Below are 72,089 nucleotides of genomic sequence, written 5' to 3' on the forward strand. Positions count from 1 at the left end.
ACAAGCGAGTGAGAAAAACAGATGTGAGAAAATGTGAGGTCACCACTTTGGCAAGTAGAAATATTTAAATGGAGAAAGACTACAGAATTCTGCAGTACAGAGGGATCTGGGTCCACGTCGCCATTTTGGGTGGGCGGGCCAATTAAGGCCTGCCCAGCGCATTTCTGACTCCTGTGAATAGCGGGAGTGTGCGGGCTGCGGCGGGCATGCACAGAGCGGCGGGTCCAATGGCGACCCAGCAGTCTGTTTAAAGGAAGGCCCGGCAGCCTCCTGTAGGCTGCTCACAATGGCTACTTCCAGGTCACACTGCAGGGGGTTGGCTAAGCAGGGCACATTGGAGGGAAGGGCAGAAGGGCAGGGCAGGCTGCAGGGTCTGCCACAGGAGCAGGGCAGGCTGCAGGGTAGGCCAGCAGGGGCCAATACATCCCTCGCTTTTCTGATGACTGCCTTACTGCCCTCCTCGAGGAGGTGGCAGCATAGTGGGAGGTGTTGGTCCCCCAGGATAGGAGGAGGTGGTGGCCCCACATGACGAAGTGTGCCTGGGAGGAGGTGGTGAGTTCCTGCGATGTGGTGTGGCACACCTGGGTCTAGTGCCGTAAGCACGTCAATGATTTGTTGCGCTCTGGAAGGGTGAGTACCATGTTAGTGTTGGGCATTTAACCCAGCAGGTAGCCTTAGACTTTGAGGGCCCCGCCACCAAGTCTTACTGTCGTGACTGCATTGAATCATGTCGGGTATTTCTTGTACGCTGGGTGGGCGACCAGATAGTTCCCATGCTTAGATCATCCTTAGTGATGAGGAGATGAGTTCTCTCCTGCACCATGTGTTGCTCTTAGCCGTACATGACTAGTCTGGGGGCAACCTGCAGGAGATGCAGCTAGGCGCATACTCAGAACTCCAACACATGTCCTATTCATGGCGATGAGATTGTGGAAGGGGAGCCTCAAGGTCTCATGGCCAAGAAACATCTGCTGCCCTCGATGGTGCACATAGTTACGCATCCTTGCTATGGGAGCTAAGACCCTGTGTTTTCTAAAGTGATGAATGCAGAATGTGTCCAAGGTGGCCATTGGGGGTGTTGGGAGCAGGCGTACTATCTTTGTGTGACTGATCAGCAGTAGCGGGGAGAGGAGGCTCTGGAGGCCTGATATGGGCCACTGTGATTGGGGTGTGGCATGTGTGTGCAGAGTCCATGTGCAAATTGCTGCAATGAATGGCCTTCTCTGTTTTTCAGGAGAAGAATGCTCACAATGCGTCTGAGCGTTTGAGGACTGGAGGCGGCCAGGCCCAGCTGCTGATGTTAAGCGACTTCAAACAGGAGGCCTTAGAGCTTGAGAGGTGCCATGCGCCCAGGTCAACTGGTGTCGGTGAGGCTGGGGTGGAACGGCCAAGTATTTGAGGTCAACAGTGACACTGTTCCGCTCTGTCTTCCCACCATCGATAGCACTGATGATTGTTTGATTTGTTATTGTTGCAACATTGCTCATTCACAGACAGATATAGTCAGAGATGTGTATCATAGACAAAGGTCCCTCGGCCCTTCGAAGATGCACACATCAAACACCTTACAAAGTCACCTTATCCCATTTCCCAATATTATCCCCATGGCCTTGTATGCCATGGCATCGCAACTGCACATCCAAATATTTATTACATGTTAGGAGAGTTCCTGCGCCCACCACCCTTTCAGGCAGTGCGTTCCACATTACTGTTTGCAAAAGTTGCTCATCGCATCACCTGTCAACCTCATTCCTCTTACCTTAAATCAATGCCACCTGGTTACTCATCGGTCCACCAAGGGGAAAAGTTCCTCTCTGTTGACCCTAACTATGCCCCTCATAATGTTATAAACCTCAATAATGTCTCCCCTCAATCTCCTCTGCTCCAGGGGAAATAACCCCAGTCTATGCTATGTCTCCTCATAAGTCAAACTCTCCAACCCAGCCAGCATCCTGGTCAATGACCTCTGCACTCTCTCCACTCCAATCACATCCCTCCCGTGAAGTGCATTTCATAACTGTAGCTGTGGCCTAGGCAGCGTTTTCTGCACATGGAACATTACTGCCCTATTCCTATATTCTATTCCTTGGCTGATAAAAGCAAGTATGGCATTTATCTTCTTAAACACCTTATGTGCCTGTCCCGCTACCTTAACGGGCCTATCAACATGCACAGCAAGGTCCCTCTGATCCTCCTTACTTTGCATGGTCCTACCATTCATTGTGTATTCCTGTGCCTGGTTTGTCCTGTCCAAGTGCAGCATCTCACACTTATCCATGTAACATTCCATTTGGCATCCATTAGGCCATCTGACCATCCCATCTATATCCGCCTGTAATGTAAGGATATTATCCTCATTATTTGCTACCCCACCAATATTCGTCTCCATAGGTTCTGGAAGGCTGAGAACATAATGAGCTGGGGGAAAGGGATGAAGTGTGTCACTGTGTGCACACTAACTGATCCATTGTCCTTGTTGTTAATTTCAGCATCATCAGAGCCTGTCCACCAGGAGCAATTCCAGATGGCCCCTCTCACACCTGAGGGCCCTCAACTGTCACCTGTGTCACACCATTTCTGCGAGGCAGGCACCAGCGCAGATACTAGCACATCGGGCAGGCATTGCAACATTGGCTAGTGTCCCAGGGCACAGTGGAGAGGGCACTTCACAATCGTTGGAGGAGCTGGCAGAGACAGAGAGTGCCGATGGCACCAGCAGTCAGAGGACTGCAGGGGACTAGGCACACGCTCACTTGATGTCTGATGATGTGCCTCTGGCGTCGCCCGTGACGCAGTAGTTGCAGGAAATGCGGCCGGGTTTGTGGGAGCATCTGGGAGTTATACATGAGACTGTGCTTCGCTTGGTGTCTGTGATGGAGGAGTCCACATGGAGCATCACTGATGCAATGAGCCTCATGTCAGAGCGGCATGCTTCCTCCATGGAGAGAGTGGCGACTCTTGTGGAGAGGGGCTTCCAGGAGAACAATCAGGTTCTCCTGGGGTTATGCTTGGACCTGCAAGCCCTCACAGCACCTGTGGTCAGTGCCAATGTGGGAGATGGTGTGGGCTTCAATCTTCCCAGCTCATTGCCCATCCATGGACAGTGAGCAGGGAGGACCAGGGTGACCTCACGTCACGCAGCAGCTGCCTGTCCTATCTGCAGGTTCCTCTCACGGCGCTCCGGATGAGGACACCAGCTGCTCTGCCCCTCTCCCAGTGACCGCTTCATCGGGTGAGGCTGCGACCGGGGAGATGCCAGCTGTGGAACTGCAGATCCCTCCTAGGTGGGTCCAGCACAGGCTCCACGGGCCAGAGGATGTCCGCCAAGGTCATCGAGGCCAACAGGACAGCAGAGTCAGCAGGCTGTCTCAGATGCCACTCCTAGCGATGGGGCGGCACCAAGACATAGCACCCGCAAGCATAAGGCCCCTTAGGCACACCATGGGTATCACTGGTGCTTTTGTGTTGGCCCCAGATTAGGTCCTTATTATTTCTGTCTCTGCTTGATTAACGTTTTGTTTTGAATCTGTGAGAACTTCTGATGGTGAAAATTAAAACCAGATGTGCTACCATGGCTGAGGGTGGCTCCTTTGTTCTGCATTTATATGCTTTACATACATGATGTGAGTGTTTGAGGTCAACATTGAAATTTATGTCTAAAGTCCTTAGTTGCAGCTGATGACCTGGCAGATTTAGCACTTAAGTGCCGAGTATGGAAGCAAGTGGAAAGGCTGGTTCTGCTGATCCATTTGTGTGGAGCTAGCTGAAGGTTTGCTGGATTAAAGTCTCCCGGGTGTCCCTGCCTCCTTGGTGTAGTCCCGGGTCAGTGTTTAACCTCTCAGCATTCCCCTGTGCTTCCTCATCCTCAGGATCAGTGCTGGACTCATCGTGTGCAGCTGCAGCCACCGTGTTGACATCTTCATCATCCACTGCGTTCCCCCTGTCCAGCACAAGATTGTGGAGAGCGCAGCATGCAACCACTATCGTTGACACACGATCTGGGGGGTACTGGAGTGCGCCCCCTGAGCGGTCCAGGCATCGGAAGCGCATCTTGAGAAGACCGATGGCTCTCACCACCACAGCCCTTGTGGAGGTGCGGCTCCTATTGTAGCGCTGCTCTGCTTCTGTTCTTGGATGGCGGAGAGGTGTCATGAGCCACCTTCTGAGGGGATAGCCCTTATCACCCAGCAGCCAACCATCCAGCCCAGCCGGAGCACTGAAGTGCCCCGGCACCTGGGAGTGTCTGAGGATGTAGGCATTGTAGGAGCTGCCTGGGTACCTTGCACAGACTTGTAGGATCAGCATCCTGTGATCACACACTATCTGCACGTTCATGGAGTGGAAGCCCCTCCTGTTGACGAAGGCACCGGGCTTACCTGCTGGTGCCTTGATGGCCACATGTGTGCAGTCTATAGCACCCTGGACGTGGGGGAAGCCAGCAATGGCCGCGAAGCCTCTGGCTCGCTGTGTCTGACTTGCCTGGTTGCAGTGGAAGTGGATGAATGTGGATACCCGTCTGAACAGAGTGTCTGTAACCTGCTTGACACAAGTGTGGACAGCTGATTGGGAGACACCACAAAGATCACCCACCGAGCTCTGGAAGGAGCCAGAGGCATAGAAGTTGAGGGCAACTGTGACCTTCAGAGCCACTGGCATGGGATGTTCACCCACACAGTTAGCTGAGATCTCAGGCCCAATTGTCTGACAGATTGTCTCCCTTGAAAGTCGGAGCCTCCTTCGACACTGCACCTCAGACATATTGAGGTAGCTGCTTCACCGCTTGTATACCCTGGCAGCAGGATAGTGGCATCTTCTGCGGCCCCTTCCACCTTGGAAAACCTCTTGGCCCTGTGCCCCTTGTGCCTGTGCCTGTACTCCCAAAGGTGGCTCCTCTGGAGGCTGATTGTGCACTCCTGGCCTTCTCCTTATTCTAGCCCTCCTTTCCTCCTCAGAGGAGCTGCCTCCAGTGGAGATGTCAGAACCTATACCCAGGCTAAAAGGAGGCCTCCGGAAAGCTGCAGGCCTGATAAAGATTACTGACTGGCTCAAAGTACTGCTGGAATTCGTTCTGAACTGCTACAGATCACACAGGCAAGTTTAAAAAACTTTCTACAATAAATACTCACAGACCAGATTGACAACTCCACTGAGCCCTCTTATCCCGCCCGTAGATGAATTTCATTAAAAAGTCTCTTACCCGCCTGCCTGTTGCGCCTGTGCTTCGACCCGAAGATCGCACAGGCGCCTGAAAATCGGCATCAATTAACACTTTAAGGGCCTTAACTAGCCCGTTAATTAAAGGCGGGTGCGCATCAAACTTCATCGTGGGCACGCCCAGCGAAATATCGCAATGGCGCGTGGTGACATCAAGATGCTTGCCCGACATCACCGCGCATCAGTTTACACGCTGACATCAAGCAGAAAATTCTGCCCATTGAACTTTTAAGTAAGACGTATTTTTTTTAAAAAGGACATACAAGCAAAAGTTGGCTGAGACTATAAAGTCAACAATTGCTTGAAAATTTCTATGTGGATCATACTTGACCAACTAGTCCAAAGAATGGAATGTCGCCCCTAAAAAGGTGTCAAGGCCTTCTTCAGACAGACGCTTCAAAGGAAATGATGGAATGCAAAATCTGTAATCTCCTGTGGTTGAGGAGATAATGAAAGCTGATTACCATCACAATAGAAACTACCTCCTGTGAGCTATATTCCAGACTGTGGACATGATGTGAGTTGAAAGAAAGCAGTTTCTGGATGAAAGACATGTTTGCTTTATCCCCTCCAGGAATACACAAGAAAAGGGGTTAAAAACCAACTGCAAACCTGGTCTCTATGTGCTAGTTTTGGTGTTCCAGGCCTGGTGTGTGAGGGTGTACTTTGAAGGTCACAGCTGAAGAACATCAATTAAGCATCCCTGTGCTTACAGGTAAAAAAGCCCTCTCTCTCTGATTGCTGAAGGCAAGTCAGAAGTCAGCAAAGCCACAGTCGAAAAGGAAACAGGACAACTCCTTTCAGCTAACCTGCAGAACCAAGAATCTCCAAAACCACTGCTAAACTGCCAAAGTTGGCGCTACGGTAATCACCCCAATTTAACAGCCACAACGTTTCACCATCTACTCCTCACAGACAAACCAGAGATTGGTTTGTATATTTTTTTTAACCTTTATTTCTGGACTCACTTCTCATTTCTAATCTGTGTGTATGTGTGTTACGTTTTTATTTTTGTTTCTCGTGTTTTAGTAACCAATAAACTCACGCTTTCCTTGACTCAAGAAAGCCTGGTTAAATTGGCTCCTTTTAAACATAAATACATTTGGTCTGGGAAAAGGTATTCACGAGAGAAGGGATCCTTTTTAAATTAACCTTGTTGTGACCAACCGAGGGGGTCAAATAAAGAAGGGGAGCCCGTTCCCCCCTCCTCACCTGGGAGCATAACAATTTGGGGTACCTCATCCGGGATCATAACATATTGGGGAACCTCACCTGGGGACTGGTTGTCTTGAGCCTGAATAACCGAGCAGGCTCAAGAGACCGAATTGCTCACTCCTGCTTCCATTTCTTACGTTCATATGCCGGAATCATTACAATTCATACAGGCATACAAAACAGAACAGTAAAAATGCCATCTGTTCCAGCAATAATCTAGCCACAACCTCACACCATCCCTAGTCAAATAATCTCTCAGGAGAGGGGGAAAAATAAAAGTTTAATGCCAATTTAATTGAACAGAGAAATTTCTCTCTGGCTCCTCAAATGATATGCTAGAAAACAGGCAAACATCATGTTCCTAAGACATGAAAGAGATCATAAACTGTTTAAATCAAACCTTACCCATTTTGCTTATTTAAAAAATGGACTTTGCTGAACCAAAAGATGTCTGCTACGGGCCACATAATTCACACATTGGCCACAGTTTCTGGGAAGTTCCAATAGCAGTTACAGGCCAAAAGCTCAACACTCATCCTTGTAGAATCTCACGCCTCTCATTGTGAGGACACATTACAATCAATGAAACCAGGGACCAGCGGATGGTCTGTCTCCCCCAGCCTAGTTCTACAACAAAGAGAGAGCCATCAAAACTCAGTACACCTGCAGAGGCACTAATAGCCATCATCTATCTCCTAGTGTGAACAATGGATTTTGATCAGAGTCATAGAAACTGCTTGTTAGCCTACAACTGATGCATTAATGGGAAACATCGCATGACCTAAGCTTCTGGCGATTGGAAAGTTTTAATATTACATTTCTAGACTCCAAACTCAGTCAATTGTTTAACCTCCAGCCTGCAAACACCACTGCAGGTTGACCCACGGCCTGCATCAAGTCTAAGCCTCCTCGAAGCCTTTTTCTCTGGAAGATTCCTGCCATTGTCTGGTGAACAGGCCAAGGGCGGAATCATTCCAGATTTGCACTAAGCGCGATAGTGGGCAGGTAAGGTGTCATTTTACCTGCTGGTTGCAATGGCAGCTTCTCATGCTGTATCATCCCAAACCCACAGCGTTAATTATGCATTCCATAAGACCATAAGACCATAAGACATAGGAGCAGAAATTAGGCCATTCTGCCCATCGAGTCTGCTCCGCCATTCAATCATGGCTGATAAGTTTCTCAACCCCAGTCTCCCGCCTTCTCCCCATAACCTTTGATCCCCTTACCAATCAAGATAAGACCATAAGACATGGGAGCAGAAATCAGGCCATTCGGCCCAGTTCGTGGGAAACGCACCGTTTCCATGGGAGGCAGGCTGTCATTGGCCTGCCATGCCATCACCTTGCTGCTTCATCACGCCGGGTGACATATTTAAAGTGTAGTTGTGAGCACGCCTCTCAGTGCTTCCAGCCCAGGACTGCTGCATGGAAGACATCGCCCTGAAAGGCAAGGAGATTGCGGCCTCCAGGTTCAAAGACGCATACCTCGAGCGTCTTTTGGATGAAGCGGGGGGACTGCCGTGATTTCTGCTACCCTTGCTCTGGCCACAGGATGGGCAGCAATGTTGCTAATCTGGCTTGGGAGGTGGTGGCAGCGGTGGTCAGTGCCCTATAAAAGAGGGCAGCCACCCAGTGCCGCAAGAGGATGAATGATCTCCTCCATTCTGCCAGGGTAAGTCACTCTTCTCATCACTCTCAACTCACACACTCACAAACCCATCACATATTCACAGGGATTTCACTCACTGCCGATTCAAGGGACATCACCATTCACTCTCACACACACACCGTCATTGTCCTCAGCCTGTCCATGGGACCACTCACCACCCATACATGCCAGGCACACTTATCATCTGGCCTGGCAGGCAACCTGCTTACACTCTCTCCATCTCTACTCATGCAGAACAAGCTGGCACACAACAAGAGGGAGAGGCCACAGATTGGTGGAGGAATGCCTGAAATCAAGGTCCTCATGGACTTTCAAAACGGAGCCATCCAGCTAGCCGTCGAGGATCTGGGTCATTCCTGTGCTGATGGTGAGTTAGTGGTGATCTATCAAGTGAGCATCCAGCAGTGCAACATCCATCAGACAACCATGCCGTGAGTGATGTGTTCACATGTCTCTAGCATGCACTAATTATCTCTCCTTGCTTTCGCAGGCACATCTGGGAAACAGCCAAGAGAATCCACAATCCAGGACCTCTAATCAAGCCCGAGGGAAGCTCAAGAAAGAAATCCATTGAAACCCTCCCTGAATTCGCATCACAGATCTCGCCCACACCCTCAACAGCGCAGAGACACATGCTTCAGTGGGACCTAGCTTTACAGTATCCTCGGATCACAATCTGGTGAGCACATCGCACTGTCTGATCCATAGCAGGTGGCAGCAGGGACTTTCCAGGTGTCCGGCACTCAAAGGACTGCTGGGAGTCAGAAATTTGTTGAGTCCAGATAAGATGACAAGCCTCTGGACTCGGTCATGTCTCAGTTGCTGGAGCTGCAAAGGCAATCTCGGGAACATTAGGAAGGGATGTCTGCTGCACTCCTCAGATTGCAAGGCACAATGGAGGAGTCCGTCCACCCTCAGTCTAAGGTGATAGCGTCGGCATGCCAACACACCGAGGTCAACACTGGTAGAATGGCTGCTGCCATGGATCTTGGTCCAGGATATTGCTTCTGCACTGCTGTGCAGGCTGTGCTCCATCACTGATGCTATAGTTGGCCTCCAACAGTGTGTATGCAAGAGGGGTGTGGGGCAGCCCAATCTCACTCCAGCTAGCCCTTCTCCTCAAGGAGTCAGCCAGGGGTCCTCAGGCACCTATAGGGAGGAGGATCAGCAGGTGTACCCCCTGGGGCCAACCATCCAGGTGACTCCAGGGGTGTCCAGCCCAGCCAAACCCCCTCTCCCTGTGACCTCAGCAGCTCCGGCTCCATAGGCTGAGGAGGGTTCCATATGCCACACAACAGGACCTTGAAATCAGGCTGGGGTTCTCCAGATCTCGGCCTTCCAAAGGACGTCCGCCAAGGTCATCAAAGACAGGGCTTGGCAATCGGTAGGTTGCCTCCACATCCACTGTGGGTGTCTGGGTAGCAACAAGACGTAGCGGCAGGGTTAGGAAAGTTAAGAAGGTGTAGTTGCACAGCGCTGGTGTTACTTGTACATAATGTTCACTATTGTAAATAAACTCCCAAGAATGTCTCCCTGCCTATGGCTCCCTGTTCTGATGAGCAGTGTTCATGTCATTCAGATGCGAAACCTTTCTGCATAAGATAAAGGCAGGTGTCTCAGTCCTGGGCCTCTTCCCTGTGCTTTGTGCAGCCTTCCAACTGAAGTGATGGTCCGTCTTCACACTCATTGGACACATTACTGATTCCTGCACCTCGATGGTGCTTGTCATTGCTGCCAGAATGTTGTGGGCAGGTGTCATAGAGTTCCGTCATTCTCTCTGTGTGCTCACAGCACCTTTAAGGTGGGGCTGGCCCCCATCTCTTCAGCCTCTGTGACCAGTGATGCTGTGCTCCTGAAGGGGACAGATGTTGAAGGTGGACAAAGGATCAGGTGCTTTTAAAGTTTCATGGCTGCGTCTCCATGATATGACCCTGATCTTAGCAAGCTGCCCTCGGCCAGACAGGAGTCAGACATTCACAGAGGCTGTGTAAAGATCTCTGGAGAGTCTGCACTGCGTGTCATCATCATCTTCCTGCAATCGAGTTATTCTTAGGGCCTCCACTTCATCTCAATGACAGAAGAATTATCACAGAGGGTATTTGTGCTGCCATAAGCCAGACTGGAGTCAAACATTCATTTATGCAACGTAAGGATCTTGTAGCATATCCTCTCTGCATGTCATTATCATCCTCCACAAATCTGGCAACTATGAGGGCCTCCCGAGCATGGCCTCATCTGGCCAGTGTGAGGGCCTTATCACCATCATCATTGCCTTCGAGGACCTCCTCACCCTTGTGCCCGTTGACGTCCTCCTCATCAAAGGAGACCTCCAGCTCTTGCATCTACTCCTCAGCCAGCTCCTCTCCCCACTGAGGAACCAGGTTGTAAAGGGGATGATGTGGAGACACCCTCTGTGGATTATATTACAGGGCGCCACCAGACCGGTCCAAGCACTGGAACCTCATTTTTAGCATCCCCATGGTTTGCTCCACCAAGTTGTGAGTTGTAGCATGAACCTCGTTATTCCATTGCTCATCTGCAGTCTGAGGCCACTGCATTGATGTCATCAGCAATGTCCTCTGTGGGTAGCCTTTGTCCTCTAGGTGCCATCCCTGCAGCATGTGTGGATCCTGGAAGACTTTAGGGATCTGAGACCGACTGAGGATGTAGGAGCCGTGGACATTCCCTGGAAACCGTACGTGTACCTGCAGGATACGTTTGTGGTGGTCGCACATCAGCTGCACATTCAGTGAATTGAAGCCCTTGCGGTTGACATAGTTGACCCTTTGTTGCGACAGAGATCTGGACACCACATAATTGCAGTTGATCGCACCCTGCACCTGTGGGAAACCCAAGGCTCCTGGCTCTCTTGGTCCTGGGTGAAATGCACAAAGTGTGTGCCCTTGGGAAGATGGCATCTATCGCTGTGAGTGCCTCCACCAGTGACTTCCCCATGGCTAGCTTTAGCAAGGAGATTATACAACATGCCCAGTCAACCAACTGTTCTGCCAGCCACTAAAATGCTCATTAGTTTGCAGTCTGTGCCCGAGGGGTGAAAAGCTCTGGAGCACTTGATGGCACTTTCATGCATCTGCATTGCTTGAGTGGGCAGATAAGCTACAGGCCCAAGTCCATGCATGTCAATGTGGCTGTGTCTGAACTGTCTCAGCTGCAGAGGAATATTCATTTTATACAAGGTTTCTCTAATGCGTGGCTGCTTCCCTACCCCCACCCCACACATGCTTGTGCACTACCTTCAACCGCAGAGCAGCCCTTGCCCCCACAGCGCAATGTTGCTGTGTACTCACCTCAAAGTTCCCTCAAAGTGCAGCCTGCCAAGTGCGCGCCTTATAAATGGTGTTGTGAAACATGTTGGCATGATTGGGGCAGACAATCCAGCAGAGGGGATGATTCCTGTGGGCTGGCCTTACAATGATATTCAGATGTATTACAATGAGACTCCCGACATCTGATGGCAGGAAACAGGGCTTGCCATTGACGGGCTGAGCTGATGATCGCAAACTGGTTTCACAGCATCATGAAACCGATTTCTGGCCTTCTGGCCATATTGTCCGGTCATGCCGCTGAGCATGCCCAATGCCAGCGTGCATGGACGATTCCACCCCAATTCTCTGTATACTGACCTCATCTCACAGCATCACTATCAACGTTGAAGGAATTCTGCAACTCCTGCTTTAGTTAGCTGAACTCGCCTGAACTGTAGTTCCTCTGTGAAAGAACGCTCACTGGACTCTGACTTTCTGGACTCTGAAAATCACGTGAACTGATTTCCATGTTGGTGGTTCTTTTCCTTTTAAGTTATTCACAGTTGTGAAAGCTCCTCTTTCCTATCTTCTTATTGTGTGCATGTATGAAGGTGCAACCATTCCCTGGGTTGGAATGGTTGAATAAACAATACTTGTGATTTAACTCTAAAGACAGTTTGCTGCGAATCACTTTAAAAATTGACCTCACAAACAGAGGGTTTAGGGAAACACACCACAGCCTATTTCAGAAATTAAAACACCTCTGGTTATGGACAGACGCAAGCATAAACACCAAAGCATCAAACAGCACAACAGAAGCAGCTGTGGGACCATTTCATGGCCCAGTACAAAGAGGTATAAAGCTACCTCCATTCCAAAAGTTTTCCAAGGACCTAACAGCCAGCCACTTCACTTACCGCTCCCCCACTGGAATCCACCTAAAGATTCAGGATTGATTCTAAAAGGTACAGGTTGTCACCAATGTGAAACACTGGTGTATAAAGACATTATTGATACACACACTGATAACTCTTTTTATCAGTTCTTGGGATGCGGGCATTGCTGGCAAGGCCAGCATTTGTTGCATTCTGAAGTGCCCTTGAGCAGGTGGTAGTGAGTCACCTCTTTGAACTGCTCCAGTCCATCTGCTGTAGGAACACCCACAGTGCTGTTAGGAGGGAAATTCCAGGATTTTTACCCAGTGACAGTGAAGGTACATTGATATAGTTCCAAGTCAGGATGGTGTGTGATTTGGAGAGAACTTGCGGGTGGTGCTGTTCCCATACATCTGCTGCATTTGTTTTTCTTGGTGTTAGAGGTCGTGGGTTTAGAAGGTGCCATCAAAGGAGACATGACGAGTGCTGTAGTACATATTGTAGATGGTACAAACTGCTGCCACTGTGCACCAGTGCTGGAGGGAGTGATTGTTTAAAGTGGTGTGCCAATCACGTGGGTTGCTTTATCTTTGTTGGTGTTGAGTTCCTTGAGCATTGTTGGAGCCACATTCATCCAGACAAATGAAGAGTATTCCATCACACTCCTTAATTGTGCCTTATAGATGATGGACAGGCTTTGGGGAATCATGAGGTGAGTTATTCACTCCAGAATTCCCAGCCTCTGAACTGCTCTTTTTTTTATTCATTCACGGGTTGTGGGCTTAATTTCCCATCCCTAGTTGCCCTTTAGAAGGTGGTGGTGAGCTCCTTTCTTTAACCGCTGTGGTCCATGTGGTGTAGGAAGGGAGTTATAGGATTTTGACCCAGCAACAGTGAAAGAACGGCGATATATTTCCAAGTCAGGATGGTGAGTGACTTGGAGGGAAACTTCCAGGTGGTGCTGTTCCCATCTATCTGCAGCCCTTGTCCTTTTAGACGGTAGTGGTCGTGGGTTTAGAAAGTGCTGTCGAAGGATCCTTGGTGAATTCCTGCAATGCATCTTGTAGATAGTACACACTGCTGCTACTGTGCGTTGGTGGTGGAGGGAGTGAATGTCTGTGGATGTGGTGCCAATCAAGCGGACGGCTTTGTCCTGGACGGTGTCAAGCTTCTTGAGTGCTGTGGGAGATGCACTCACCCAGGCAAGTGGGGTGTATTCTATCACACTTCTGACTTGTGCCTTGTAGATGGTGGACAGGCTTTGGGGAGTCAGGAGGTGAGTTACTTGGTGCATGATTCCTAGCCTCTGACCTGTCCTTATAGCCACTGTATTTATATGGCTAGTCTAGTTCAGCTTCTGGTCAATGGTAACACCCAGGATGTTGATAGTGGGGGATTCAGTGATGTTAATGCCATTGAACATCAAGGGGCAATGATTGGATTTGCTCTTGTTGGAGATGGTCATTGCCTGGCACTTGTGTGGTATAAATGTTACTTGCCACTTTTCAGCCCAAGTCTGGATGTTGTCCAGGTCTTGCTGCATTTGGGCATGGACTGCTTCAGTATCACGAATGGTGCTGAATATTGTGCAATCATCAGCAAACATCCCCATTTCTGACCTTATGATGGAAGGAAGGCCACTGATGAAGCAGCAGAGGATGGTTGGGCCGAGGACACTACACTGAAGAACTCCTGCAGTGATGTCCTGGAGCTGAGATGATTGACTTCCAACAATCACAACCATCTTCCTTTGTGCTGGGTATGAGTCCAACCAGCAGAGAGTTTTCCCCGAATTCCCATTGACTCCAATTTTGCTAGGGCTCCTTGATGCGTGGGGCAGTCATCTCACCTCACCTCTGGAGTTCAGCTTTTTTGTCGTGTTTAGACTAAGGCTGTAATGAGGTTAGGAGCTGAGTTGCCCTGGCAGAACCCAAACTGGGCATCAATGAGCAGGTTATTGCTAAGCAAGTGCCACTTAATAGCTCTGTTGATGACCACTTCCTTTACTTTACTGATGATCGAGAATAGACTGATGAGGCGGTAATTGGTGGATTGGATTTGTCCTGCTTTTTGTGTACAGGACATATATACCTGGGCAATTTTCCACATAGCCAGGTAGGTTCCAGTGTTGTAGCTGTACTGGAACAGCTTGGCTAGGGGCGCGGCAAGTTCAGGAGCACAGGTCTTCAGTAACATTGCCGGAATGTGGTCAGGGCCCATAGCCTTTGCAGTATCCAGTGCCTTCAGCCATTTCCTGATTTCAGGTGGAGAAATTGAATTGGCTGAAGACTGGCGCCTGTGATGCTGGGGACCTCTGGAGGAGGCCGAGATGGATCATCAACTCAGCATTTCTGGCTGAAGATATCTTGTCGCCACAGTATTTACATTGCTGGTCCAGTTAACCTTCTGGTCAATGGTAACCTCCAGGTTGTTGATGGTGAGGCATACAGTGATAGTAATGCCTTTGAATGTCAAGGAGAGAGAGTTAGATTGTCTCTTGTTGGAGATGGCCATTACCTGGCGCTTCTGTGGCAGGAATGTTATTTGCCACTTAAGTCTGAATGTTGTCCAGGTCTTGCTGCCTGAGGGCATGGACTCCTAACTAATAAAGGGGTTGGAAATGTAACTGAACAAATTTCAATTATCAGTGAACACCCCCTCACACCCCCTCTTGTGACCTTATGTTGGAGGGAAGGCCATTGATGAAGCAGCTCCTGCAATGTCCTGAGGCTGAGATGATTGTCCTCCAACAACCACAACCATCTAGGTCTGACACCAACCAGTGGAGATACCACCCCCCCCTGCCACCCGCCCCCCCCCCCCCACCCCGCCCCACCACCACCGCACCCCCTCCTCACGCCACCGCGTTCCCATTGACTTCAATTTTACTCCTTGTTCCTTGATACCATACTTGGTCAAATGCTGCCTTGATACCTTACCTTTGAAATTTAGCTCTTTTGTCCATGTTTAGACCATGGCTGTAATGGCTGGAGCTGAGAGGCCCTGCAGAACCCAAACTGAGCTTTGGTGAGCTGAATAAATGCCACTTGATAGTGCTGTCGACAACTCCTTCCATCACTTCGCTGATAATTGAGAGTAGACCAATGGGGTAATTGGCCGAATTGGATTTGTCAAGCTTTTTGTGGACAGGACATGCCTGGACAATTTTCCACAAAGTTGGGTAGAAGCCAATATTATAGTTGTACTGGAACAGCTTGGCTAAATTCCTGGCTAGTTCTGGAACACAAGTCTTCAGTACCACAGCCAGGAGGTTTTCAGGGTCCAGAGCCTTTGCATTGAACAAAGTTGAAATGGAATGCAACCAAAGAGTTCACTTCTAAAGGGGTAGAAGAGGGTTACAGCAGATTAAAGAAGGAGCTTCTTTGTTGTTGGTATAGTACAGGGAACATTGTTGGTGAAGATGTATTGACTCACTGTCTCATGAAATATGGTCAGGGCTGCTTGTGTATTGAGATTGGTATTTACCTGAATCAGTTGCCTATTTCTGTATGGCTCTTTCTGGCTGCAGCCGGGGTCAAATAGGCAGGTATACCATCAAGGGCCAGGTCAATGTCCTACTCTGCCAGTGACTATGGCTAGGCTTTCTCATTCCCCTACATCTTGGTAATTGCCTGTTCAGTACAGCAAGGCTGTGCAACATGCAACACCATATTGTGATGTTTGACAGGATGCAGTGTAAGTGGGATTAACGATATGTATCAGTTACTACAGTCTCCCCTGTTTCTTTGAGTGCCTTCGAGGATGGAGAAAAAAGTTTGCAGAATTTGGTAAGTTGGCATTGTATTTTTCTTGCTTTTGCCAGTGTTTGTATTGATACAGCATGTAGCTGCAGCATAACTGAATGGGGTGGACTTGATGGAGCAGATGGTCTTTTTCCTCCTTTTGATATATGCTTGCATGAACCTTAGTACCTCTTGATATATGAACATATGAAATAGGAGCAGAAATATACCATTCAGCCCCTCAAGGCTGCTTCTGCTTTACTGTAAAATACTTCTTGTTTTTTCCAAGCATCTGAAATGATCCTTTTGGCTATTAGCGACTCATTCCATTGCTGTTCATCTCATCATCTTCATGGACTCAGCAAGGTTATGAACCAGGGCAGAAGGTGTCTTCGCTCAGTCCACCAGATTTCCTTCTCCTTCAAGTAATGGTGGCAAGATGGCTTGCCATAAAAAATGGTACTATAACTCTGAGCAGGTCAGTTACATCATTTTATGTGCATGTTGAGTCCCCAATTATACATTACTTTTATGTTCACAAAAAATGGTTGAATTCAGGATAGGGACCAAAGCACATGTATATGTAATACGTAATGGCCTGTACTTTAGGAAAACCTGAAAAATGCAGTGAAATTGTAAAGGGTGCCTTTCCATGGGAAAGTGATAGCAGAGGTGACAATGCATCTGCCATATGCAACCTGCACTGGTGAACTGTTGATTGACTGATTTGACATCTATTCCACCATTCCAAGGTGGCTTGGAAAAACCCAAATATGTAAATGCTCAAGGCTCAATCAATCGTGTCTGAAATTCAAGATGGAGAGAATGACATAACTCTGTGAATGCTTCCCCCAGTGCAAGGGTTCGATGAGGTGGATCTCTTCAGGTATCTGTGCTTTGACTTATGGACACTGCTCCTTCTGTAAGGGTGGTCAAAATCAATCTGCCTACAGTGTAAACAGACCAGCCTCTAATTCGTCCTCAAATACTTGTCCTTTGAATCAAGAGAAGGACACTGAGGCAGTTGTTCTGGCTTGAATTTCAACAAAATTGCTTTACCCAGAAACGCAAAGAGGTCAAGATGTTTGATTAAAAAACAGGAAAGCTCATTCAGGTAGTACAAATCTAGGAAGCAAACCTGCAGCTAGGAACACTACTTTTATTCTATGATTTCTATTTACAGCTGCCTTTTAAAGATTAGAAACAGTAAAAGATCAAAGGTGCCTTTTCAACATTGCCCATTTGTGTTGAGGGATTGCACAGCATTCTCCCAAATTGGCTTTACTGTAATTTAAATGCACTGCAATGCAGCTCTTGCACTTGTCATGAGGAAAAAGAAAAGTGCAAGAATATTTTTCACGCAATTTCCAGGTTCCTGTTCATCTGTTTCATGCTCCTGTCACTGGTTCCATGGACCAGAAAATCAACCTGTATAAGGTTCGGATTGTGATGGTATCTGGCCTCCAAGAAAATTAACAAAACTATATGACCTAATAACTGTGTCACTGCTTAACAAACTGATCTTTCGATTAAACCCCATTAAACTGATTAATAATCTCCTAAAAGATGATTCCAAAAGTAAGTCAAACTCAGAAAAAGCATTTGATTGCCATTGTTGACATACTGAACTTCTGCAGTGGTGAATGCAGCTCTTGCCATTTGGCAGAGGGGACAGTTCATCTTCCCTCTGTGCCGACAGGCAGCCTCAATGTAGATTTACGCCTTTGGATGTCCGTAGAGACACTTGTCTGAATCAAGTTCCATGACGGGAATGTGGCAAAGCAGCATATCAAATCCTCTTAGGATTACATTTCACAAATATGGTTGCACGCATTTATTTTACGAAAGCAAAAGCAAAATGCAACGGGTTCCAGAAATCTGAAATAAAAAGAGAAAATGCGGGAAATGCTCAGCAGGTCAGGCTGCATCAGTGGAGGGAGATTTGTCATGAACATGGAATGTTAACCCTATTTCTCTCTCCTGACCTGCTGAGTGTTTCTCGCATTTTCCCATTTTTCTGATTTCCTGTTTAAATTACGTGTTTCTATTCAAATTTACTTTTTCTGATAAAACTTGATTAGACCACAAAGCTATCCTGTTATAAATATTTCATTTTATGTTATTTTTCACCCAAGTTAGTGTATGCACACCCGATTTCATTGGATTTCTTTTTGTCCAAATACAAGAAAAATACAAAACCCAGGAACCGGAAGACCTTATTATTGCATATGGCGTATGGACTCGCTACAGAAACCCTATCAGGGTAAGATTCACAAATCTGAGGTTTAACCTGTAGATACCCAGAAATGTTCTGAATTCCTGTCATCTTTTTTAATTGGAAAGGTTAGCTTCTGTTAATTTTATAACTGTGATTCCTTCAGTGAAACTGCAACTCTCTGGACTTGTTGGTACTGGAGGAGTTCTAACCAAAATAGCTGTAACTTTCAGTTATCTCTAAATGTAAATGGAAAGCATTTTTTAAAAATTGTTTCTTCAAAAAAACTACCATAGAATCAAGCATTTACCAAAGGAACAAAATGCTAAACACTAAAATATATGTCACAAAAGATTACGAGAATTTGAAAAGAAATGTTACTTCTGACATTAATATATTAGCTGTTACAATGAAGTGTCTATGGCTTTCCTGTTGTACCTCAGTAGATTATAGGTTCAAAGCCTACTTCAGGATTGAGCAACGTAGGCTGATAATTCAGTGCATGACTGAGGGAAAGCATAATGTTGGTGGTGGCATTCTTCAGATGAACCATTAAATTGAGGCCATCTGTTCAGGTGCGTTAATGATTCTATGGTACTATTTGAAGAAGAGCTGAGAGCTCACCCAGTTGCCTGGTCAACATTCCTTCCTCAATCAATTTTGCCAAAAACAGATTAACTGGCCGTTCATCTCTTGAATGTTTGTGAGGCCTTAACATGGATGAAATAACTGCTGCATGTGTCTACATAACAGCAGTCACCACTTTACAATTAATGCTTTTTAAGTGCTTTGTGGTGTTTCTGGGAGGGAAGCATGGCATAAGTTCAAATCTTTCTTTCCTGTATTTTCTACTAATCTAAGGTCATTTTCCCCTTTGCCACATTTATTTCAGACTACAAGCAAGTATTTTTCACAATCTATAGGGTGCAGCTTCTAAAAATGCCAGATGTCAATAATTGTCTGAAGCACTTTCCTACCATATGTCCATACATTGTTGTATAGTGCAGGACATCAATGGATGAGGTTGCATTTTGTTAAGCTCCTCAGAGGGTGTGACTGTAGGTCTGGGTTGCGCGTCTTCCTTGTGGTGCGCCGCACACTGGAGCTCTGTTGTAACTTTCCACGTCATTTTGGCACTTCAGAAATAATAAACATCTGTTTTATTTATGAGCCAGAAAATCCTATGGAAAGATACTTTAACGCAGCTGCAGACCATCCCACCTAGAATGCATTGCAAGAAGACTGATGACAAAGCTGCCACAATCATAGCCATGCTAAGTGGAAGATTGCGTTATGAAATTCCGTACAAGGTAGAGATTCTGCATTCTTCAGGACAATATTTTCAGCGCAATGTAAACCCTTTAGTCCTTCACAGGGTCTGTTTTAACAAAATTCTTGCATTTTAAATTGATTCCATATCACAAAAAGCTTTTTTGATATTTTATAGGGTGATGAGGTTAGAGGAATAGGATTAGAGGCTCACGCGGCACAGACAGTTTGGTCTGAATGGCCTGTTTCTGTCCTTTATGCTCTAATTTTATATAATGCTCTGCATAAACAGTGGATGTAATGCACTGATGTCACTGGTTGACCCTGGCATGGAGAGTCCCTGTGTCGGGTTGGGTATCACTTCACAGGCTTTTAGCCGATACTTTCACATCGATTCAGTTTTCCACCCATTGCCGAGCTTTTAAATTTCACCTTGGATGATTTAATGCCTTCTGTTAACATTACAAATGCAATTCACTGTTTGGATCTTGGGAGTGGACTCTGTGTGTATATAATCAAGGGCAGAAAACTGCATTTTGCTGGGCCGGGTGGAAAATGTTTATCTGCTAGTACCCATACGCCACATCATTGTAAGCAGGTACAGGTACCAAGCCTACAGCTGCAGTCCACGTCATTAGTTCTACTCACCAATAGTGAGCTGCTGCCAGCTGAGAATACAGCTGATATCAACAGGATACAGTGCAAATCATGGACTTTAACTGGAATGTGAAATCGAGGTTATTCTGAGTGCCATTGTTTACTACAGAGATTGGCCTGGTAGGCCAGTACAGGAACAGGAGTGGAGCTAAGTGAGAGTGACAGAGAGGGAGATAATGAAATCCTGTTGTCTTATTAACAGTTTAGAATAATTATAAAAACTGGTATATGCCGGATGCATAAAACAGAAAAAGCAAGATTTGGGTATTCCCTGTGGATATGGAAATAGGCATCAGCAAGCCAGCTATTTGAAATTCCCAGGGAGCCTGTTATTAGAGAGGCATTTGTGAATTAATTGGGTATCATGGGGCAGCCATTATACTTATTTACTGTTTATTAATTCTAGGTGTGTTTTCACTTAATCCGCATAAAGCGAAAACAAAGGAAAATGAGGGAGAATACGCTTGTCCGACAAGAGAAGACTAATCATCATTTCAGAAAAATCAAGTTCACGTTGCTGCAGCTATAGAATTGAGTCTGGTTTAGGCACAATACTGGAAGCAATTATGAAATCTGATTGCATTGTCTCTTTTAACCATATATTGCATAAACTAGAAGGTGGGTGTTCAGAAATAGGACATACTGTACCTCCTTGTGTAACTAAAATACAGTAACAACATAACTCATGACCTTATTGTTCTCATACTGCAAAGAACATTTAGTCCAAGCTAACAGTGAAGTCATTATTAATGCAGGTAAAGTCCCTGCAAATCATTGCATTGCATTAATTTGATAACAATGCAGGAAGTTTGGGTTATACTAGTAAAAGAATGCCCACAATTATGTGTTGTTGTCTGTCAGCCCTATTGACTGCAATATATTTTGACTGGGTCCTACACAGCCAAAAGAAACTAACTTAGAACTGCATTCAAATGTGGGCTGAATATTTATGAAAACATACCTTGAATGTGCCAATTAAATTAATATGCTTTGTCCATTATATTTATGCTCTTCCTTAAACATTGACATGATTCCATTGTTGATCATCCAAGTAAGTTGCAGTTTTGGGGGCTTTGTTTTTGTATTTTCTGCTTTATTTTCTCAAGAATAACTTGGATAGCAGTAAACTCTGTGTTCAGGAACCTTGTGATCAGTACCATGTAATTTTAACCCATAGACACATTCTCTATGGACAGATGAAAGATTAGGGCACATATGGTTTAACTTCATGTTTGACATAACAATTTATCATGCTGCCCCCCCACCCCCCTTGGAACATATTTTTTTCCCTTTGGCTTTTCTGTTTTGTTCTTAACATCCTGAAGCTTTCAAAAGGATTTCTGTGCATTAACCAGCGCTGGATTAACATGCATCAATTTATTTAAACGTTATTGCTGGGAATGGCATGTTTATATTGCAGGTCATTAGAGCAATAATCATAAGATTAGTTCTCGATCAGTTCATGAACGCTAGACCTTTGACGTGAATTGATCAAAACGTTTCCCCAAGTATAAATAAATGCACATACCCTCAGATTTAGTAGTATACATGCGGAATAAGTTCACTTTCAAAGCTTATGCTAGCATAATACAGGCACCCTGAAACATGCAGGGGGCTAAACTGATTTACACAAGTAGCCTGAAACAAACTCATAGTGAAATGGCAGTTGATCTTTCAAGATTCTTGATCTTTTTCCACTGAACTTCACAGTGCAACAGTTCAAACACTTTTCAGAGACTCACTTACTAGATTCACTGTCACCATTGCTTGGATTTGAAATCAAAAATCTTGGCAATATTTTCCAAGCTATTGGAAAATAAAAGCTGCCAATTTGCTACAAGCACATTTTGTACCGTTGCTGTAGACAAATTTCACCCATACAGGGTCTTTTTTGGTTGTCAACTCATTTTGACCATACCTTTTGAATGTGGAGCTACTGTGAAAAAGAAACAACAAAAACATGCATCATAAATGAGACCTTCAATCCACAATAAGGGCAGGAGGCAAACACATGGTACAAACAGGACTACAATTTTTTTTGTATTTGCAGATATGCACTGAATGAGCGTGCATGAAAATGAGTATAACTCATAACTGAACAAGCGTGAATGAAAATGAGTATAACTCTATCTTCTCATCCTCGGCCCTCAATCTCACATGCCTCTGGAAACAGAATTCATATTTTGATCATCGTAGGCTGTCGATCTTGATTCAAGGATGGCATCAATGCAAAGTTGTGAGTTTCTGCCATGGGCCTTCATGTGGCTGAACAGGCTGATTCTTGAACTGCAGGTATTCGGAATCATGGGGCAGGATGTTCTACAAGTTAGTGGAATCCAGAGCACAGAGTTTGCTAACTTTTCTTTACTTCTCTGTCATATTTCTCCCTCATCATTGAGAAATTGTGACTCCAGACTTGATGTAGCTTGATGGACAAGCTGTGCCCATTTTGAACAATTGGTTGCAAGCTCCTCCCAGTCATTAATGTCAATGTTGCCGCCCTTCAAGGAGAGCTTTAGAGTGTCTTTGAAGCATTTTCTTTGCCCTTCCAAGGAGAGTTGGCCATTTAAGAGTTGAGAAAACAGGCCCTGGCAGGGGTGATGCCTTTCGGCCATTTGGACACAGTGTTCAGTCCATCAAAGTTGATTTTTCAGGAGCTCTGCCTGAATGCTTGTGGAACTGGCTTCAAGAAGGACTTTAGATTTTGTCCGATGGTCCTCCCATTGAATTAGGAGGAGACAGCAGATACATTGCTGATGGAATCTTGCCAGCATTCTTATAAGTCACTGATACATAGTCCAGGTCAGTAGGAACGAGGTGATGACAACTGCTCTGTACACGAGCACCTTTGTTGACTTGCATCGGTCTTTGTTGTCAAAAATTCACTGCTGTAGTTTGTAGAAGGCTGAGCTGGAGCAGCTGATGTGGTGTTGGACCTCCTTGTCAATGGTCGCCTTTTGAGAGAGATGATTGCCAAGGTATTGGAAGTGCTCAACATATTCCAGAATCTCTCCTTCAACAGAAATGGGGGGTAGAATATTTGGCTCACCAGGTATGGATTGAAATATGAGTTCTGTTTTGGCAACATTCAAGGTCAGGCCAAGTATCTTTGTATGCAGTATCGAAGAGATCGAGAGTCGCAAGTAAATCTGATGCAGAATGGGCAATGGCACTGCAGTCACCTGCAAACTTTAGATCATGTATGTCTATACTGGCCAGTTTAGTTTTGGCATGGAGGTGACTGAGGTTATGGGCTGGAATTTTTCCAGTGCCGCTGGTGTCAGGCGTCGTGGCAGGCAGAGGGGGGACAAAATGGTGAGAAGGCCAAAAATTGGTTTCACCCCGTTGTGAAATCAGTTTGCAATCACTCGCCACAAATCGAGATCCTAATTTCAATAATGCAGCATCTCATTATAAGCCCTGCTCTCCGGAATCATATGTATTAATATATGTAGCATCCAGTACACACAGGACCTTGTTCTTTGCAGACAGAACAAACATGTGCATACATTGTGTCTGTTTCAGCTAAGCAAGATAAGTGACAGCATTCGCTGACTCATTCCTCAGGTCAATGCCTTGACCAATCAGGGTTAGTCTGCCTGACTTAAATTTCAAACAATGTTGGCAGTTAACTGTCAGTCGCCATCACTGGTACATTATCAATGGCAACGCCACTTGCCAACCGATCAGCATTCTCTTCATATACAGTATAAGTTGTTGTTTTCCCCCTTATATTGGCATTCTTGTGAAGTGCCCTGATTGGTGCAAGGCCAGAAGCTTAGGCATGTCTCTTTTTTCAGCAACACTCAAGTTCTGTACTACCAAACAACTACTTCCTGAAATACTCTAACTGTAATTTTGGCTCAATGTTTTTAAGGAATGTAGTGTTTTCTCCTCCTCTTTTAAGATAAGCAATGACATTCTGCAGTGAGTCAGTCAGTGCAGACTGCAGACACCCACAGTGACATCATCATGCTGCATTGCTACCATGGAATACACAGCTGCTTGGGATTCAACTTCTGCTCCAACAGATGTTCCAACCACACAGTGGGTAGAGAGGACTCAGGAGAAACAATAAGGCTGAAACAATTACACTTGTTACCTGGAATATCAGTAGACGTGCTATTTGTTGCCTGGAATATCAGTAGACGTGCTATTTTCTGAAAGATTCTGCAAGCTGTTGGAGACATAGACATAAGTACACCTGAGTGACATGCTGCTGTACAGACTGCTGCAGTAGCCATGCAGGGTCCCATACAGACTTTCAAAATGTTTCAAACAATTATGTGATGTGGGCCATTAAAAATTATTTGGACTGGCTAAGAACATGTTTGTGCCCTTTCTCAAAGTCTGCACTAATGTGTATAAGTTTTCTTCCGAAAGCCCCTGAAAGGCAAAGTTTTGTACGATGAATCACTCTCAAAATATCGTTTAGATCTTCCGCACATTTTATACAGCTCTTTCTGACTGTGTGGACACGGGAAGGATATCTTCAACATGCCAATCCCGTGTTCAGGGTTCCATTAGATCTGTGTCTTGACATTCATCTATATTTGAAAGAGATTTACAATCAAACAAACTGATCACGAGGTATGTTTCGAGGTGGAGGCTCAAACATTCATCACATAGAGAAATTAAGCAGAATGAAGATGTTAAGCGAATTATTATTCTTTTCTGACATAAGTATTTTAAGGAAATGTAGGAAGGTAGCTGAATTCCATATTGACTGTATGGTGTCATGCAACCTAGATAACCTCACAATGATAATAAGATGCTGCTGAATCTTCTGGTAGTGGTCTTCAATTCAATCAAAGTATAAACAAAAAAAAAACAAAGACATAGAGTGACCTGATCATGAATTTCAAAATTGACTGACTAATTTCTTCCCATTATAGGCCTAAAGATATTGCAATTTTTAAAGCTGCATTTTAAAATGGATACAACAACTTTTAAGATGATTAGCAACATGTCATGTGATATTGGCAACATCACCTCCAGATAGACCTGAAACTGATGCAATGCCTGATTAACTATGGACCTAAGTGAAGGAATCTCTCAGCCACTTGAGAGTGTTTAAGAATAAACAATAACCTATAGTCAATGGTGTTTATAGACAACTCATTTCCATGATTCACCAGGAACAACAGAGACATTGAAACATGTAAGAATTTTATCTCTCAAGGCTGAAGTTTCCTTTTACAAAATGGAAGGACATGGCATGATCTAGATGCTGACCTGGGATTTTTTTTTAAAAAAGGTCACAAGTTTACCTTGGGACTGTCAACAAGAAGGTCTCTTCCAAGAAATCATCTGACCTATATTGTACTTGAGAAGGAGTTGTCTGATTGTGTTGAACTGCAAAGCGATTTAATTAATCAAAAGCTGAGAGACAGAAAGGAAATCACATAGCAGAGGAAAAAAAACTTAAATTGTGAACCTGCTTGTTTGGAATGCAATCTTGTCAGAGAATAAGCTGAGGAAAGAAGCCTACCCTAACTGGCTCCCTCTCTTTACCTTGTCTAAAGTTGTGTGTGGCTATTAACCTGCAGCCAGAAAATCCAGAAAATCCTCATCTGAGTGTAACTAATCTGCATTTGGACCCGCGAAGCTGAGAGTTGGTGAGAACTTGCAGGCATCCTCTACGACTAGCGGCCGGTCTTCACATGAAAGAAGTCCAGGTTGACAGCATCGAGACCCCGTGGACTTTATCCTTTACTGTATAACGCCCATCCTCCAAAGCCCATTTCTCCAGAGAGACTCTGACCAGGATTTTCCCCTCGATGATTTGGGGGTGGGGCCTGGTCGCCGAGGGGAAAATGACGTGGGATGAGGTCGGGAGGAACCCCTGACGTCATCCCGGTCCATTTAAATTTTCAGGAAGGCAGGCGGACAGCGAAGTCAGCTGTCCGCCCGCTGACCTGTCAATGGCCAATTGAGGCTATTGACAGGCTGGTTAAAGTAATTAAAGACCAGCCTGTCCAAGCTTAAGGCTGGCGGGCAGGCCAGGAGCCCCAGTGGGCTCCAGATTATTCATGCAACTTCATCCACTGGCGGGATGAAGTTTCATGTCTGTTTTGTAAAAAATTAATAAAGTTTATGTGGTCTTTATTAACATGTCCCATCTCGTGTGACATTGTCACTGAGGGGGACATGTTAATAATTTTTTAATGTTTCTATTTTTAAGGTTTTTTCCACTGCCAGTATTCCTCCTGAGACAGGACTTTGCCTCAGGGAGAAGTGCACTCTTTCACGCGCACGCACGAAAGAATGCACTTTGACAGATGGGAATTCCCTCCCCCCCTGAACAGAATGCGCATAGCGCTTCCCGTCGGGGATGCCGCTGGGTGGGCCTTAATTGGCCCGCCCACTCAAAATGGCGGTGGGCCCAGTTTCAGTGGCGGGGGTCGGCTGCCCGGCCTCCACCAAGCCGGTGGGGCCCGTATGCCATCCAAGCGCAAGATTCTGCCCTCTATCTTTTTGTCCTTTGTCTGTGTACATGTGTGTGTGTGCTGGGGGACTTCTTTAGGAAGAGGTAGATAGTAATACTTCCCAGTTACAACTGCATGTTGACCAGTACTTGCAAATTTTGTTCTAAAATAAATTAATCATTCTGAGTCTTTGAAAGAAGCCTGGTCTATGTCTCATTTCTTCTGGGTACTAGAGGTATAAGTATGCAATTGGCCATTTTGGTGAGAAAATTAAACATTTAAATTAATGTTATGGCCTGTGGAGTAGCAGAGCTTGATAATTCACACACTCCTCCTATCCTGGTCGTAACAAATTCCTTGGACATGGTTTTTCACTGAGCGGGCAGGTGCATGCTCAACCTATTCGAGCGTAAAATGACATGCAATATTTCAGACAGCAGGAGCATGTGGGAGTCAGCAGCACATCTGCTGACAATTAGCAGGCCTACTAAGACCATTACGGTTGGCAGGCAGGCGAAAAGGCCAAGCGGCCTTTGGATTTTTTAGGAAACCTCATCCACGGGCGGGATGAGGTTTCCAACAGCAATTAAATTTTTTTTTTAATTTTTAAATTTCATTCATAACATGTCCCTGTGGCAGAGTCACATGAGGGGACATGTTTTTAACAGTGGAAACGTTTTTATTTTTGAGTTTTTAAATCTTCAGAGCCTTGAGGCAGCTCTGTGCCTCAGGGAGCTTTCACTGAGCGCATCCCTGTGCAGGTGTTGATTTCCATGCTTGTCCTCCTCCCACCCCCACCCCAGCAGTGCTGCAGCGCACGAAATCAATGTCGGGTCTCGATCGTAGGTGGTGGTTGGCTTTGAGACCCCTCCTGGGACCTCCTCCTTGCCACGCCCACCCGACAAGGTAAAAATCCTGCCCCATGGGTAATAGACTAATATGAAGTGGATCCCATTGATCTTTCATTCAATTGTGATGGCTCCACATTCAAACACAAAGAACTTGGATGTCTCAAACGCTCAAGCCATAACACAGTGGAATCGTCCCAGATTTGCACTAAGTGCGGTAGCAAGCGTGAAAAGATAGATTTTACCTACCAGCTGAAATGGCGGGTTTTCACACCAACTCGTCCCATCCCCGCCTCATTAATTATGCAGCCACAGGAAACACGCAGTCTTTCTGGCAGCTGGCCTCCGATTTGCCCACCACGCCGTTACCTCACCACTTACTCACACCGGGCACCATATTTAAAATGCAGCTGCGCGCACACTTCTCAATGCTTGCAGCCTGAACTGCTCCACTGAAGACATGGCCACAAAAGCATGGAAGACTACAGCCCCCCAATTCAGTGACGCGTCCCTGGGACGCCTTGTGGATGCCGTGGAGGCTCGCCGCGATGTCCTCTACCCCGACTCTGGCCGCAAGAGGCCCATCAGTCTCACCACTCCAGCTAGGGAGGTGGTCAGTGCCGACGTTGCACACAAGAGGTTGGCCATCCAGTGCAGAAAATGGATGAATGATCTCATCCGTGCTGCCAGGGTAAGGCAACCATCTCATCAATCTCAACTCACCCACTCACAAATCTCTCACACATTCACTGCCAGCTCAATGACATCACCACTCACTCTCTCAAACAAATTCTCACATCTCCATCTGGCCTCAGTTCCTTTGGAGATTGCCTCCTCATCCCGTCCATGGCTCCACTCAGCACACATGTACGCCTGGCATCCTTCTCATGTGGCCTGGATGTGCCTTGCTCACACTCTCGCCATCTGTCTTTATGTACGTCAGGATTGCACACAATCAACAGGAGAGGACCCAGGCCATGGGTGGAGTACTGGACATCAAAGTCCTCGCTCTGTTCGAGAGTTCAGGGTTGGAGGTGGCCGGGGAGGACTTTGACTGTTCCTATGGTGACGGTGAGGTCTGCAGCCAATGCTCAAACGAGGATCCTGCACCAAATGACTCTTCTCTCAACATTACTCTGAGTCCACTGCTCTATGTTCAATGAGGCTGCCAAGCACTAATAATCACCACTTTCACTCCTAGGCACATCTGACACCTTGGCCCTGACCCCAGCACTGAGAACACCTCAGATGAGGACCCTGAGGGCAGTACTGTTGAAGTTCCGTCATACCCTCCACCAGTGCAGCGACACACACCTCGATGGGACCCAGAGGTAGAGCAGCCTTGGGATCACAATCTGGTGAGCATAGCACATAGCCTGTTCCACAGCAGCTGGAGTCAGGGACATCCTTGGTCGACAGCACTCAGAGGACTGCTGGAGGCAAAGAATCTGCTGAGTCCGAGTCAGATGATGAGCCTCTGGGCTCGGTCCTCAATCAGTTGTTGGAGCTGCAAAGATAATCACAGGAACATCAGGAAGGGATGTCTTGTGCACTCCTCAGATTGCAAGGGACAGAGGAGGAGTCTGTCTGTCCTCAGTCCAAGGTGATAGCACCATCATGCCGATGCATAGAGGTCAACACTGGTAGGATGGCAGCTGGCATGAAGAGCTTGGTGCAGGACATCGGTCCTGCACTGCTGTGTGGGCTGAACTCCATTGCTGACGTCATAGTTGGTGTCAAAGTGAGGGGCGTGTGGGGCGGCTCGATCTCACTCAAGCTTCCCCTTCTCCTCAAGGAGTCAACCAGGGGCCCCAGGGCACCCACAGGAAGGAGGACAAGTAGCTCATCAGCCTGGGGCCTTCCATCTAGGCGACTCTTGAAATGTCCGACAGATCCAAATCCCCTCTTCCTCTGACCCCTCCAGCTCCAGTTTCACAGGCCGAGGAGGACCAGGTGGCCCACAGCAGGATACCCAAAGCATGTAGGAGACCTCCAGGTCTCAGCCCTCCAGAGGACGCCCACCAAGGCCATCACAGACAGGGCGTAGCAGTCAGCAGGCTCCCTCCACCTCCATGTGAATATCAAGGGAGCACCAAGATGCAGTGGCAGGTGTAGGAAAGTTAAGAAAATGTAGTTGCACAGCCTGGACACAGATGTTAATCACTTGTGCATAATGTTCCCCATTGTAAATAAACTCCCAAGAATGACTTCTTGCCTATGAGCAGTGTTCATGTCACTTAGATGTGAAACCTTGGTTCCTGCAAAAGATAAAGGCAGGTGTCTCAGTCCAGGGCCTCTTCCCTGTGCAGTGCGTAAGTTTCAGAGGAAAGTGATGGTCTGGCTTCACTCTCACAGGACACATTCGTGATGCCTGCACCTCGATGGTGCTTGTCATTGCTGCCAGAATGTCGTAGGCAGGCATCACAGAGTTCTCTCATTCTCTCCGAGTGCTCTCAGCACCTTTGACGTGGGGCTGGCCCCCATCTCTTCAGCATCTGTGACCAGTGACGTTGTGCTCCTGAAGGGGTCAGATGCTGAAGGCTGACAAAGGATCAGGTGCATTTAAATTTTCATGTCTCCTTCTCTATGATATGACCCTGATCACAGAGTGCAAGCGAGTTGCCCTCAGCCAGACAGGAGTCAGACATTCACAGAAGGTATGTGAAGATCTATGGAGTATCCTCACTGCATGTCGTCATCATCCTCCTGGAATCTTGAGACTATTTAGGCCTCCGCTGCATCTCCATGACATGAGCCTGAGCACTGAGGGTATGTGTGCTGCCATCAGCCACACAGCAGTCAAACATTCACAGATGCAAGGAGAGGATGTCAGAACTGTCCTCACTGCATCTCGTCATCATCCTCCATGAATCTTGTGGCAATGAGGGCACCTACCTCATCTGGCCAGTGCAATGGCCTCATTACCAGCATCCTCGCATTCAAGGACCTCATCACCATCATCCCCCTTTGACGTCCTCCTCATCGGAGGATACGTGCAGCTTTTCCATCTCCTCCTCGGCCAGGTCCTCCTCCCATTACTGTGCCAGGTTGTGTGGCGTGCAACAAGCTACAATGAAGCATGACACCCTCAGTGGACTACATTGCAGTGCTCGACTGGGCCTGACCAGACACCGGAACCTCATTTACAAAGTGCCTTTCGTTTGCTCCACTGGGTTGCAGCATGAGCCTCATTATACTGTCGCTCCACCGCAGTTTGAGGCCGCCGCATGGGCATCATCAGCCACATCCACTGTGGGTAGCCCTTATCACTCAGGAGCCAACCCTGCAGCCTCTCTGGACCCTGAAAGATATCAGGGGTCTGAGACCTGCTAAGGGTGTAGGGACCTTGGACGCAAACCTGTAGGATACATTTGTGATGGTCACACACCAGCTGAATATTCAGTGAGTGCTAGCCGCTGCGAATGATGTAGTTGACTGCTTGTTGCCATGGTGATCTAAGCGCCCTGCACCTGTGGGAAACCTGAGATCTGCTCAAATCCCAGTGCTCTTGCTTCCTGGTTTTCCTGATCCTGGTCGAAATGCACAAAGTTCTGTGCCTTCGTAAAGATGGTGTCTGTGACCTCCTGGATACATTGTGGGTGGAGTCTTGCAAGATCCTGCACAGGTCACCTGTGGAGCCCTGGAAGGAACCATGGCATAAAAATTGAGCACCACGGTCACTTTCATGGCCACTGGCAGCAGATGCCCGCCAAATCCTGCATCAGTGGCCGATCAGTTCCCTAGACATGCGTAGCCTTCAGCGATACTCATTCTCAGTCACCTGCAGGAATGACAGCGTCATCTATAGACCGTGGGTCTAGCGAGGTGCCTACTAGCGACAGCTCACTATGGATCTTCAGCTGCATGCGCAGCTGGTCCCACTGCCCCTTCACCTTGAAGGAGGTGCTCTTTCTTTTGCCAAGCCAGGCACCTCTGCACTCTTCTTCTTCCCTGCTCCCTATAAGCCATGAGGCATACCATTAAATCATTAGGCTCCATGATTCTGGTATTCTCTGCCTGCAGATTCAAAGAAAGAGACATGCGGGTTAGCATATGTGTCCTAAGGACCTCTCTTGGTTAAGTCTCAAGTTCCCTTCATGCATGCGGCACTGGCCATCACTTGGATGACCAGTGTGTAGTGCACTCATTAGCTGTCCGAAGCCCCACCCACCTCAGCCCCACTTCACTTGATCGATTGGCGGCAGCTTTGCCCACTGGACTGCATGCTCTGCTCTCAGCTCAGGCACAGGCATTCTCCTAATCTGCACTGCAAGGCTGTGCTGTAGCTTGAACCATCAGGGTTACTGGTGCAAACCTTAATAAAGAGATTGCAAGGGGCTGTGTGTGCTTCTACCAGTGACTGCACCATGGTGTCCTTTCGCAAGGGGATTCTACAACTTGCCCAGTCAGCCAATTGAGTTGATGGGCTTGATTTTTAATTTGGCTTGGGAGCCCGATTCCCAGATAATGCTTACATAATGCACTCTTCAAATGTCTTAACGGAGCAGAAGGTGAGCTCGGCACCCCACTATTGGTGCCAAACATTAACATGCCTGCAGAGCATGTGGAAAAGGCAAATGCCAGCCATGATGGGGCCTGCCACTGTCTTGCAGGGAAGATGAGGCATCACCTCAGAGTGGCCTTCTGAGCAGCATCAATGCATGCAAAAAGTTCCCACTTTGCCAAATGAAAGTCAATGCACAAGATAGAGTGTGTACGCAAGAGCCAGTGCAAGATCCACTAGGTTGTGAACTTTGTCACCACAAAAAAGCCATTAACCCGACAGTTGTGCACCAATGACCACCAGACTTTCAGGCTCGCCAACTGAAAATCACTTCCTTGCCTTCCCTGGCCTGTTAACAAGCTCTTCAAGGTGATTAATGGGCTGTTAATTGGAGGTGAGCAGGTCCCACCATCCCATTGAAAATTGTGTTGTGTGCTGGAGTCACCAGGGTGAAGTGCTGCTCTCTGAGAACACAACTTATAAATTGTGGCCACTGCCATTCCCACCCCAACCACAATTGACAATCTCATCCACTGTTTCAGGTCAATGACATTGTATCAGAGCTGTCATGTTAACCTACATAAACTCCAAAATTCAGTTAGTCTGCATTGGTAGATGATAGGTTTATTGGGCAGGGTTTCTTAAGCAGTGTTTTAACAGTTCCCACCCAATTATTTAGTAGTTTATTTTGAAAAGACTGTACAGCATTAGCAATTAGTCACAGCCTTAACTCTGCACACTGTCTCAATTGATGCGGACAGAGTGGTTGGAAATATTGATGTCATTTAATAAGTATCTCTTGTTATTAGAGGAGATTGGGCATGCATTGAGATGTTTCAGAGTACTATAATGGAGCTTTTTGTTTCCAAACCCTTGAGATTCTGAAATGTTAAATGATTAATATGTAGGCAACAAAATAAATGCAAATATTAACAGCAAGATACTTTGTAATATCCAACTATTTGCAAATATGAACCAGCTCTTAGCTGATTTGGAGAAGATATAGGTTTTTTTAAGTATGTATATTTAATCTGATTATTGTTTTAAATAAAGAGGAAACAATGCAGAAAATAATCCATCTCAGGGTAATCTCCAAGGACACCTAGGTACAGGGTTATCATGAAAAAGCTATTTGGTGCAGTGAATATAACTTCAATTATTGACTAACCATCAAAACATCTCTGAACAATGCTTGATCTCTGTTTCAAATCATTCTACTCCTTACACAGCTCATCATTGAAACTCCATGGGGTAAATCTAGTTTGGACACACAGACTGAAAATGGAGTAAATCTAGTTTGGACACAGTGGATTTCATTCCTGTTAATTTGCACAGAGGTAAATTGCATTTTGAAATGCATGGCCAGCTATATTAATGTGAAGCAATACCAATAGAAGCAGCTCATGGCTTTATTGGTGTAAGATTTGGTAAGCTGGCTGTAGGAGGAATGGTTCGTGGCATTGGTAGTGTAACATGCAGTGCAATAGCAAAGAAAATGGAACATGCTGAAGAAGACCTCTAAAGTTCACATATAGTTTCAGCACCCAAGGCCACAGACTCCACAGAAGATCAGCCCAAAGTGCATGGAGGAAGTAGAAATCAATGTCAATGTGCAAAATAACTCCCAAAGTATATGGTTCCAGTGTGCAAGACATTCCGGGATGCACCAGTATCATAAGTAAGATTGCGAAGTTTGTAGTTTGTGCTTGTCCAGTCCCGTCACATTCACTTATTTAAATATTTACCATACATGGCCAAAGCAAGGGATGGGGGCGGGGTTGAGTTGCAGAAGGAAGGTTCTGGTCAGGGGTAATTTATAAAGTGGAAGAGAAAAGCCCAGACCACAGACCATAGATTGTAGTGATTTGGATAACGATAAGCAGAGTTTACCAATAGTAGTACATTAGTGAATAAGGCCAAATTAGAGAAAAATGGTAGAAGTTAAAATGAAAGGCACTTTATCAGAATGTATCAAGCCATTCATAACAAGATAGTAATAACAAGTAATGGCATAAATAGAGATAAATGAGTTTGAGCTAAGAGCCATTGGTTGCAGGTTGACCAAAGTTGGGAACCAAATATTCTAACATAATGGATGATTCGAGAAGACATAAATGGAAAAGGTGGTGGTGGAGGTGTGGGGTCGATGGTGGGAATGGCTTCAGCACCCAAGGCCACAGACTCCACAGAAGATCAGCCCAAAGTGCATGGAGGAAGTAGAAATCAATGCCCTGATAATAATTAATGACATAAGGGTAGTAGTGAGGAAGGATGTGGGTTTGATGAGCAGGAAGTAGAAACAGGTGGGATTTAGATAAGAAATAACATGGGGCTTAAAACATTGTTGGAAGCGATTTTAAGGCCTCTTAATACCTACACTGTGGACAGAGTATTAATCAAGAGAAAAGAGGAGCTTGTAAGAAAGCCAATGCAATAATCCTGGGGTAATTTAAACTGTTTATAGACTAGACAAATCAAATTGGCAAAAGTCATTTGGAAGTTGAGTTCCAAATTTGTGCATTTGAGGCAATTTCCTAGGAAAATGTGTTGTGAAACCAACCAGGGAAGCGATTATTTTAGATCTTATTTTGTGTAGTGAGACAGGGTTAATTAGTAATCTCATAGTAAGGGATCACCTAGGAAAGGATAATCATGATATGTTAAAATTTCACAAGTAGTTAGAGAATGACGTACATAAATCTGAAATCAGAGGATTGAACTTAAATGAAGCCAATTACACAGACATGAGGGACAAGTTGGTTAATGTAGATTGGGAAATTAGATTAAAAGGTTTGATGGTAGATGGTAAACATTTAAAGAAATATTCCATAAATCTCAATGAATACACATTCTTTTGAAGAAGTATTAGGTTAAAAGAAAGGCTTATAATATTGCTAAGAAGAGCTGCAAGCCTGAGAATTGGGAGAATTTTACTTATGCCAGGATCACTGGGATCCAGACATCACCAGAGCCTGGCGCCAGGATTTTACGACCCCACCACAGCGTGTCTCCCCCCTCACAAATCTAGTGGCCTACACATCCTAGGATTCTAAAAAAGGTGGCTACAGAAATAGCTGTCTGGGTTTTAGCCCCCCACACGCAGGGCATGTTTTCAGTTGGACAGTGGGGGGAGGGGGGCACGTAAAACATGAGAGATGGCTAGCCTACCACCTTTCCACCCCCTGAGCTGTCCCCCATAAGATGGGAGAGAGGTCAGGTGACGAAATTGGCAGCCCACCTGCCATATATAAATAAATAATTAAGAATCAATTGAGTTTGTTTACAAATCAATGGATGCCAAAATTACGCTGCCTGTGCTATAACATGGTTGACGTGGGCAGGCAGGCAGGAGTGGGCAGCCATTCTTTCATAAAAGTTTTTTAAAAAGCAGGAAGGATGGGGTACCATCTTTGGTGAGGGGGATATCCTTTCCGCATCAGGGGCACGCCCTTCCATGAAGATGGCACTCCTTCCTCCCGGCATGCACTGCAAAATCCATACCACCACACCCTTGACTGCCTCTCCACTCAATACTCCTGATTTACCTGAGTCCAGGATCCACTGGGGCCTTCATCCTGGGCCTGCTTGCAGTTCCAAAAATGCCCACTGCTGAGCTCTGGCACTGCAAGTGCTGCTGGTCAATCAGATTGGTCAGCTATTCCCGAGGGTGGGACTTCCTGCCAGTGAGATTCTTGTTGTTGTCACCCACACGATGTTATTGCTGTGGGACAGAATTTTTCTTTGTCAGTCAGTTTGTGACAGACTTAGCAGTTGCAGGGAGATGGGGGTTTGACAAGGAGTAAGCCCCCATCCCCCGCTATAAACTGCAGAATGCATTGGTTGTGAACATCCAAAATTCCCTCGATTCTGAAATGGTCCCAGTTGGAAAGTAAATGTGACACCTGTATTCAGAACGATAAGAAAGAGAAGACAAGGAATTTGTCAAGAAACAGGTCAGATAGCCTAATGTTAGTCATCAGGAAAATGCTAAAATCCATTATTATGGAAGTGGTACGCACACTAATTAGAAAATAATAACATGATTAGGCAGAGTCAACATGGTTTTATGATAGGGAAATCATTTTTGGTAAATCTATTCGTGTTTTTTGAAGATATAACCAGCAGGATAGATAAAGGGGAACCAGTGGCTCTAGGTTATTTGGATTTTCAGAAGGCATGCCATGAGGTGCCACATTAAAAAGCTGGTAAAGACTTTTGAGATTGGGGGTAATGTATTAATATGGATAGACGATTGGTTAAAGGATGGAAAGCAGAGATTGGGAATAAATGAGTCATTTTCAAGTTGCCAGACTGCTACTATTGGGGTGTCATAAGAATCATTGCTGGGCAGTTGGCTATTTACAATCTGTATTAATGATTTAGATGAAGGGACCAACTGTAATGTATCCAAATTTGCTGATGATAGACAATTGGGTGGGAAAGTAAGTTGTATGAAGGACACAAACCGATGAATTTTAACTGAAAATAAACAGGCAGATTTGGGTCAGGTGAGCAGGTTAAAGTCTTAAATCTATTTCCCGATGCAAATCCGCCTCCAACATGGCCATTTCTTCTGTAGGGGTGGCACTTAGGCTACTTGACACGAAGGCTGTGGATACAGCATGGGAAATTTTCTGCACAACTGTGCATAATGAATGATAGCGAATTCGTAGCCCATTTTGCACCAACACACAACGTCAAAGTTAGTTTCAGTGAGGAAGTTGTGTCCTGACAGCAAGAAAGCTATCTGTTATGCTTTCAAAAGTCGAGACCAGTTAGCCTGAGAGACCAAGCTGGAAGGGTTAACCTGCATTCAATGCATTTGTAGAGGCATCTTATTAGTTTTCTAAAGAGCATTTGAAGTTGAACAGTTTCACCATGAAAATTGTATCATATTCGTTGATGTATTTTATGATAAATAAACCAACTTCTTATCTGCAAGATAAAAGCAAAATAGTGCAGATGCTGAAAATCTGAAACAAAAACAGAAAAATGCTGAAAAAACTCAGCAGGTCTAGCAGCACCTGTGGAGAGAGAAACAGAGTTAACGTTTCGAGTCCGTATGACCTTGAAGGGTCTGGAGAAGGGGTTTCTTATGTGGAAGTTCTGCCTCTTCTTGATAATGTGTTTTTCAAACTATCGTCTGAAAAGAATGGAAAACAGCCTTGGCACCATGGGCAGTCACTGCCGGTAAATGGAGTAAAGTTCTGTGTTACGATGCCCAGGTCACATTACTATTTGGAGAGCTAGTGCAGTCAAAGCTGCATTCTAGATCAAGTACAAAGTCCACAACAGCCACCACTATTGGACAAATGGCACTAACCATTTACCAATATCATGAGTCAAATACAGGCACTGCTTATAAATCATTAAGCACGTTGTCTATTCTGGGTAGCTGTTTCCAGCTTTTGTATTCCACCAGCATATTTCAGAGGCTTGTTCATGCAAAGACTGGAAGTAAAGAGAAGTAAACAGTAATAGTCTGCTTTTTATCCCACCCTCTTTTACATTGTATGGTTCACAGGGTCGGAATTCTTACAATTCAACATCAAAAGCAACTTGCACTTAAATAACATCTTAAAAATAGGAAAACACCCCTGAAAGAAAGGAGCAAGAGAAGATTATACGGCCCTTGAGCCTGTTTCGCTGCTCAACAAGATCTTGGCCTCAATTCCATTTTCCTACCTGGTCCCCATACCCTTGACTCCCCTATAGTTCAAAAATCTGTCTATCTCAACCTCGAATATATTCAATGACTCAGCCTCCACAACTTTCTGGGGTGGAGAATTTCATAGATACACAATCCTCTGAGAAAAGGAATTCCTCATCTCCATCTTATTCTCCACCTTTATTCTGAAACTGTTCTCCCTGGCCTTGGATTCTCCCATAAGGGGAAACATCCTTTTGGTGCCTACCCTGTCAAGCTCCCTCAGAATCCCACACGTTTCAATAAGATCACCTCTCTTTCTTCTGAGCTCCAATGAGTTTAGGCCCCACTTTTCCACATATGACAACCCTTCATCCCAAGAATCAACCCAGGCATCTCTGAACTATCACCAATGCATGTATATCTCTCCTTAAATAAGGAGACCATAACTACATGCAGTATGCTAGGTGTGGCCTCACCAAAGCCCTGTAGAGTTGTAGCAAGACTTCCCTATTTTTATACACCATCCCCTGCAAAAGAGGTCAAGATTCCATTTGTCTTCCCACTTACTTGCTGTACCTGTGTGCTAACTTTTTGTGATTCATGTACAAGGACACTCAAATCCCTCTGTACCACAGCATTCTGTAGTCTCAGTCCATTTAAATAATATTGTGCTTTTTTATTTTTCCTACCAAAGTGGACAACATCACATTTTCTCACATAATACCCTACCTACCAAACTTTTAACCTAACCAGATCCCTTTGCAAACTCGTTAAGGGCTGAATTTTCAGGGACCTTTGAAGACAGGAATGAAGGCAATGGCGAGTGCAGTGGCAGTGCAGAGGGAGGTGGGGGGATGGTGGTGGGGTACCTGAAAACACTAGCGGCAGCAGCATCCCAATTTCAAATTGAAAGTGGTGCTGGAAATACTGACTAGAATGCTATAGACATTCAGGCCAATTGGATACTTTACAAGCTGGTTAAGAGCTTGTTGGGGTTAGAAAGTTGGATTTCCAAAGAGATTCATGGGTTTAATATGTACCTTCTAAAACAGATCAGCTCGGGGAAGGCAGGTAGGCAGCTAGTCAGTGCTCCCCAAGGGGTCACCCCAGCCTCATAAAAGGGTCAGGGGTCAAAGGGGGGCTCACCTTTTAGCCAGCTCATGCTTTTGGTGCAGCACAGGTGGCAGCGAGAGTGGGCACTCAGTGCCTGGGCTTTTGAGGGAATTGGAACCACCCTGACATCATAGGAGCAAAAGAGCAGGATGTATGGCTGCCAAAAACAGTTGAGCAACCACCTGTCCTGGAGAAAATCCCCAACTTGCTATGCGGGCATGACTGTCAGATTTTGGTCCCAATGGCAATGAAGGACAACACCCTCCCCAGGAACAGCATAATCTCAGGCAGCAGGAGGGCACAGGAGGGGAAAGAGATGCAGAGGCCAAACTCTCAAGACAGGAATTTACCGGCAAATAAGGAACTACCTGAAGATGACCGAGAACCAATGCCACAGGAGCCTGTGACTCTTCAGGCAGATGGTCGCAGACATCTGTGTCTTTGTCGCCAAGTATTTTACATCTCTTAGCACTGGTTGCCATGCTCTAGTTGTAGCTGTGGAAGTCACTGTGGCCTTGAACTTCTCCACTTCCTGGCTATTTCCAAGGATCAGCTGCATACCTTAGTGGCATCTCAAAAACAGATGCACATCACTGCATCTCGCAAGTCACTGCTGCCCTGTCTGTCAGAGTTAGACAATATATACACTTAAAAACAGGCGTGGCCTCACAGGGACAGAACACATTTGAGTTTCACCTCCATCGCTGGATTCCCCTAAGTTCAGGGCATCGATTGCATCCATGTAGGCATCTAGGTACCCAGTGACTGGCCAGTGAGAACCATCAACAGGAAGTGCTTCCACTCCCTCAACATCCAACTGGTTTGCATCCACAGCATGGAGCCAATGGGTTTCTGCCCACCAATGTGGCCCGGGAGCATTCATTGAGAGCTCAACAAGGATCAGTTCAGGGCATCTTGTATTTACAAATTTCAACAAGAGCTTTTCCATGTGTGTGCTCACTTTCCTGGCTGCTTCCATGACTTCTTCATCCTCTTCCAGCCCAGGCGGCTTCAGATCTACATTCCCACCAGCAAAGAGTGTGGATGGATTCTGGGGGACCAGAGAGCTCTCCAGCTTGCTGAAGTTATCCCAGAAGTAGCTTCAGGCATTTTGGCTTCAGCTGGGTGGCACAGACACTTCATCGGGTTTACCAGGGCTAACCCGTGCATGGGTTTCCCTGTTCTCCTTGTGATCTTCACAAGCTTTGCCTACTTTAGGGTAGACTCTCCTCTGTTGCATTTTTGCAATAGGAGGGGGCTCTTCCCTTAACCTTTTGGGTGGAGGTTAGTAATCTTTTTCAAGATTAAAGTAAGCCATTTCAGGAAAGAGGTGAGAAACAGCCCATATGTCCTAAAAGGAAGCATTAGAATGCTTTCTATTTAATATCCCTCAGTAACAATGGGCAGATTTTTTGCAGAATTAAATAGGGATCGGGTGAGTTCCAAGACAAGCAAAGCGACAGTGAGAGGTGCCACGCCAGGCTGCAGAGCCATTAGAAGCTGTAAGGGCCAAAAACAGGCTTGTAGGAGTACAAAGAAATAAAGTAGAACCTGAGCAAGTTAAGAGGACCAAAGCTAGACCAGCAATAATAAAAGAGGTCCATGAGGCACTCGTAAAGGTTAAAAAAGAGGATAGGAATAGGCCAATGATCTGTTTTGCAAACAGACTCATGGCAGATTTAAACAGGGATGAGGGGAGTTCCCAAACATAAAGGCAGATAGTGAGGGAAATGCCAGTTGAAAAGCCACAAGGGAATACAGCATGAGCCGAACATCCTCTTGGAGGTGGTAATGTTCCAGGAGATGTGGAACATGTTAGGGGAATGCAAATTCCCAAGACAACAGAGGGTGCTATTGAACCAATGTTCTGCTTGAGTGATAGCTTTGTGGCAAATTTAAATAGGGAATAGGGAAATTACTAAATAGGCCAGGAGAGATTGAGGGTGATGCCCCATTTAACTGAAGAGTATAGCAGCCGAAGCTAGCCCAACCCCTGTAAACAAAGATATCCCCAAAGATACAGGACAGAACAGGGATGCAAAAAGGTCCCAAACTGGGCATAATGTTTTAAAAAGAAAGAAGCCTATGGCCTGCTGGATGAGCAGGAGTTCTGGCTAGACCACACCATTTTTCCAACTTCAGAGGGAGAACAGGGAATGTCCCAAGTAGACATGCAGATGGTGAGGGGGTTGCCTCACCTAGTTGATGAGCTGCAGGGCAGTGCAGCAAGAGATGAACCTCCACCTGAGGGCAGTAGTGTCCCCGAGCGAGTGGGACAGGTTAAGGGAAGACCCCCCTCCTATTGCAAAAATGCAAGAGAGGAGAGTCTACCCTAAAGTAGGCAAAGCTTGTGAAGATCACAAGGAGAACAGGGAAACCCATGCAGGGGTTAGCCCTGGTAAACCTGATGAAATAAAACAAGCTTTAGACTTCAACCAGAACAGTGTTGATGAAAAACTCACTAAACGTGAAGAACCAGAACCAGAATCCCTACAGGAGGTGGATGTCCCACTAGCCTCCTGACAATTATATCTATAAAAGTGCCTGGGTTTGAGCCAGTAAATTCATGCGTTACAGAGATAGACAAAGAGTTGAACCTGATAAGAACAGCTCAGCACCCTAGTCTGTGTAGAAGACAGCCTGGGAAAAGCACAGTCTGAGCACCTTGGCCATTGTTAGCAATTTGGGAGCTAACAGTCAAGTAAGACACCCAGAGTCACAGCAAGGGATAGGCACAGGGTTACTAACTAGAGATGACTATAATAAGATAAAGAAAGTTTGAAATCTTTACACCAAGCTAACCTGTAAATGAAGGTAACCTTTGTGGAAAAGTTTAAGACACAGAATGCCAGGTTATTCCATTAGAGTTTGTGTCTCCAACCGTACCACCGAAAAATCACCCACACTGCCGGGAAATCGAATGTAATTGCAGATGCCCTGTCCAGAACTTAAAGAGACCCAGTTAGAACTGAAAAGATAATATTGACCAAGGCTAGAAGAGTGAATTTGTGTGTGTGAGTGTGTTTTATATTTAATATTTTTTCTCCCCTTTTGTAATGAAATGGGAATGAATCAAATTTCATTCCTCGTGTGGGGAAGAGTCATGACTCCGGATCCTAACCCCAAATTGCTCATGGACATATTAAACTTTTAAGTAAGATGTGTGTTTTTTTAAAGGACATACAAGCTGAGACTGTAAGGGAATTACTTGCTAGAAAATTCCTATGTCGATTACTTGACCAACCAGTTCAGAGAGAACAGAATGTCGCACCTAAAAGGTGTGACACGGCCTACTTCAGACAGAGGCATGGCAAAGGAAAAGACACAATGCAAACTAAACTGCAATCTCCTGTGGTTGTGGAGATAATGGAAAATGATTACAATCTCAGGCCAAACCACCTCTTGTTGTATTATATCCCAGACTGTGAACATGAACTGATTTGAAAAGAAAACAGTTCTAGGCAAAAGGCATGTTTGTTTTTCCCTACCAGGAATATTTCAAGGAAAGAGGTTCAAAAAAACCAACTGCAACCCTAGTTCTGTGTGCTAATCCGGTGCTCTCTCCTGATGTGTGTTTGCTGTGAAGGTCACAGCTGAAGAACAACAGTTGGGCATCCCTGCGCTTACAGATAAAAAAAGAGACTCTCTCTCTGATTGCTGGAAGCAAGTCACAAGGCAGCAAAGCCACAGTCAAAAAGGAAACAGGGCAACTCCTTTCAGCTAGCCTGCAGAACCAAGAATCTTCAAACCAACTGCTCAACTGCCAAAGTTAGTGCTACCGTAATCACCCCAACTGACTGGCCGCAATGCTTCACCATCTACTCCTCATGGATAAGCCAAAGGACTGATTCATATATCGTTTTTAACTTTTGTTTTTGGATTCAATTTCTCATTTCTAATCTGTGTGTCAATCAATATGTGTTGCATTTTTATTATTTTTTTCCTTGTGTTTAGTAATGAATAAACTCACTCTTTCTTTGACTCAAGACAGCCTGGTTAAATTGGCTCCTATTAAACCATAAATACATTTGAACTGGGAAAAGATGTCCACAAGGGAAGAGATCCTTTTTAAGTTAGACCTTGTCACGACCAACCGGTGGGGTTGAATAAAGAAGGGGAGCCAATTCATCCCACCTCACCTGGGAGCAAAACAAATGGGGGAACCTCAGGCAGAGACTGGTCGTAACAATGTGCTTTATCTGCAATCATGAGTTAGTTAGTCAGCTACTTGTGGATAGAGAAATCCTGTTTCTTGAGTTTCTGTAGATCATCTTCAAATTCTGCCAATGTACTCACCTCTGTTAAACAAAGAAAAACATGAGTATCTTACACTGTATCAATTGTGCCAGTGGTAGTTACTAACATGAACAAAGACATGTACGAAGAAGACAGATTGACAGTTGCTGCTATGTTTAACTGACTTGTGATTAGTAATTTGATGTTGTAACCTTTTATTTTTAAGATAATTAAAAATCACAGAAAGCACAGTTTCACTATAATCACAAGATCTTCATGATCTTTCGTAACAAACTTCCAAAACCCTGCCCGCACGGAAATCATACATACAGCTACATCTGCGCAGCAAGCTGAGACCATTTTGAACGAACATGTAAATCATATGACTCAGTTTTTCCCTTCTGAGGTAGTTTCAGCTGTTTTTCATATCAGACTTTAACAAACAGAGAGCCGTGTCAATGTTCAGCCTTGACTCTCCCTTATCATATCACTCCTGCTTGCTGACAGAGCATAGAGGAATTATGGACTGGTTTTGTGATGTAATCTGTGCTGATAAGACCTAGTGCTGTGGAGTTTTTTTAATGTCAGGTTCTTGCGCAGTCTATTTGTGACATAGGAGATAAACAAACTATGTCAGAATAATAAACATTGAAAAAAGGCCAGCCCAATTAATATTTTCTTGAGGCTCTGTTTTATGTGCTAAAAACAGAGTTGGCATGTATGAGTGAATCTTTCATATTGCAGGGTTTAAAAAGATTTTGCTTATCAAAGCTGCTTCCCAATTGGGTGATGATAATAAGATATAAATTATCTTTTGCTGTGCAATGCGATGCCACATTAATTGTCTGCAAGTTAGGAAGATTAGATTTTATGATGCTTATAGCTCTTTTTTCCTGTATTATATACTCCAAGCATGACGTTAGGCTAATTAGTGCTACTTCCATGTTCCTCACACAGACTGAATCTGATGGTGCACAATCTCATTGTCCTGCTTAATCCTAAACTCAGCTCCGAACCCCACAGCCTAGCAACGACGAAGGCTACCTACTATATTCAAAAATTACCTACATCCTTTCCCACAAACCATCTACTGTTACTGAAACTTTTTTACCTCCAGGCTTGACTGTTCCAATTTGGTACTCAGTAGCTTTTCAAGTTCTGCCCTGCACTATTACTCATGTAAACCTCTGCTACCCACGACTATTTTATGTTAAGTTCTGCTCCCCTATCACCCAAGTCTTTAGCTTGTCAGTACCTCCCGCTATCCATCCCCCACCAACCCCCCCACCCCCACCCCCCGCCAAACCTCCCCCCACCACTCCCCCAACAAACACATTGGATTCAATATGAAAAGAAGATCAATAAAAGATCATCAGGCCAATTAGTGGCCTCTTGTCCATCCGATGCTGCAACTGCATATATCAGTCTCTCCAATTCCTGGTAAAACAAGATCCTGTGGTGACATAAAAGCAAATTCTGGGGAATTCTTCCTTAATTTTCTAAGGAGAAAAAGGCTTTACATCGCACTCCATAGTTGTATGTAACTAACACCGCCCCTCCCCCACCACTCTCACCTCAACTTCTAAGTCCCAATTCACTTAAGAAGAATGAACTGTACAGGATGGGAAAAGACCATTTCCATTCAATGAACAAGTCACAAAGGGAACTTCCTACTCCATTTCCCTTTACCTTTTACGCCTTCAGCAGCTCTTTCTGTCAAAGACGTATCATCACCTGTCTGAAATTTAAAATTTCATTCTCTGGCCTGGTTTCTGGCAATATACTTCCTGTGGGCAATGCTTTTGTGAATGTGTGGAAATGAGGAATTGAACATTGTGTCACCTGCACCATCTATCTTAACATTTTCAAAGAAGACGAGGAGATTTGGCAAGCAGGACTTTTTCTTTCTAAATCCATGGCTAATGTTTCAACATCTAATGAAAAAAGTGCATGGTGCCTTTAATGACCTCAAGTGCATTGCACAGCCAATGAAGTACCTTTGAAGATTAGTTACTGTTGTAATATAGGGAATTGCAACAACAAATTTGCACACAAAGGCCCCACAAATAGAAATGAGAGAAATGGCCAGATATTCTGGCTGGGATTTTCTGGCCTCAAAGTGGAGGGACCTGCTGCGGGGGATGTGGAGGTCCAGCCAAAAGTCCATTGACGTCCAGTGGAACCGGAAGATCCCAGTGGTGGGGTGGGGCCAGAAAACCCTGGCCTCCGTTTCAGTGCTGGTGGTTGAGGGCTAAATGCCGACCAAATCATTTATAAATCTCTAACTTTTGTTTTCAAATCGTACCATGGGAAGATAATGCCGCAAAAATTTTTACATACAGCTGGGACGGTAGACAGGGTCTTAGTTTAGCATCTCAGCCAAAAGGCAGGCCCTCTAATGGTGTGCCATTCCCACATTACTGCACTGAAGTATCAGCCTAGATCATGTAGTCAAGGCTCTGGAGTGGGTCTTGAATGTGCAATCTCCAGAATCAGAGGCAAGAGTGCTACCACTTAGCTAAAACTGACACCAAATGGCTATATGTATACCCCGTTAGCCCACTCTGTATTTTGAAATCTATTATATCTCCTGCTTTTGATGTTAGGCTAATGAGCTCTGGTTGTCTGGACCAGACTTGTCTCCCTGCTGAAACACAAATTAGTACATTTAATTGCTTCCATGCTGGCAGAAGCTCCCCAGTCCTCAATGCTTCTTTCGTGATGATTGCTAATCTACCCATAGATTCCTTTAGCACCTCAAATATATACCATTTGTCACTAGGAATTTATATGTCTTCAGTTCCTTTAATGTATCGGTAAGCTGACTTAAATGCAGCAGAATTGGCTCAGAAAAATGCGCACCTTTTGAAGAATGTGATTGTGATCTGCTGATCCCACTGACTCTTTTGTAATTGAAGTTAGAGGTCAGTCTATGTCTATATTCTTATTTGCAGATGTAAATAGATGAATGAGTGGTGCTGTGCTTAAGGTCCTGACTGCATGTCCAACAGCAGGTGTACTAGCTATAATTGGTAAAAATAGCACAAGGAGATTAGGCCTACTGCATTTTTGCAATGAACCTAATTTTTAACTGATAGACATTCATCAAAGTATATACTTTAATAAGTTATTCCCTTTGCAGTTTTTCTGATAGCCGTCTGTGTGGCACTGCCTAGACTTAAACATAAAGAATGGCCTCTTGCTTGAGAATGAAATCACCATCCTTGAACCTGCCCTGCTAGTGTATTGAAGAGGTGGGGAAGAACATATGATTGGAAAAGTTCTTTATAAATAAAACTTCTTTGGTGGGGCAAATTGTGTAATGCTCTCAGCTACGTTAATATGTTTTAAAAACCCTAAAATCTTGCTTTTATCCTTTTTACTTGTTTCACTCCCCATATGAAACACAGTTTCCTCTCAAGCATACTGCCATGGACATTGCTTCCCAAAATCAAATGTTACTCTCAGCTGGTCGGCATCTGATAGAATGTAAACTTGGAGAATGTCTCAAAACTCAGGTGTTGAGGGCTACTCATGAATTTGTTAACAAAACATTAAAAATAAGCTTGCATTAATAAATCATCACCATGGAACAATAGATTCTGCACTATTCATAGCTAATCCACTACCCTGTTCTCTCTGTAGTCCTGTATTTTCAGCTTCTCTAAATATTTACCTACTCTTCCCTTAAATGGTGACATGGCCTGTGCTTCAGTTTACTCCCTGTAACAGAGTGTTTCATTCTCCAACAACCCCCTGTACGAAAACATTTCTCCTAACCTGTCTTCTCACTTTTAAATTGATGATCCCCTTGCCACTGATTCTTTAACCACAGAGACAATACTCTTTTCCCGTTCTTCCTTAGCCAAATGGCATTTTGCTGATTGTGGTGGAAGTGGAACTTGGCCATGGCAGGAGACTCCCAAAAGAACAACAGAAATGTTTTACAGATGCCCTCAAAGTATCCCTGAAGAGGTACATCCCCGCCAACTCGTGGGAGACTTGTGACCAACCAAAATGGAAAAGGCACTGAACACATCGAGAGACTTCATCATTATAGGCTGGGGCAAAATTAGAGGGGTTGCACAAACCTCCATACAACACATCTACCCAACTCTTCAAGAATCATCTACCCCACATGTGGCAGAGTTCGCAGATCACAAATTGAACTTATCAGCCATCTCAGAACACATCAACGAAAACAAATTGTCCTTGATCCTGAGGGATTACCTAAGAAGGAGGAGAAGAGACTTCCAGCATGTTTCAAACTGGAAAATTTCCGTATTGTGTATTTTTTTATGATAGCTTTACATAAATAGCATAATGTGCTTTCAAGATTTCCTTCAGACAGCTGCATTTTTAAAAGATTATTTTGGTTTGATTCAAGACAGAGAGAAAAAGGCACACAGAACTAGCCTGGACAAATATATTTGCCTAGATCATTCTGCTTTTAGCTACTCTAGCAAGATACAGGAGAGTAGTTGACACCTATGGAATTGTACTCCAATGCCTTTTTGAGAAAAGGGAAGAAAATTGGTCCAACAGGATGCTAGAGCACAAAAAAGGGTCTCAAGAAGGTGCCTGCAGCACATAGGTAAGTATTACCCATGAGCTTTAAGGATATAGTTGTGAGGCAATTTTCTCTGGTGGAGGAATGCAGAACAAGATCAATTTCAAATTATAGCTGAGGCAATTAGGTATGAAATTGGGTAGCACACAAAGGGTAATGGAAATCTGGGACTCTTTCTCCAAAAGAATGCGGGCACTGTGTCAATTTACATTTTCAAGACTTGAGATTGATAGTTTTGTTTGTTAGCGATATTGAAGGTATGGAGTGAAGATGGTTAAATGGAGTCTGAAATTAGAGCTAATACCTTATTCATTATTTCTTTCTTTTTCAAAACCAAAATGGTACGAATTCTCAGATAGTTTCAAGAAGGTTGTTGCTGAAAGTTATTAAAAACTACTACTTCAAGATAGGGTAAGTCCACCACAAAGTGACATTATGCCAAAGAGAAAGTCACATGCCTGACGTGAAAGTTGATGTTGCAGTTTCAGTGGGAAGTTTGCCAATGTTTTTAAGGGCAACGTCCAGGTTTTAGGACATAATCATTTACTTGCTGTGGTATTTTAAGGGAGCATCAGCTTGCTGTTAAAAATAAAGTATCTGGCAAACCTCTCTTTAGTTGTTTTTAGATTCCACACCAGTGCTCCTGGCTCCTCATGTCGTCAGCAGCAATCCTGAAGTAAACTGACAAAATATCTGAACAGGCCAATTTTTGCCTGGCTCTTCCCCGTCACCAAACCTGACAAGCGGTTTTACTGAGGCCTGCATGAGACCTGCAGTTTAAGGCCCAGCAGCACCGACACACGGGTCTTGTAGAACAAAGCAGCTTTTATTTGGAACAAGTAGGAAAGTTCACTTGTCAGCTTCATCAAACTGACATTGTGCACAATGATTCAAGCGAATGTGCTGTGTGCTTGTGAACAAAGCCTTGCCAGACATTTATTTTCCTAAAAACAGTACCCCTTTAAAACATTCGTAATCCTTTAGCAAACTAGTTGAACAAAGACTTTGATCTAGCCTGTTGATATTTGGCAATATCGCATAGGTTATTTGAGGCCATCACTTCTCCAATTACAATGTGGAAGGTGTTGAAGCTGTCACAAATCAACATAGACTTTGGACATGGCTGATAACTACCATGCCATTGTACAGAGAACTGCCTTTTAATCTTTTTATTATTTTTAATCAAAAAAATTGTGACGTAACTGTCATTAGAATAGACACTTTGCAAGAGCTTGGATTTTGCTCTTGCTGCTATCTGCAGCGGACTCAGCACTGGGTTTTTCAGCAACTTGGAGCTGGTAGTTGTGGCTATAGGTTTCTCAATTTTTCCTTCTTCAACAGCAACATTAAAGACTATCTGTTAAAAGATGCTGGTCTGGAGAAATGGGGAGGGCGATGGAAAATTGGCTGGACAATCCTCCCAGCAAGTGATTTTCCACTGGGGGTGAGCAAATGTCCAGCTGGAAGTTGACATATCTCTATGCCATTTTAATCGGTAAAGGCCTACATTGTAAGTTTAGGTACGGTAACAATCTTAGCAAACATTCTGACCTCTTGGGGACACCAGCAGAAAACATTTTTTAAAATGGCTAAAACAAAAATAAAAATACCTGGAAAAACTCAGCAGGTCTGACAGCATCTGCGGAGAGGAACACAGTTAACGTTTCGAGTCTGTATGACTGTTCAACAGAACTAAGGAAAAATAGAAAAGGGGTGAAATATAAGCTGGTTTAAGGTAGGGGGGGTGGGACAAGTAGAGCTGGATAGAGGGCCAGTGATAGGTGGAGATTGCCAAAAGATATCATGGACTAAAGGACAAAAAGGTGTTGAAGGTGGTGATATTATCTAAGGAATGTGCTAATAGGTGACATTAAGGGTAGAAAGCAGGACGAGCAAGGTACAGATAGCCCTGGTGGGGGTGGGGTGGGAGATCCCTTCACCCCAGCCCACCCCCACCAGGGCTATCTGTACCTTGCTCGTCCTGCTTTCTACCCTTAATGTCACCTATTAGCACATTCCTTAGATAATATCACCACATTCAACACCTTTGTCCTTTTGTCTATGACATCTTTTGGTTATCTCCACCTATCATTGGCCCTCTATCCAGCTCTACTTGTCCCACCTCCACCCCCTTAAATCAGCTTATATTTCACCTCTTTTCTGTTTTTCCTTAGTTCTGTTGAAGAGTCATATGGACTCGAAATGTTAACTGTGTTCCTCTCCGCAGATGCTGTCAGACCTGCTGAGTTTTTCCAGGTATTTTTATTTTTGTTTTGGATTTCCAGCATCCGCAGTTTTTTTGCTTTTATCTTAGTATTTGAAAAGTGGTTGCTCTGCTACTTACGGTCTGCTGCGTGCACAGTTCAATATTTATTCATGGTGGTTATTGTTACAGGAGGAAAGTAAGAAAAATCAGCAGGAGAAAGGTTAAGGCCAGAAGGAACCTTTGTAAAATAAAGTTGACTGTTACCATTAAAATGCTATACCAAGTTAAAAGAAATCTCACTTGTTTGAATAACCCTCGTCCCTTTGGTACTTCCCATCTACGTTGCTGACCAGCAGGTCAATCAAATTACAGGCACACAAAAAAAGATTCCCATAGCTACATTTAAGCAACCAAGGGTCAAAGGCCTGGACCCCACCTGCTTTAACAGCTCTTGCTTTTCTGATTAAGTGAACAATTAGCACAGGTTGGAAACGCCCCATTCAATTAAAGCAATTAGAAACCAGTCAGTACACAGAACTGAACTGTACTTTAGCTGAATGACAAGTGATTGCTAAGTAATAGTCTCTTTATAACATTATGGAGGCAGCATTTTTTAAACTCATTCAAATCTGGTTTTACTTTTTCTGCATATTTTGGTGAAATTATATTCCTTTTTGTAATTGTTGTAGACAAAACAGTCCCAATTCTTCTAGCCATCTAGTCAATCTTATTTTAAAGCCATTTGCTGTCTTATCTGATATAAATAAAGAAGGGGTTTATCTTTAGCATGTGCTAATCTTTGCCCTCTTTTTCCGAACTCAGCCTTTAGTGCAAACTGACGGCAGATTCAGTCTGGATAATGGTTGACTAACCCTGTACTGCCATTCAGTCATGTACCATTCAAAGATTAAGTTGACCCAAGTTGCAACATATAAACAGCAGATTGCATTACACTTTTATTCCGTTGCACTGGTTTATAATGCTACTAAACATTGGAAATTCAGCATTCTGATAATTGCAGTTACACCAACATTTCAGGGAAAAGGCTGTGCTGAATTTTCCAATGGTTGTTACTTCTCCTAATTTAAATACATGGAAAGATTGATCTGCAGTGCACCTGGTAGGGGACTGGAAATATTAGCAAAGCAGCAACCCTACCACAAAATGGAATTGTACTGGACACTGAGTTGTTGACTAATTACACACAATACCACAGCAACCTGTGGTAACATTGAAATAAAAACAGGAAATGCTGGCAATACACGGTAGGTCAGGTAGCATCTGTGGAGGGAGAAACCAAGTTAACGTTTCAGGTCGACGCCCTTTCATCAGAACTGGTAAAAGTCAGAAACCTAGCAGATTTTAAGCAATTGTAGAGGGAGAAAAAAGGGGCTCGTAGGAGCGATAGGAACGAACAAAAGGAAATGGCTGTGGTAAGCGTTGAAGACAGGTCTTGAACAACACTTCTGCCTTTGATTCTGAAAGGTTGGAGGTGATGCTGCAAGAGGTACATTGAAAGGAAGGTTGCAATATGTGGGATTGAAGACTCACTCATTAATAAAGGAACAAGATGGTGCCTAAACATTGATGGAATGGTCAGACACAAGGCAGATGCAGTTCCGTGCAGAAAGGTGTGAAGAAGAATGAGGAGAGATGTTAAATAGTGCACTCAGAAAGGATGTGCAGAGAGAGACCTGGGAGTTCTTGTGCACAAACTTTTCAAGGTGCCAGGAGAGGTTAATAAAGCAGTTCTTGGGCTTTATAAGTAGAGAAATAGCCAGGAAGTTATGCTAAATCTATATAAAACACTAGTACGACAACAGCTTATGTATTGTGCCCAATTCTGGGCACCATAATTTAGGAAGGATGGGAAGGCATTGAAGAAAGCACATTGAAGATATACTAGGATGGGATAAGGGATGGTTCTCTTTGGAACAGAGAAGACTAAGGAGATTTGAAAGAGGTGTTTAAAATCATGGAATGTTTAGAACAGTAAACAAAAAGAAACTGTTTCCAATGGCTGAAGGATGGATAACAAGAAGTTTAAGGTGATTGGCAAAAGAACCAGAGGTGACTTGCGGAAAAGCTTCCTATGCAATGAGCGGTTAGGATTTGGAATGCATTGCCTGGTAAGGTGGCAGAAACAGATCCAATAACAGCCTTCAAAAGGGAATAGGATAAATACTTGAAGGAAAATAAATGCAGGGATATGGGGAAAGAGGAGGTTAATGGGACTAAATGGATTGCTCTCTGGAGGAATTGGCACAGACGCATCTCCTTTTGTACTGTCCTATAATTCTATGAAACGAATAGGTGCTGGCTACATGAAGAGAGACTTCCAACTGAATCAAGGTCGTCACCCAGATTTCTTGTATCAGAAGAAAAGTGAAGATGGCTGTGCTCTTCTATCTTGTTTACACTTTTTGTGCAGCCCCCGTAAACATGGTACAATGCTAAATTTGGAATGTCTGCATCCTGTGGGAGTTACTATCTAAAAAAATACATACAAATGCCAAATCTGGTGACTGCCATAGTCAACTGTTGGCTCCACCACGGCCTTCATCGTCACCTCCAACCCCCCCACAAACACACAGCAATGCTGACTTATGGGAATGGTGCCATTGAGTGCTCTTTGCAACCATTTAATATGGCAAAAACTCCACTTTATCAGCTGTCAAATGAGGGATCAGGTTTGGGCTGATCTATTATTTAAGTGAAGACATATACCAGTACTTTAGGTTTTCCTTAGATTTTATTTTTCTCTGTTACTTCTTAATCCATAACTGCTGCAGGCTCAGCAAAATGGTTGCAATGACTTTTGAGACTTTCAAAGATTTTGCCACTCGCCTGTAATTGCTGTTATCTCATCCCATCACTAGTGTATTCCCCAGATCCACCGAAGTCTGCATTTGGATCTATCAAAAGCATACAAACTGATGTCTACGACCACATGCAGACATACTTTTGCTCTTGATTTTCTTGCATTGCTCAGAAGGGTGAGGACAGAAAATATGGGGGTTCTTGTTCCAATGCATTCCTGCCCATTTGTAAGACATAGGGCAGAATTTTATGGCCCGTTGTGGCAGGGGCGGGGGCATAAAATGTGGTGGACCATTCAAAAGCCCATTGACTTTGGTGGGACCAAAACCCACCGACCTAAAATTCCTCCCATAAAGCTCAGTCAGTAAAGGTCAGACTGTTATAGAGTTGATTTTCCAGGCAACTTTTCTTGGTGGAAACATTGAACTTTATTTACAAGACAGACAGCAGCAGCTACATGTGTGCATCTAACTTTATAACTAAAAAAGAACAGATCATGTGATCTCACAATACAGGGTTATTCTTAAAGCTACAGTCCTATGTTTATCAGAACTATAATTCCTACACAGCCAATAAAGGAAGTGCAAGTCCAAATATTGATAGGAACATTCAAATTAAGAAGTATTGATGAATTGCGATTACCTATCACATTTTCCATTTTTGCGGTCATAGGAGAACTGGATACAGGGAATACATGTATACAACAGATAATGCTGGTAGGATGACAGCAGCATTTAAAATGTACAAGGCAGTGTAAATTATTCATTTCTGCACAACAAAAGGGGCAACTCCACATTCAGATTTTGCCACTTTATCAGAAACAGGATTTTTTATTAATTGTCTAAATTGTCCATCCCTGCTGCAGTCATCCCTTCTGCACCAACCGCCTCCACCCACCCCAAGATAATTAAGTTCTCTATGTTAATGGGAATTGTGTCAAGACAAAACCTGCAGAAAATTGGGCCTGAACTTCCTTGGACTGGCAATCAGCGTTGGATTGCCATTCCATGCCCAGTTTCTTAACTGATTTTTTTCTCCCAGCCTATCTTGTCCAGCCTTCCAACACAGGCTGGGCAAGATCAAGGCAGTGCAGCGTGTCCCTGGGACCAAGCATCAAAGTCCAGTAGAGTCAAAGTGAAAGAGGTCATCCTGGCTTTTTTCCAGCGCTAGCTGCCATAAACCAGGTAAGTTTAAAGGTCCATAGATATTTAAAAGTCCTTGACAGGCCAGGGAGAAGGTAAGTGTCCAAGGTAAGTTGATAGCATTTGGGAGATGGTGGGGGTGATCAGAGGTCAGGGGTGATTGGAGGTCAGGGAGGTCAGAGGTTGGGGATCGAGGTCGGGGGGATCGGAGATTGGATTGGAGGTTGGGGGGGAGGATCGGAGGTCAGTTGGGGTGGAGAAATCAGAGGTCCCGGTGTGGGAATTGGAGTTCGGGGGAGGGGTCGGGGTTGGAGGCTGGGGGGGGTGGAGGTTGGGAGGTCGGAGATTGGGGGGTTGGAGTTTGGGGGAGGATCAGGCGTTGGGGGAGGGATCAGGCCTCAGGGTGGGTGTCAGGCCTTGAGGGGGAAAGGTCGGTAGGGGTTGGCCCTCGGGGGGAGGTTGTCAGGCCATGGGGTTGGTGGGTCAGGCCTTGGGGGTGGCCAGGCCTCGGGTCGGGACAGGTCTGGTCTGGGAGTGGGCGAGGGGAGTCCCACATGGGTGGGGGGAAATTTGGTTGGGGACGTTGTCAGGGTGTGGGGTAAACTCCAGTGGGGGTGGAGGGAGTCCCGTGGTGGGAGATAGTCAGGGTGTGGGGGGAGTCTTGTGGGGGGTCAGCCTGGGTCTGTACAATAGTTATCCAGAAGTTAGAAGTGGTTTTAATCAATCCAACTTTTTCTGGGTAACTCTGGTCTAACTCAGTCAGTACCATCTGAAGTTAGTGATTTAAATTGCTTTTTTGGATGGTTTCCAGTGCAGAGCAATTGCCCAAGAGATGTTTGTACTTCTGGGCAATTACCCTGCAAACCTTACTTGGGAACTTGCTAAGGGGATTCCCCGTTGCATCTTTGGGTCACCATCCCCCACCCCAACCAACACTGGGGAACTTAGAAGTTAAGGCCCTGTAAATTAAAGGGACCCTGGAAAGTTTTCTGGGATCAGCAGAAACCCTGTCAAGAGTCATCCCGCTAAACCTCTGGAGGTGTTGCCATCAGAAAGGAAAATATGTGACCATCCTCTGGTAAATGTATGCCAATTGTTAATCATTAAGAACTGATTTAACACCAGTATAGCTTATTAAATGCAATTGAAAGAGATAATCAAGCCTTCACAATGTGTTCCATTGTATCACCTCACCCTTTCACAGTGCTTAACGTAGTTTAGTTTCACTTTAATTAAACCCTTACAAACAGTACAGGGAGAATAGATAATAATGACAATGCCATACTGATCACTGGAGGGAATGTCTCCAAAAAACTTCACTTATGTCAAACAGTAAATACAATAATCCTTCTTTCAAATTGTGGGTGACTGAATTTTATGGCTGCAAGCTAACTTCTGCCCACAGTGCCTTTCCCATTAAAACTGGACACATCCTTTTATGAGCTCTCTTACTCTTAGATGTCTCTTAAGGGAAGAAGGAAGGTAATAGGTCTGATATTTTCACAAGATGTGATCAGGATGCTAAACATGACCCATAATTGAATTATTTATGAGGAGCAAACAAGTACAAATGCAAATGACCTCAAAGCTGCTTATGTCACACGCATGGGCCAGAATCTTACGGTCCCCCAACTGGCGGCTTTTTAGGCATGGGGAGGAGCATGAAATTGAAGGGACAGGACACCCTTTGGGTTCCCGCTCACCCCAACCACACAACAATTTTACGCTGGGGCAGGCTAAGCCTCAGACGGGAAGCCTGCCCTTGCCCCAATTGAGGCCCTTAAGTGGCAAATTATTGGCCTCAATTTTAAGACTGGTGAGAAGATTAAACTTCTGTGGAAGAAGCCAGATAAAGAACAGAGTTACATATTGGGCGGAAAGTGGTTGGGGGTGCCTCCTTCACAAGCTCCCTTCTAAAATCGAGCACCCCTCCCTTAAAGTGACCTCCAGACCTCCCTCCTGCCCCCCCCCCACCCCAGCCTCTCCCCCAGTACCTTGATCACCCTCTTCATGACCCCCAGGCTTTCCCTACCCTCCCCTGCCCTGGGACATCTTGAATTTACCTGGGCCTCCAGTGCCTGGACTTAGGCTCTGACTGCATTTCTCCTTCTGTCCACTGCAGCGCTATTGCTGCAGGGACTGCAGAGCTGCCGGTCAATCAGATTGGCTGGCAGCTCTAAGGCGGGGCTTTCTCCCAAGTGATGGGAGGGAAAGACCCACCTGCAGCCACTTTATGTTGAGCATGAAATGGCTGTGGGGCACTTGGAGTTGTCAGGGATGTGTTCCCCACTGACAATTCAGATGGCGGGAAGCGAGACCCCACCATCTGAAAACTTCAGGCCATGTTGTCCTGGGAGTTAGGCCTAGACATATAAGAGAATAGATTGTTTTCATTATCTCCACTTCACAAAATGTGTTAGCACAGGGTCGTCCATTTGCTGCACAATAATCTCTTCACATTCGCATCTTCCTATATGAGTGATAGTTACCACATCATGAGACTTTAAAGTTAACTTATTATCTCGGGAAACATGCACTGAAAGGATGCAGGCAGTAGATTCAGTGGTAACTTCAAAAAGAAATTCGATATATACTTAAAATGGGAAAAAATTGCAGGGCCATGGGGAAAGAGGCAGGGGAGTAGAGCTGTTTGCACAGCACTTTCAAGGAATGACCAAATAGCACCTTTCTGTGCTCTTCTCCCATATCAGGTAGCCTGTACTGCACACACGTGTCAGGAAAGTGACACCCATTATGTTTGCAAGAGAAAACAGTTCCACCAGCTCCCCTGTGGATGGGACATCATATACATAGAATGCATTCAGCAGTTGCCAGGATCCCACTGAGTGCAAAGATTTGGACACAGTATCCATGTGAGTATCAGGGCGGTTTTTCCAAAGTCTTCATGAAGAGAAATAGGTTGCACTCAACTCATGATCAAATATTGTCTGACAGAAACATCATTGTGCTTCAGTGGACATTGTCCATGGTGCCTTCATTGTGCAGCAACTCTGCATTAGTTAAATAGTCACACTAGGTGAATAACTCTAAGGGGAACTGCATCAATGAAGGCTGACCCCTAGCAGCAGAAAAACCTGCACATTTGCTGAATAATTATTGTGCAAAAGAGCAACAGTTATATGTAGTGCTTCAAATGGTAACACCCTGAGGGTGCAGGAGTTCCCAGCATAGGTCTGTCCCATTGTTTTTTTATATATACATTCATCAAATGTGGGTATTACTGACTAGACCAGCATTTATTGCCCATCTCAAATTGCCCTTGACTTGAACCGCTGCAGTCCATGTGGTGTAGTTACATCCACTGTGCTGTTAGGGAGGGAGTTTACAGGATTTTGACTCATGCAGTGATAGCTGATGGGACTCCACAAATACTTTGAGAAAAATATAGTCCAGTTAACTTTCCCTTTCTCCTGATAGCAGCAAAGTGTCTCTTCATTTGCACCCAGGGAAGAAGGAGTTATATGACTGCATTTACTTGGTTATTGACTTCCTTCCTTTCAGCTGGGAACTTTTAGGGATGAGTGGGGGTGGGAGTGCTTTCTTTCAAGGTAGCTTCTCTATGCAGACCATTTGTTCTTCACCAAAGGGAACGGTTTTGTCTGTATCTCTCTGTTGCACATTGTGTACAATTAGTCAACGGCCATAATTTTCCGGCCTGTTGGCGCCGAGAGCCATGGCGGGCAGGAGGAGACAATATGGTGAGGTCAAATTTCGGTTTCACACCATTGTGAAACCAGTTTGTGATCGTCCGCTCCACCCATCAATGGCAGGTCGCATTTCCCACCACTGCACGTCGGGAACACTCTCACCGGAATCATCCTCCCATACTGGATCTTCCAGGCACACCAATGTGTTTCACAACTGTAAATAAGTGAGGTGCACCTGGCGAGCTGCACTTCGCTCAGGATTTCAAGGTTTGTTTGCTTACCTTGCTTTAGCACCACTCGCAGTCATCAGCAAGGCAGGCAGCACCACATCACTTTTAGGGGGGCTCACGGGCAGGCTTCGACCTACCAGCCTTAAGATGGTGGTGGCTTTTCAATGGCTGCAGAGCTAAGGCTTGCTTGACGAAGGGGGAGGTGGCCTCAGGCAAGTGAAGAGGCTGCAGGGCGAGGGCTGTACTGGGGAAGAAGGGGTATCCCAGGGTGTGTGGGAGGGCCCATGCTGATCTGTGCAAGTGGACTCAAGATGGTAAGGACTGAGGAGGCAGTCTCCAGAAGAGATGAGGTCGGATGGAGATGTGAGGGTGCGTGTGAGAGAGTGATTGGTGTTGTCTTTTGAGCTGGCACTGAGTGAGAAGCCAGTGAATGTGTGATGGGTTTGTGAGCGTTTGGGCTGGATTTTCCGCTTCGCTTGCGGGTGTGCACTCAACACGCACGAGTGTGAAATAGCATACGATGACTTTGGGCGAGCGCGATATTTCGGTCAGCAGGCGCACCCAGGAGACAGCAGTGTGCCTGCCAACAATTAAGGGGCCTGTTAAGCTCATTAATAAATTAATTGAAGTGAATTTTTCCCTGCCTGTCCAGCCTTACAGTTGGCGGGCAGGCGAAAAGGCCAATCGGCCTTTGGATTTTTGAGGAAACCTCATCTACAGGCGGGATGAGGTTTTCGTTGTTAATTAAAAATAAAAATTTTTAAATCTCATTTTTAACATGTCCCTGCTCATGTGACCGAGTCACATGAGGGGACGTTTACCTTAGTTTTAAAATCTTTATTTTTAATGTTAGAAATCTTCAGCTCCCTGAGGCTGCTCTGTGCCTTCAGAGAGCTTTCACTGAGCAGACTTGTGCACATGTGCTGACTTCCACGCTCACCTTCCTCCCCTCACATCCAGGCAGCGTTTCAGCACACGATTCACAATGGATGGCCAATATTGGCCAGCCAGTGTGAATTCACGGTCAGGGCCTAATTGCGGTGGTGTTTGGTTTTGCAGCCGCTCCCAGGCCCATCAGTGAGGTAAAAATCCTGCTCTTCGAGTTTAGAGTGATGGGATAGTTGCCTTACCCTGGCAGCATGAATGAGATGATTCACCCATTTTCTGCACTAAATGACCAACTTCTTGTGTGCATCGTTGGGACTGACACCTCTGCCACCGCCTCCCAAGCCAGAGTGGTAAGACTGATGGGTCACCTGAAGCCAGAGCCAGGGTAAGTGACATCATGATGGGCCTCCACAGCATCCAGAAGGCATCCTGGGGATGCATCACTGAATTGGAGGGCTGCACTCTTCTTGGCTTTTGATGCCATGTCTTCACCGGAGCAGCCCTGGACTGCAAGCATTGAGAAGTGAGTGTGGGCGACTGCAGTTTAAATATGGCGCCCCGTGTGAGGAAGTTGTGAGATAATGCCATGGTGGGCAAATTGGAGGCCACCCGCCAGTGATATAGCATGTTTCCTGTGGCTGCATAATAATGAAGCGGGAATGGGATGATACTTGCTATTGCGGCTGGCAATTGTTTCTGTCACCATCACAATTTCCTCTTTTTTGACAAGCAAAAGGAACTGGTTCCTGGTCAGATTTTGCAATCACAACTGAATATGCCCCGGGCAAGCTGTTCCTTGCCTGTTGCTTAGTCAAAAGAAGAGTCAGTACTAGAGTCACCAACTTTGGATGGTGATATCTCTGGAGAATTCATCACGTGACCTCCTGCCCCCACTCAGTCAAACAACCTTATTTCCTATTTCCAACATTTTTATGAGTAACAAACAAGAGTGTTCAAAGAAAATGAAAGAAACACACAGGAAAATCCTGGAATGTTGGTAACCCTCATCAAGTCTCATGCCATCTGCTCTGTGTACAGGTACATTCACACATCAGGCCAACATGACTGTTTATTTTGGGATCATAATATGAGGGCCACCGTGGTTTTAAGATGTAATCTATTCTTGCTCATTCAATCCTAGATTGCAAGGAACTTTACAAAAAAATTCTAATAAGACCATTACTGTAAGGAAGTTGTAAGGAGTGACCATTAAATATTGTGTTGTTCTGGAGAGACATATTCCACAACAAATTCGCTATCCAATTACTCCTCTTGAAAAGTGAACGTGTCGACATTGGATGCAGACAGAATTCAGCTTGGCTGTAATGATTCCCGGAATTTATTTGCCTGCTAACTTTCAGACCATATTTCTCTTCTGCTCATTCTGGTGCTGTAGCAGTGGTCCCATTGCAACATCACCAGGATTTCATAACCAGGAAATGGTGGGATCCCATAAGGCTGGGGTGCCTGCTCGATGCACCTTGATCAAGAAAGATTTCTGTAAGTGCCAGGAAAATGGACAAAAGTTCACAACTGGGAAGACAATATCAACCTCACTGTTTAAGCTCTCAGCAAGTTCACAAGTTGAGTTGAAAAAATTTAATGAGAAATAGGATAGGAGGAAGGAAATTGTATGCTCATTTTTTAAAAATTCATTCATGGGATGTGGACATCACTGCCTAGGGCAGCATTTATTGCCCATCCCTAATATCCCTTGAGAAGGCAGTGGTGAGCTATCTTCTTGAACCGCTGCAGTCCATGTGGTACAAGTACACCCATAATGCTGTTAGGGATGGAGTTCCAGGATTTTGACCCAGCAACAGTGAAGGAACGGCGATATATTTCCAAGTCAGGAAGGTGTGTGTCTTGGAGGGGAACTTTCAGTTGGTGGTGTTCCCATGTGTCTGCTAATCTTGTCCTTCTTGATGGTAGAGGTGGTGACTTTGGAATGTTCTATCAGAGAAGCCTTGGTGAATTACTGCAGTGCATCATGTAGCTGGGACACACTGCAGCTACTGTCGGTAGAAGGCGTGACAATTAAGCGGGCTGCTTTGTTCTGGATGGTGCCAAGATTCTTGAGTGTTGGAGCTGGACTCATCCAGACAAGTGGAGAGTATTCCATTACAAAATTTTTTGCCTTATAGGTGGTGGACAGGCTTTTGGGAGTCAGAAGATTAGTTACTCTCTGCAGAATTCCTAGCCTCTGACCTGCTTTTGTAGCAATAGCATTTATATGGCTTGTCCAGTTCAGTTTCTGGTCAATGGTAACCCCCAGGATGTTGATAGTGAGGGTAATGCCATCAAATATCAAGTGGAGATGGTTAGATTCTTTTTTGCTGGAAATTGTCATTGCCTGGTACTTGTGTGGTGGGGATGTTACTTACCACTAGCCCAAGCCTGGATATTGTCCAGGTCTTGCTGCATTTGGACATGCATTGCTTCAGTGCCTGAGGCATCATGAATGATGCTGAACATTGTACAATCATCAGTGAACATCCCCACATCTGACCTTATGATGTAAGGAAGGTCATTGATGAAGCAGCTGAAGATGGTTGGGCCGAGGACACTACACTGAGGAACTTCTGCAGTGATGCCCCGGGACTGAGGTGATTGGCTCCCACAACCACAACAATGTTTCTTTGTGCTAGGTATGACTCCAACCAATGGTGAATTTTTCCCCTGACTCTCATTGACTTCAGTTTTGCTAGGGCTCCTTGATGCCACACTCGGTCAAATGCTGCCTTGATGCCAAGGGCAGTCACTCTCACCTCAACTCTGAAGTTCAACTTTTTTGTCATGTTTGGACTAAGGCTGTAATGAAATCGGGAGCTGAGTGGCCCTGGCGGAATCCAAACTGGGCATCAGTGAGCAGGTTATTGCTGAGTACATGCTGCTTGATAGCACAGTCAGCGACAGTTTCCATCACTTTGCCGACACTCAAAAGTAGACTGATGAGGCGGTAATTGGCCGGGTTGGATTTGTCCTGCTTTTTGTGTATAGGGTATACCTGGGCAATTGTCCACATTACCGGGTAGATGCCAGTGTAGTAACTGTACTGGAATAGCTTGGCTAGGGGCACTGCTAGTTCTGGAGCACAAGTCTTCAGTATTATTGCCAAAATGGTGGCAGGGCCCATAGCCTTCCCTGTGTTCAGTGCCTCAGCCATTTCTTGATACGGCATGGACTGAATCAAATTGGCTGAAGACTGGCATCTGTGATGCTGGGGACCTCAGAAGCTGGCTGAGATGGATCACCCACTCAGCACTTCTGGCTGAAGATAGCTGCAAATGCTTCAGCCTTGCCTTTTGCACTGACGTGCTGGGCTCCTCCTTCATTGAGGATGGGGGTATTTGTGGAGCCTCCTCCTCCAGAGAGTTGTTTAATTGTCCACCACCATTCACGACTGGATGTGGCAGGACTGCAGAGCTTAGATCTGATCCGTCGGTAGCTCTTTCATTTGCTGCTTCTCTTGTTTGGTTTGCAAGTAGTCCTCTGTTGCAACTTCACCAGGTTGACACCTCATGTTTAGGTTTGCCTGGTGCTGCTCGATCCTGGCATGCCCTCCTGCACTCTTCATTGAACCAGGGTTGATCCCCTGGCTGGATAGTAATGGTAGAGTGGCGGTATGCTGTGCAATGAAGTTACAGATTGTGTTATGCATGCCCACGATACAATAATGCATATTTAAATAGACCCTTTAACATAATAAAATGCCCAAAACTGCTTCACTACAATGTTGTTAAGAAAAATTTAAGCATGACATGTATATCTTACAGATAGCAGTAGCATGCACATGAGAATACCACCTCCAAGTTCTCCAAGTCGTACACTAACCTCACTTAGAAATATTGCCGTTCCTTCATCGGTGCTGGGTCAAAGCCTTGGAACTCATATACCTAGCTACCATGGATGTACCTTCACCAGAAGGACTGCAACAATTCAAGAAGGCAGCTCACTGCCACCTTTTCAAGGAAAATTAGGGATGGGCAATAAATGCTGGCTTATCCAGTGATGCCAACATTCCATGAATGCATAAAAACTTCAAAGTTATGGAGGTAGAGGAAATTGTTCCACTCAATATGGGTGCAATAGCAGAGCAAATAAGTTTTCTTCTGTGAAGATTAGTGGTAGGTCAGAATATTGGAAAGAATTTAAAAACCAGCAAGGAATGACCAAAAAATGTAATGAGGGAGAAACTAGAGTATGATCAAAACCTAGATAGAAACATAAAAATAGATCATAAAGTTTCTACAAGTATTTCAAAGTGAAAAGAGTAACAAAAGTTAGCATGGATTTTCTAGAGAGTGAGTCTGGAGAATTAGTAATGGGAAATAAAGAAATGGCGGAAGTGTTGAATAGATATTTTGTGTCTGTCTTCACTGTAAAGGTCACAAATAACATCACAGAAATAAATATAAATCAAGAGGTAAAAGGGCTAATTTATTAGAGTCCTTTGAGGAAGTAACAAGCAATGTGGATAAAGGGGAACCTGTAGATGTGGTGCATTTGGATTTCCAAAAGGATTTTGATGTGGTGCCATGTCAAAGGTTACTACACAAAATAAGAGCTCATGGTGTAGGTGGTAACATATTAGCATGGATAGAGGATTGGTTAACCAACAGGAAGCAGAGAGTAGGGTTAAGTGGATCATTTTTGAGCTGGCAAGCTGTAACCAGTGGAGCTGACACAGGAATCTGTGCTGGAGCCTCAACTATTTACAACCTATATTAATGGCCTGGATGAAGGGACTGAATTTATGGTTGTTAAATTTGCTGATGACACAAAGGAGAGTAAATTGTAAAGGGGGCATAGGAGTCTGCAAAGGGATTTAGATAGGTTAAGTGAGTGAGCAAAAAACTGGTAGATGGAGTATAATGTGGGAAAATATGAACTTGTCGACTTTGGCAGAAAGAATAGAAAAACAGTTTATTCTTTAAATGGAGAGAGATATATTGCAGAACTCTGTGGTACAAAGGGCTATGGGTGTCCTGGTACAAGAATCACAAAAAGTTAGTATACAGGTACAGCAAATGATTGGGAAGGCAAATGGAATGTTGTCGTGAAATGAACTATAAACATAGGGAAGTTTTGCTACATTTGTACACAGCGTTTGTGAGACTACATCTGGGGTACTGTGTACAGTTTTGGTCTCCTTACTTAAGAAAGTGTGTAATTGCATTAGAAGCAGTTCAGAGGAGGTTCACACGACTGATTCCTGGAATGAAGAGGTTATTTTATGAGGAAAGGTCGAACAATTTGGGCCTGTATCTATAGGCCTTTAGAAGAATGAGAGGGGATCTTATTGAAATATATAAGATCCTGAGGGGACTTGGATAGTGTGGATGCTGAGAGGATGTTTCCCCATATGAGAGAGGCAAGAACTAGGGGACACCACTTAAAAATAAGAGGTCTCCCGTTTAAACAGAGATGAGGAGAATCTTTTTCTCTCAGAGCATTGTTAGTCTGTGGAACTCTCCTCCCCAGAGAGCAGTGCAGGCAGGCTTATTGATTATTTTTAAGGCTGAGTTAGATAGATTGTTAACTAACAAAGGAGTCACCGGATGTCGGGGGCTGACTGGAAAGTGAAGTTGAGGCCACAATCAGATCAGACATGATCTTATCAAATGGTTGTGCAGGCTCGAGGGGCCGAATGGCCTACTCCTGCTCCTAATTTGTATGTCTTTATGTACGTATGTTTAGCAGAAATTATCACCTGGAATTTTGCATGATTTGTACTCAGCTTTCTTATTTAGATTGTTTACATTGGAGACATCACCATCACCAAGAGACAGTAGTACCACAATAATTTTTAAACTCCTTGTAAAATATATGATTTATAGTTTTACTACTGCAAAAGTTAAGCTGTAATCCTCTGAGTGGTAACTTTTGTTTCCTAATGCATATCAGATATTGTAAAAACACAGAATCAGCTTTTAATTATATGGAGATCATTGTTGTTTTGGAACATAAGAGAACTTAAAAGTCCAGAGCAAATTTCACCTCAGTGACATGCACTGCAAATTACTTAGCAATTTTTCTTTTTAATAGCATTACGTTGCATATTTACAAACAAATTTTACTCCATTGCTAATGTTCAACAATGATATTTACTTCACCCCTTTAAATCATTTCTTGTCCTGCAGTACAATTTTGAGATGAAAATAAATATTAAAAGTTCATTGGTGGTTTTAATTTTTCTTTGCCAGTTCCTACAGATTAATATAAAAGCAAATACTGTGGATGCTGGAAATCTGAAACAAAAACAGAAAATGCTGGAAAAACTCAGCAGGCCTAGTAGCATCTGTGGAGAGAGAATCAGAGTTAACGCTTTGAGTCAGTATGACCCTCCTACAGATTATTGTTTGGGGTTAGGTGTACTTGCTGTTCTGTTTCATACATCTAGGATTTGCCTATACAGATTGTTAGTTCTTACAGATGTTACATGAAAGAGATTTTGAAACCAAAAGATTTCCACAAGGGCAGAGAGTGTAGAAGTGTATAATGGTGACAGAGTACTTGTTTTCAGACTGCATTGACTTCTGTTGCAGAATGATCCATCTAGGTGGTATTTAATACTGACATCAGAGGGCAGCTGATCTTTGTTGAGCTTAATAGCCGCTGTCAGGTAGATTGTAAATAGCACACAGCCTTGCTTAACTTCGGGCCAGATTTTGAAGGCGCCTGTTTCAGATCTCCCACTCAAGATAGTAGCAGTCATATAATTGCAGGATTGTGATGAAGTTTCTTGGACATTCAAATGTTGACAACCAAAACTTGTCCATTAAGCTGCATCACACTTTCAGTCACAACATCTTAATGATGAGGCAGAGCGGTGACAGGGAAGGAAAAATGGGAAGCAAATCCTGTGGATCCCACTACCTCGCGGGACTTGTTGCCCATGTGCTCAACGATTTGTGGATTGAGAATTGGCCTCTTCACTCACATGAAGAGCCATGGCAGAGTCCCTGAGCTTCATCCTTGAATTGAGGGACAACCGATGACAATGATGACAGAGTGATTTTTGCATTTATCAAGTAGTGCGGGTCACTAATTAGGATGTGGTTATTTTACAGGTGGAATGTTGTCAGGCACCAAATGATTCCTGGCATAATTAAGCAGGCTTTGCATGATGGAAATGATTTGCTAAAAGGGATGATTTAATCTACACTAAGGCATATCAAATGAATAGCATTCAAGTACACAAGATTAAGACGAGGAAGCACAGCCGGTTTAAACAATAGCTCCATTCAGTGTTCATTGCCTCCAGCTATAGAGTATTTTTGTGATAGGGAAGTGAGAGGGAGGGCCGTGGAAATCTGGCCTAGGATTGTCCTGTGTCAAACATACAGGTCCTGAGGCTAAATATACATGTCTACTTAGTGCTGTATTGCTGCCAGTTTCAGCCCAGTGATCCACCTAAATGTTAGAGCTCTCCCAAAGTGCTGGAAATTAATATTACAGGATATCATTTCCTGAAGTCTGTCCATAGCCACAGGGTTCACTAGGTTTCACATTGATATTTCCAACAATCCAAAATTGTCTTTTTGGCATTGTTTCTTCCAGTCCCTGAAACACAATTTAACATATGTTTAATAAGCAGATTTAGACAATATCACAAAACTGCTGTTTGCATCTACAATTAGCTGCATACTCCAAAGAATTGCAGAGGTCAATGCTAATGATTGAATGTGTGGTCCTGTTAGACTAATTGATGGGAAACAGGACTGTTTTTATTGCCATTTTAATAGGTGGGAGGAATGGGACTGTGCCCCTCTCAATCAAATAGCAGGTGAAGGCAACAATTTTCTGTTCCCTGTGGAAATGAGTTGCGGCAGATAAGCTTTCATCCCTCATTGAAGCAGTAGATGGAGACAAAAAGCCTGCATCCCTGGTACTAATGGGAGGAATGGGCCTGTGTAGTAAGATGAGGTGGGAGATACAAGCTTGTGTCCCTGGTAATAAGAGGACGTGGAGGAAATCAGCCTTTGTACCTGGCAGCCTAATACTGATTATTGTTAACCCTTGTCCCCTGGCCAGTCCACAGAGGTTTGTTTACTGCTCTTGCTTAGAGGATTCAACACTGGTTTTACAACCAAATTTCTTGGCCTGAAATCAAACTTGAAAACTAATCTCTTCAGTCTGTCATCAGATGTCGGGTGGAAACATGTTCCATTCCCCTGCACCATCATCCCCCACATTAATTAAAGCTGAGATATGTAACAAGTATGGAATGATACCTTTTTTAAAACAAATTTCCTACAAGAATATTTGACAAACAATATATCTTTTCTTACAAACATTTAAAGGTTAATGTTGGCAATGCAGTGCTGTCTGACAAAATGCCAAAATGCTGCTTTGAAACCAAACTTAGTCCAGACATGTACAGGTTTCATTATTCAGTTAAAATAATATTTGAAGTGGCCTTAAAGATTTCTGAGGCTTCATGCTCTGCCTTTGTAACTCAACAAGTAGAAAGCACAAAGGTTACTGTGCTTTTTGTTGCATGACAGATCTTGTTCAGATTTTTCCACCAATTACACAATTGTCTGATTCTTGACTAATTTGTTTCTTTTTTTAAAAAGCACTCTGCGTTTCCTAGGTTACCATAAGTTATATCTCTGTCATTTTGTGGCAGAACTATTACGAAATATTTCACTGAAATATTTAATGTTTTTGTGCTTCTCTGAACAACATTTGGAAGATGTACAGGCAGAACTTTATGCTCCCAGGCAGGCAGGTTTGCAGATGCAGTGGCCTGTAAAATGCCATGGGTGCCTTTCCTGGTGCTTACCTCCACCAATGAAGTGCTCTGAGAGATCCTGTGGTATTAAAAAAGCTTTATGAATGCAAGGCCAGGATTTTCAATTAATCCACAGGTGGAATGAGGTTTCCAACAATGGATACAACAAAAAATATTTAAAAAATTTAAACTCATTTTAACATGTCCCTCTTCACGTGACCGAGTCATGTGGTGACATGTTTGCATTAATTGTAGATTCTTCATTTATCATTTAAAAAATCTTCAGCTCCGTGAGGCTGCTCTGTGCCTTCGGGGAGCTTTCAGTGAGCGCTCCCCCATGCATGAGCAAACTTTAGCACTTGCGATCCTCCTGCCCCCCACCCCGGCAGTGCTGAGGCTGTCAACGTGTGTTTCACACCGGCTGGCCGCCAGCATGAAATCGCGTTCGGGGCCCGATCGCGGGCGGCGGACTGTTGCATGGCCGCTCCCGGGCCCGCCCGTCGTGCCTGCTGGACGATGGGAAAATCCTGCCCCAAGTCTTTCTTTCAATTATTGCAGCATTCTTTTAATGGCTATTTTCTCCAGCTCAAAATTATGTTTTCTGTCATACTTCATTGAACACCTGTTGGCAACTAGGGCAAATAGGATTTGATCAATGGCTTGTGCTGAGTTTGTTGTTTCCAACTAAGGCAGCTAGAGGGACTTTGCAATTGGCATCAATACCCCTGTTCTTTCCCTTGGCTAGCCAGCAACCCCTGCTGGAAGTGTGTATAGTGTGTGGAGGTCAGGTGAGGACAAAACTGGCTTGGCTTAAATATCCCTGGGAGGCAAGTAACTGCCAACATTCACCATCAAGGCTTATACATGAATGATGGTCATTTGGGCGAGGTAATGGACGGCAGCCAACATCATATAAAACCATAGTTCAGCAAGGAGTCAAGGAGTTTGGGAGTGAACAGAAAAAAATGATGAGGGAAAGAAAAACAGTAAATGTATTGAAACAAAATAAGGTTTCTATTTATATTGCACCTTTTGCGATCTCAGCATGCCCCAAAGAACTCCAGCCATTGAAGTACTTTTGAAGGCCAGTCACTGTTGTAACGTAGGAACTGCGGCAAACACTTTGTACACTGCAAGGCCTCAGAAAGTATAATGAGATAATGAGCAGATAATCTGTTTTAGTAATATTGGTTGACCAGTAAATATCGGTCCAGACACCACAGAGAACTCCCTGTTCTTCATCACATTAGTGGAATTGGGATCTTAGAGGAACTTATAACTTCTTCATATTGGCATTCCCAAAGCTATTTACAAATGAATTGATAAAAACACAGAATATAAATGATACTGTTATGAGTCATGCTCATATGTATCGGGGCTAGTCAGACAACAGATAGTGAAGAATCGATATACCAAAGGGAAAAAAGATGAGTGCTTTTAGAAACTACAGTACTTCATTTCACTGGGTCATAAGCGGGATCAAAGTTGGAGTAAACAGTCAAAAAACTCTTGGGCAAGGCTGATCAGTCTTATACATTCTCAGGCCAAGGTTGCAATGGAATGGGGGCTTTGGTTTAGCATCTCCTCCTAGATAGCATCCCTGATAATGCTGCATTCTTTCAGTACTGCACCTGGCTATCATGTAGATTTTGCTCTCTAGCCCACAAGTTTCTGAATCAGGGGCAAGACTGTACCTCTGTGCCACAACTGACACTTCATTATTCTCCCAGTTTGTGATGGTTTTGCTCATGTATGTTAGAAAGGTAAACACTTATTTTCAATTTTAATGTGTAGATCTGCAAGCAGAAACATTCAGTGCCAAAGAATATATAATTTAAGGCTATATTAAACAATATGATTTATTTAGTGACCCTTCTTAATTTGTCAGAACTGACTCCATGGAGTAAGCAGAATATAGCAGTGGGGAGGGCAGTTTCAATTTAGGAGCTGTTGCACAACTTGCAACAAAGATAATATATGGTAGGGTAGTAAAGGAAAGCGATAAGCTTGATAAATAAAGGATGAAAGCAATCTATTTATTGACAACTTCTTCCATCACATTACTGATGATTGGGAGTGTCTTGGTGGGCTATTAATTGGCTAGTGTTGGATATGTGGATAAAACAACATCTTCCTGGTCAGCAGATTTAGCTGTCAGTTGAAGAATTTACCAAGATTGAGATTTCACAACAGTGATTACATTGCCAGCCCATTTAACAATAACAAGACACTTTTTGAATAGCGCAATGCACAGAAAAAACAGTCACACTCAATAAGCTTCCAAAATGTGGTTTACTGTCATTTGTTGAGTCTGTGGAGTAGCATATTTTACCAGTCTATAGAGTAACATGTATTGCCATTCTATATGGTGGCATTACATAGGATTACACAGGACATATAGTACAGAAACGGGCCAGTCAGCCCAGCCAGCCAATGTCGGTGTTTATGCTTCACTCGAGCCTCCTCCCAACTTTTCTCATCTACATCTATCGTTGCAGCCAACTACTCGCTTTATGGTTTATGGTCTTCCACACAAGAAGGAACATTCCCCCCACATCCACTCTATCGAAACCTTTCATTATTTAAAGACTACTGTTAGGTCAACCCTCAGCCCTCTTTTTTAAACAGAAAAGAAATCCAGCCCTTCAATCCTTTCTTGATATGTATAACCACACATTTCTGGTTATCGCCCTTGTAAATCTTCTCTGCACCCTCTATAGTGCCTATATCCTTTTAATAATATGGCGGCCAGAATCGCATGCAGTACTCTAAGTTGGTCTAACCAAGGATCAATAGAGGTTTAGCATAACTTCCCCACTTTTCAATTCTACCCCACTAGAAAGCCTCAAAGTTGGTTTGCTTTTTTATGGCCTTGCTAACCTATGCAAACTTTTGGTAATTGGTATTTTTGTGTTCTGGGCTCCCTTTATTCCTCTAACTCAACCTAGGCTTGCATCTTCCAAATAACAAGTGGCCTCCCTATTCTTCCTACCAAAATATAATTCCTCACATTTATGTGTTTAACTTCATTTACCACTTATTTGCCCATTCTGCAAGTTTATTAATGCCCTCCTTTAATATGTTGCAGCCCTCCTTGGTATTGACTATCTGTCCCAACTTGGTGTCAACTGCAAATTTTAAAATTGTATTTTTGATTTCAAAGCCCAAACTGTTATTGAAAACTGCGCAGCAGTGGTCCCAGCACAGATACTTGTGGATCACCACTTCCTACCTTCTGCCACCCTAAATAACTACCCTTTGCTCCCATTCTCTGCTTTGAAGTCAACGAGAAATTCATTCTGCCACTTGTCCCCTGATTCCATAGGTACTGCCAGTCCATGGAGTTTTCTGCCATGCCAGTGTATACAGTAATGTATATTGTCACTCCGAGGAGTATATTGTCACTGTATAGGGGTAACGCATATTGCCAGTCTGTTTAATAGCTTGAGTTTTCAATCCATGGAATATGTACATTGTCTGCCGATGATATAATGTGCTTCATTAGATAATGTGTCCTTTCAGACTGTTGAGTAATGTATGTATTGCCATTCGATGGAATAGTAAGTATTGCCTGAAACAGCAGTAGGCTGACAGATAGTACAAATCTCTGCAGCATTGTTTGCTGCCATTCTTAGGGTAGAATATATTACCAGTCAATGCAGCAGTATATATTGCCACTTTGTGAAGTAGTGTTCATTGCCAGACCCTGTAGTGTGAAACATCAGTTTATTAAAGATGAATCTTATACTCCTGCAAGCAGAGATTTGGGACTTAGTTGATGATGTTAGTTAGAGATATGACTGTACAGTACAACTGTGTGGGTTGACATCAATGGGATTAGAGTGAGTCATTTCTGTTTTATTGTTTATTCTAAGTATATGTCTGGCACTTGTGAATTGTATCTCATTGTGTGTTAAAGTGCGCTGGAATTTGAAAAAAATAAACAGCAATAAATGCAATAAATTAAAACTTCATTTGAAGGTTTGCACTGGGCATCCATTCTTTGAAGTTGGAAGATCAATTATTAGAACAGGAGTTTATGGGCAGATAGTGTTCTTGAAAATTTCACAGCAAGGTATGTTCCTCATATAGTAGATATTACGTAATAATCCAAACTTTCACAATGGAATTACTACAGCTCTGTATTTGTGTCACCATAAAGAATAGCACCATTGAGTTTATAATCCCATCATTATTCTCTGCTCTTTTATAATGATGTTAAAATGATTGAATAGGAAAACACTGCCCCTTTGAGCTCATGGATGGGATACAAAGCATCATTGCTAAAATGTGACCTGACAGGGATTAAAGCCAGAAATTAAAAAGATGCTTGTACAAGTGTGCCCAAAATTCCCTGCACACAGATCATGAATGCAACAAACCATGATCATTCTAGAGATCCTGGCATACTAAAGGGCACCGTCCCAAATCTGTGCACATTCTTCAACATGTTGATGGTCTGCTCAATCACTGCTAATATCTGCTGGTACTATGACATTCATTGTGGTGCTGTTGGGCATGAATGTAACGTTTCAGATGGATGTCATGCCCAAGTTTACAGTGGGTATCCCTTGTCACCTCATAACCATCTGTTAAGTCTGTTCCCATGTCTGAAGAGAGCAGGGAGCTTGGAACGCTGCAGGATGAAAGCATCATTCTGGGAATCCTGTGCACACCTGCAGAAACATTGGGCAGAATTTTTACTTTGTCGGGCGGGCATTCAGGGCAGGCCCGGAAGCAGTCGTGAAGCTGCGACTAGGCCTCGACATTGATTCCATGCTGGCTGGCCAATTAATGGGCAGCCAGCGTGAAACGAGTGCTACAACGCTCAGCGCTGCCGGGATGGGGCGGGAGGAGGGCGAGTGCGAAAGTTCGCGCATGCGCGCAAGTGCATGCAACCAAGTTTTAAAAGCACCGAAAT

General features: G+C 44.4%; 1 long non-coding RNA gene across 1 annotated transcript; it reads right to left on the reverse strand.

Moving 5' to 3' along the window:
* Positions 1-21,487: 21,487 nt before the first annotated feature.
* Positions 21,488-43,307, reverse strand: LOC121271941. Its single transcript, XR_005941829.1, has 3 exons — positions 43,235-43,307; positions 42,808-42,966; positions 21,488-24,672 (listed from the first exon to the last, which is right to left on the reverse strand). It is a non-coding gene; the product is annotated as an uncharacterized LOC121271941 (long non-coding RNA).
* Between the last annotated feature and the right edge of the window lie 28,782 nt (positions 43,308-72,089).

The sequence above is a fragment of the Carcharodon carcharias genome, chromosome 2 (genome assembly GCF_017639515.1).
Source record: "Carcharodon carcharias isolate sCarCar2 chromosome 2, sCarCar2.pri, whole genome shotgun sequence".
Classification (NCBI taxonomy): Eukaryota; Metazoa; Chordata; class Chondrichthyes; order Lamniformes; family Lamnidae; genus Carcharodon; species Carcharodon carcharias.